We start from the raw sequence: 58183 nt of genomic DNA, 5'->3' as shown, positions 1-58183 counted from the left end.
AATCTTGGCAGAATTAAAAACTTGCAGCAAAAAAAACCCTGGCTACTCATTTTAAATTAATATGTTAAATCTAGCTACAACTGCCCATACTTACTGCTATCCCATGGCATTGCTGGAGTAACAGCAACAATTGCAATGGCTAGAATACACCTATCTACCCTCCAGTATTAACATTGTACCTTAATTTACCACACTGCAGTAATTTGTTTCCCATCTCTATGGTACTTTCCTCATTCCCTAATCGTTTTAAGCAATCTACTGTAATTATTTTACCAAAGCTCTATAATTTGCCCTCCCCAGTGCTCTGTTTTTTTTCAGTTCATGTCTAAACTTGCAGCCACTTTGACCGACATTCTGGACTCGTTCCTTCGCCTCTTTCCCTCCAAAGGCCACGCGTGCACTCCCTCGATACGCCCCAAATTCAACCTAAGAACTCCCTTTTCCTCACGGAAGGCGGGCTGGACGCGAAACCCTCGCAGTAGCCCAGCCAATCCGGGTCAACGACGTCATCGGGATAAACAATCCCAGGTCGGCTGCTGCAGTCCAGCCTTGGCGGAGTTAGCTAGGCTAATTCATGTGAGCGGGGGCGGGGGCGGGGTGGGGAGAAAGGCTGACGCGCTTCTTTCAAAACTGGTGGGTTCCGTCATCTAACCCAATGTACGGTGGTTAGCGTTCTCTATTTCCTTTTCGTAGCTGCTTAGAATTTTATATTTACGCCTCAGTGAGAGCGAGCGACCTAACTTCACCTCCCTCGTGTGGACAAGAAAGGAAGAGGCCCGTCCGGCACGGGCCTGAATCACGCCGGTATCAAGGTGTTAAAAACTGCACATGAGGTGAGGGGAATAAGCGCGCTGAGAAGACTAAAAGAAATTGGGACTCCGTGACGGGAGGCTCGAGCTCCGCCCTTCGCCGGAGAGCCCCAGGCGCGCATGCACCCAAGCCCCTGCAGTAACGGTTTAACTGTCGCCCAGCGCGCCCTTTATTTCCCCTCTTTGAACAGCTGTCATTGCCCCCGCCACTTCTCTGCGCGCGCGCGCCAATCTTTCTAAATCTTGCCCCAGTAACAGCTGAGCGATGGAAGCCCCGCCCTTGACTACCTCGGCCTACCAATCAAATCTCAAGTCCTCACATATTGCCCCAATCAAACCACACTTGAGGACATGTGGGCGCCCCAGGCTAACTTCTTTCATTGAAGGGCCGTTATTTTTTTTTTCCTCAGCCAACCAAGATGTCGATCTTGTTTGCATTTGACCCTTCCTGATGTTTCTCGTCCAATCCCATTCTTAGGGCAAATTTCAAGATCCCTCCCCTCACTTTACATATTGTCAGTGTAAACGTGTCCCGCCCATTAACGCTAAGACAATCCAATGACGCCGGGCCTTTTTCCTTCACTCTTTTACTGCGCGTGCGTTGCGTTCCATTCAGTAATGCCTTCCTACAATTGCTCACGGCACGCTCCTCGCCTCTCAGTTCGCGCTACTCACCTTTTTCTCAAGAATGACTCGAGCAGGACGCATGCGCACAGTGCCCCACCAAAACGTTTTACGCACCAGGCTGGTTAGGTTCGGGATGATGGTCATCGCCTATTCCCGACTGTGGCGCATGCGAGTTTTCACGGGCTCCCGCCCCTGACCCATCGCGCGTGTGCGCTCTTCTTCGGCGCCCCCTTCCCTCCACGCATGCGCTTGACGTTTTCTCTGCCTTGGTTCCGGTCTTGCTCCTGCCTTGGGCGCCATCTTGGATTTGGGGACAACTGGAGTGAGTGAGAGGGAGGGAGCAGACGGAGGAACCCGAAGAGGCAAGAGAGAGGGGAGGGGGGGCCGGATAGAGTCAGGCCCCCCACCCCCACAGCACCCTTCCCTGTAGAGACTCCCTCCCTTTTCCTATTCTTCCACCCCCATTCCCTGGATCAGAAAGGATTCCTTTGCCTTTTATAGGGACCACTCCACCCCCGCCCACCTGACCTCTCATTCCTTTTTGTTCCCCCTCCCCTGCGCCGGTTTCCGTTAAAGACGGGAATCTCATTTGCAGGGTCTTGCGATTCTCCTCACCCGTTATCTATAGGTCCCTTATACCTCATCTGTAAACATCTGTAAGCAGTCGCTAACAGCTGGAAGGGACTGCAGCATCCTATGAAGTCCATGCCTTCTTTCCCTCAGAGCCCATCCCTTGGTCTCTTGCAAAGCAAGCTACTTGGATGATATAATTGTCTCCCCCCCCCTTCTTATTTGGGATTTTCTCTCCCTCTCCCTACCCCTGAATAGAGCCATTGCAGACGGGCCCTAGATTCTCGTTATATATCCTTTTACAGGGCTACCTCCATCGCGTTCCCGTTACCAAGCCACTTGCATGTCTTCACTCCTGCAGGACAATTTTTTCCTACCCAAACAAGAGGGAGGGAGGGAGAGGCTTGGAATCGGGCTGTAGATGCCCTATGCTTCCCACCCAGAGGCCTTCCTTTTTCAGGGGAACCACTGACAGTTCCCTCTAAACCCTCTTTCTTGATTGGAGGAGTAGGGAAAGAGGAGGTAGTTGGGGATACTCTCCCCACCCCCAATATCTTGGAGCTGGAGCCGCAAGGGGAAGAATATCTAGGCAGCTGCGGAGACTTACAGGTGAGACCCAAGCACGCAGATAAGGGGAAGGGGGAAGGGTATTTTTGTGGGATGGGAAGGCCGGGCAATGGGGAGAGAAGGAAATGTTTAGAGAACAAAAGAGGTTGTATTGCACCAATTAAGAAAAACAATCTGATTTTCTGTCTGTCTGCTCTACCTTCTTTCTCCTATAATTGTCCTTCCAAATAAGTCAGAAATTGTATTGTCTTGATTGGGAAACATTCTGTTTCCTCTTCATGTTTTCCCCTGTTTGAGGGCTTTGCTAGGCAAGAGACTGAATTATATTTTCCAGAGCGTGAGGTCTGGGCCTAACATCTTCCTGCAAAGGGAAAAAGGATCAAGTTTTTCATCCGAGGTCCTCCATGTACACTACATTTCTTCACCCTCTCAGTTTTTCTTTCTTTGGAACCTCAGCATCAGGGAGCCTAGGAAATGGTTCTTCTAGTCTGTTAGACTTTTTCCTTCTTAGGCTAGTCAGAGGCCTTAACTCCTGTTCTGGTTTTAATATATCGGAGCTATTATATGCCCTTAAATATTAAATATGACAGGATTTGGGAAATTAGTATCAGTGAGATATGTAAGAATGGGGGAGAATCCTATTGGGTTTCTTAAATCATTAAATTTTGTTTTTTATGAATGATGATGATCATATTCTGTTGATTAAAGAAGCTAACTTAATTATGAAGAATGGTTGGACTTAATATATACATTTATCATTCCCAGTCCCAAATTATTTAGCAGTGCTAGAATAACACATGTATTAATAGTAATAGTATAATAATTATAAAAGAAAGCCAGTTCCATGGTCAAAGAAATTCAGCTTCACATTCATTCATATAGTCATTATTCAGATACTTGGCTTTCATTAGTTTTCATTGTAATGTTTAAAAACTGTTTAATGTTTAATTTTAACTTATATGGAAGCATTAGAGCAATAAATGTTGTTTAGAGATAGTATTTGTGTGTAACAGGATATGAAAAAGCAGTTACCTTTTCCAAAATGGAAATGGTCTCTTCTCCACTATCCTAATAAGATGAATGCTTGTATCTTATACTAACAGAAATAGGGCTTCTTTAGTTATCTAGGCTTTGTGTATAATTGTGCACATATGAATAGCCACTATTTATCAGGAACTGTTGGTGAAAAACATTAGATTTTAAGGCTTCCATCTTTATGGATTATATTCCTTGGCCCTGGAGAGATCTAGAGAGTTTTCTGCTCAAGAGAATTACATGGTATTGGGACGTGGTGCTCACAAAGAGACTGGAAAGAAAGCCAAGTATAAATCAGTTTTGTCTCCTGAAATACACCCAGTAAAGTTTCATTTTAAATGTATTATTTTAGGGATGATTTTGTGTATCATGTTCTTGTCAAAATGAGTAACTTTTTGCAAGCTTTGTAAGGCTTGTGTCAGTGTTGCTTACATCTGTTCTAATAACAGGTTTGTTTTATTGTCTAGAAACATATAATTTATAAGTCTGTTGGCTGCTGGAGTTTGTTCAGATTTGTCCACTAGCCTCTAACCAATGGTTAGCTATTTTTGTGTGTGTTGTGAATTTTATCTATCTTTGAAAATAAATTCCTTGAAGTTATTGACTTACCTTTGTTCTTTAATGTAGTAATTTTTGTTTTATCAGCAGCCCTCAACCATTGTTCCCCTGGAGATATTTCTTATCATATATTGCTTGGACTGAGTTCCCTTAAGAATTTTGACATATTGGGATCCAATAACCATGTTGGTACAGAGTGCCCAAGTGCTAATAGTTAGTTCAACATGGTAATAGGAATTGCTGAATAACAGGAAATTGTCATATTTTAATGAGCGTTTTGTCTCAGTCAGAATTTCTAGGTTATTGGTCTCTTAAGCTAAAGATTTGTTGTCTTAAGATTTTTGCTTGTTGAAAAAAATTTGGATCCAAGGAAAGAGTAGACTAATCACTAATATGGTCTCCTGGTTTGTTTGTCTCCACCCCATGGTAGGTGGATCCAGACAAAAAGCTGAACAATTTATACTGTCAGAATTCTGATAAACTAGCTTATAATTCTGATTTCTGTATGAATGGGATACTATCTTTAGGTTCTAAAATCTTAATTATTATTATTATTTTTTGTAAAGAAGAGACATTATGGCAGAGAATTTCCTCTGGATTTCCACATTAAGAAAAACAAATGTATAAAATTCTTATTTTTGAGCCAAATGATAGATAGCCTTGTGCCTGGGCAGAAAGCTCATATACCCTTCTAGGTAGAAGAAGTTGACATTTCTAAAAAAAGAATCGCTCGGTGTATTGTGACTGGGATCACCTCAGTTTTGCACAGCTTCTTCCATGGCTCACTGTAAACTGACTAATACGAAACATCTTTAATAAGCTGGACTTCTTTATTTAGACATTGCAAATTTTAGAATCACATTTGACCCCTGGATAAACAAATTATATGCTTTGTAATGTCTGAAAAGACAGCTATGGAAACTTCACCCATTTACATAACTTTTAGATCTTTCTTCCTTTATTATAAGTTCTCTTTCAGATGTAAGAAACGTGGAAGTGTTTTCCAGAACATCCAACGCTTCTCTTTATTTTTGCCCTTTAATTCCTGTTTTGGTGAAGTTATATCCTCATGACTGCATAATGTTTTCCCTTTCCAGTTTCTCACAGTGATACATTTAAGAAATGGAGCAGTTTATGCAAAAAGCTAGTTTCTTTGCTGGTGAAATAAAACATTAGGGCATTTATTAGAATTGGAAGGATCTCACCTATCTTTTCTTAATATAGTTTTCTTACAGCTGCAGCAAAATCTCTGAAAATGACTGCAGTCTGTTCCCAAAGCATTATTTTTATCACATGCTGTTGTAGTAGAATACAACCCCTAGGGGTTGCTCCTGAGTTACCCACAGGTGCCTCAATAAGCACTTTCTTCTTCCAATTCAGAAGGTCTTTATAATATAAGGGAAGGGGGGGGGGGAATCATCTTTGCCATAAAAGCTCTTTGAACCTTTGACAGGGAAAAAAAATCAGTGCAGAGGAAGAGACATCTAGGGTACAATCTTGTGTCTGCTATTGAACCTCTTGGGAATCGCATTTGAATAATTATATAGAGAATAACATTGTAGGGAGAGCAGAAGACAGAAACAGTAGTAACATCTAACACCTGCCTCATTGGATTTTTCTGTCCCAAGGCACAATCTCAAGCATTTGATGCAGCAGCCATCCTGGTTTTAAAACAGGTCTGACTCTCAGACTTCCCTGGTTGGCCCATTGCCTAAGAATGCCACATCTTCTACCTTGAGTTCCATGATAGCAGAAAGGTAGTGTTTATATCTGAGAGCTAGAAATAAAAATGCCTTTTTAAAAAATGAGTTTGAAAGCAAGAGTTTTCTGGCTTTTGTAATTCCAGTGGAAAGCTTGCAAGAAAGCACCAAAACATGGGAAGGGTACCAAAACGTGAAAGCAATGAATGGGCAGATCTATTGAAGTTCAACTGCTATCCTGCATTATCAAGTGTATTTAGAAATCTCACACATAAATTTTAAAATATTTAAATTTGAAAGGATATGAAGGGGTATGTGTAAATATGCCAGTATTTCTCTTAATTGATTCAACAGCCTAAGCTAGGATATCACATCATAATCAATGATAGGTGAAATAAGAAAGATCTAACTAATACCATTACATTGGATCAGTCTAAGATCATTACAACCCAGGTTTTGTAATCAGCTTTTTAAAACAATTATTTTATTGGTTGCCAGTATACAAAGAACAATACAGGTGGTCCTCGACGTGGGACCATTCATTTAGCAGCTATTTGAAGTTTAAGCAGGCTCTGAAAAAAATGACTTTTGGTTCACACTTAGGACCATGGTAGCATCCCTGCAGTCATGTAACAACAATCTGGGCACTTGGCAGCCAGCTCACATTTACGTCCATTGCAGTGTCCTGTGGACGCTGGATCACCATTTGCCACTTTCCTAGCTGGTTTCTGACAAAGCCAATGGGAGATGCCAGATTTGCTTAATAACTGCAGCAAAAAAATATCATAAAATCAGGTGTGGTAACAATACCGCTTAGTAACAGAAATTCCAATCCCAGTTGTCATAAATTGAAGATTACCTGTAGATAATTTTTGAAGACAGCAAGAAAAAAATAGCTGCTGCTGATTTTTTAGAACTCTTACTAGTGTTCCTGATTTTGTCTTTAAAGAAGAATACAAATGTACTGCTGTTACAGTATAGTTCCATTACCAAAACCGGAGTCAAGCAACAGATGTTGGTGAGTCTGCCTCTTCCATCTTTGGTTGAGATGGCTCTTCTTTCATTTCTCCATCTCTGACATTCAGCTGTAGCTTTTGCACAAAAGAATATTGTCACTTATTTTCCACTCAATTTCTCCCAAGATTTCTGTCAAGTCTCCCATTTTATCCTGCTTTAGTGGCCAAAGACTAACATTTTCAAAGTGAGCAACATAAACCTAGAACAATTAAGAGGTCTTTATGCATACTATAGACCACTGAGAGACCACCGGTATTTTCCATCTTTCACAAATTGTATTACCTAGAAACAAAGAAACTCTTCTTCTTCTGGAGTGGGGAAAGATATGGAGCCATTACAAATGTAGATTAGTATACAGTACACTTTTGTTTCTTTGTCTTGCACAAATGGACTTCTTTATCCTACTCATCATGCATGTCACAATTTCCAGCCACAGATGTTGAGATCCTCTTTACCAGTGTTTCTCAACCGTATCAACTTTACAGTATGTAGACTTTAGTTCTCAGAATTCCCTAGCCAGATTGAGACTTCAGGTCCTAGAATTCCCTAGCCAGCTTGAGAACTACTGCTCTTTACTGCCCAGGTACTTAAAGAATTTCAGTTCCTATAGTCCGCCATTCTTTAAATCTCCAAGGTTGGAAAGTTTTGAAGGTCCATTTTCTTGCCTAAAAACTATTTTCATACTGTCTATCTACTATGTGAGAATCTTAACCCAACATTTATTTATTCATCCAATTTCTATTGTGCTGCCATCATAAAAAGACTTTTATCAGTAGCTTACAAAAACAAACACGACAATCTAAATAAAACTGTGTAAATCTTCAAACAATACAATATCTGGCCTCAAAAGCCCACTAGAGCTTTTCAACCTTTTCACCCATTGTACCACTTTTAGGATATGGCAATATTCGAGTACCACCAATCGCCTAGCAAGGTAGCAAAAACTTGATGACCCGCCCCAAAAGAAAAAAAGTGATGAAGTAAAGGTAGTCCTCAACTTACAACAGTTCACTTAATGACTGTTCAAAGTTACAATGGCACTGAAAAAAGACCCCCCCCCAAGCCACAGACGAGCAAGACACTTGCCTGCCCACCCAGTGGCGCTCTTCCTCCTGTCTGAAGTTTTCATTGTTGTGAGCATTTCTGTTGAGGATTGGCAGTGGGAGTGGGGTGGGGGGGTGTATGGTTTTTATTCCCCCTGCCTGCTGGGTGCTTGCAGCAGGTTTTGGTCACTTCACATGACCCTGGGACACTGTGACCGTCATAAATATGAATCAGTTGCCAAGCATCTGAATGTAAAGTACATGACCCTGTAGATGCTGCAACATTCCAGCTGATTGGTGCTTCTGGGTTCAGCAGAAGTGCCAGGATCAGTGCTGCTTTCCAGCTGGAGCCTGACGCTGATCCTGGCGCTTCCGCTGAGCCCTGACAGCCCTGCAGCTCCAGCCATCTCTCGCTCAGGCTTGTGCAGTGCTGCCACTGGTTCAGCTCATTCCCCTCCCCCGCTACCACTTTTCTAGGATGGTCGCGTACCACTTGCCAGGTGCCAGTGTAGCACAGGTGGTACCCGTACCACTGGTTGAAAAGCCTTGCTCTAGAAAAGCTCTTGTTTTCAACTTTTTCCAGAGGGCAGCTTATGTTGGAGATAACTAACATCTCCAACCAAATCCCATTCCAGAAGGCCAGGCTCATCATAGAAAAATTGTGTTTTGGATTTTATTTTATTTTTTAAGTGTGTTTCTGGCACAAAGTGATCAGAGGTAATCCTGGTGGGGAAAGATGGTCCTCTCGGTAACCTGGCAGAAAGCCATGGATGGATTTATAGATTAAAACCAGCACTTTAAGTTGTACCTGAAATGTGGTGTACGCTGCAGTAATCTAACCAGGCGATGGTGACAGTATGAGCCACTCTAGTCAGGTCCTCCCGTCCCAAGTAAGGTTGCAATTAGCATGGAAGCCAAAGCTGGGGAAAAGCCCTCTCACCACAATATCTGACTGTTGATCCAGCAAGAGTCACAAATCCAGGAAGACCACCAAGTCACAAACCTGCTCCTTCAGAGGCAGCTCAACTCATCCAGAGACAAACCAAGGGACATAGAGGATATGGATAGTGGGGTGGGCAGCATATACATTCATTCATTCATTCATTCATTCATTCATTCATTCATTCAATAAATCCCAACATACAAACAGCAGCTGTGTCTTGCTAGAGTTCAATTTAAGCTTGTTCTGTCCCATCTAGATCCTCAAAATCTCCAAGACACTGGGACAAGACTTAGATAATATTTCCAACCTGGGGTTACAATGTACAGTTGAGTATCATCAAAAATATTGTTGATATGAGAGCCTGAATCACTAGATGAGCTCCTGTAGCAACTTCATGCAGATGCTGAAGAATCCATATCTTTCTGATGATGGGTGCCTAGTTCACTGGAGGCTTTGCCTCTAGTATTGGTCACTATAAATAAATGAAACATACGGACCAAAATAATACGCTTTAAAAGCAGCATGCGTGGCTTTGTCAGTAACTTCATCTAAGGAGAAGGTCCTCCCTCCTGTTGATGTGGCTTTTAGTCCCACTCTGCAGTATATGTGAAATAAAAATAAATTGGACTCTCCTGAGGGAGGATTTTTTTTTTCCATTTAGGTTTTTTTTTAGTTTAGTTATAGTGCACATTATGCTTTCAAATGTTGTAAATTGTTTTCAAGTTAAGTATACTCAGTTATTCCGTCACTGTGAATTCTTGAAAATGTAGCATTTCAACACAGCTGATAAAATGATTCTATTCAGTTCAGAGTGGTGGGATGCTTTATTATTTAAAAAAATTTTTTTTAGGATTCATGACTTACTACATACAAACTACTTCATGAGATTCCATTTAAAACCAATGGATGAAATTTCTTCCACTTTTTTTGCTTGCCAGGAAGCAAGTTCATGTTTAAGAGATTAATCAGTTCTTGCAAAAAGCTCCTTTGATAGGACACATGCTGTTTCTCAGTTGCTATTCTAAAGGTGAACTCCAGATGATTCCCTGTGACTGGTCTCCCTACCCTTCTACCTCTAATTTGAAACTGAATTCCAGGGCCTGCCTTAAATTTCGGCCACTTTGGTGCAGCCAGGCAGCAACCATCACAACAGGAATCCTTCTAGATGCTTTCTTGCCAGTAGTATCACTGCCAAAGCTAGCTTTATGCTTTGCCTTTTTTTCTTTAGATTGTTCCCAGGGAAGCAACTGAACAATGCAAGGATTTCCTCTGACCAGCATAACCCGCCTGCAAACTGTTGATTTCCTTATTTTTCATTTCAGCCCCCTGGATTCAGTCCAGCAACCACTGCCCATCCCAGAGAGTGAACAGGAGGAACTCTGTGGTTGCTTCAAATTGTGGGGTTGCAGCAAGGCTGTGGATCTTATTTTTTAGCTCACCTCAGTTGCTACCCAATCAAAGGGGAAGGCTTGGTGTGAGAAACCTCCTATCTAGGTGGCTGTGCATTTCTGGGATAAATCTGTTTCTACGGTTTCAATCTGTCGAGCATTTGATCTGCATTGATACCCTTATGCTTCATGCATTAGATAGTCATAGTAGCAGTGTGGGGATAGGCAGCTTGGAGACGTTTTATTCTAGAAAAGAGACTGTTTTATTGCAAAATGTGTTGAGTATTCCTGTTCTGATATTGCACTGTACAGTGAAGAGTGCAACAAGCTGGCTTCTGGGAAACTTTTGATGCTGCTCACTTGTGCTACAAATTAAATTCTATGGATTTTCTGAGAAGCAAATAAGCAAAATGCTAAATTTCTGAAGTGTAACTAACTAGAAAGGAGGAGGCATTTTCCAGAATTTACTCATGGATTAAAATTAAGATATTGGATCCTGAATTGTGATTGGACCATCCTTAATGGGAATACTTACGAAAATATTTTGAATGAACCAGACGTGAGAGATACCAATTCTGTGACATTCAAGGCTGCAACTACAATCCTTGTTATTAATATCAACTGCTGGCAAGCAAGTTTTCTTGCTCATGAATCCCTGCCAGGCTTCTTCTGTTGGACATTTTGGGAATCTTAAGTTCTTCACCATTGGACTGAGAACAAAAGGAACAGTCTATTTGGTAGGACACACATTTACTTACTTCTTGCTTTTTGGAGTGAGGCTTACTTTCTACCCACATGGTTATTTTGTGATTGAACTAAATATTCTTGTATATTTTAACATTGATTCCTTCTTGTTTCACAAACTTAAAAGTATCCGTTTTTAAATGTATATCTTTAACCTTTAAAAAGCTCACTTTGGAAATGTTGTGTAAATAGCTTTTAGCCAGAATGTGCCTACCAAAGGGATTAATCTATACATTTCTAGATTTCTCAACAAGTTATTGACGATGTTGGATGGAAACTGTAGTCCAGTGCACTTGGAGGGAATCATATTGGAGAAATTTGCTGTAGATAAAGCAGACTGGAAGATGGGGAAAGAATACAAAAAAATTACCCCACTCAAAAGGACTCATTTACAGAGAAGGAGCTATGTTTTTGTATGGAGGGCTGAAATCTGATACAGCTGTTCCCACATGTTCCAGAAACAGTTACGTGCTTGCAGGATCCAACCTGGGTCAGTCACCGGGACTAGAGGTTTAGTTTTCCAAGCTTTTGGACTCGTCCTGGAGCCCATCCCTGGGGAACTTGTCTTTAACAGAATGTCTAACATAAATAAGTTCCCCAAGGATGGGCTCCAGGACAAGTCCGGAAGCTCAGGAAACTAAACCTTGGTCCCAGTGACCTACCCAGATTGGATCTTATAACATTATCCTGGGACACATATATTTGCCTTCATTCGTGAGTTGTACACTTTTTTCTCTAAGACGTTACGTTCTTGGTATCTGCTTAATAGGATGTAATATTTCATGTGCATGCATGTGATGAAGTTAAGACTTGGGTGACATTGTGCAGTAATGAAGAGATTGAGGTACCTGTATGAGGATTACACATAAATAACCAACTTCCATACTTGCTGCATTCTTTGTAAAAGACTAAATTGTCTGCTTCCCAGCTAACAAATACCACAAGTCCAGTAAAATTTTGTTCAAGGCTCTAGAAATCCCTTGGTCTATGTTCCTATAATTCCTTTTAATCCCTTATAGCCAACTTCTTCATTTTACATAAGAAGCAGTTGCTTAAGCGCAGCAGAGTAGTTATAGTGGACAAAAAGACATGATAGTATTGAACTGGACTCAGTTAACATAACATTCAGTTAAAAATAAAACTGAAAATATTTATCAAACCCTCCAAAGGCTTGTATTTTTTTTAAATAGAGAATCCTATTTTCTTCATCTCCTTTCATTTCAATGAAGATAGCACAGAAATTAATACAAAAAACAATTCTGGTAAACTGAGTAGATGGGAATTTTATTAGTTGAATGGAAGTGTGTGCCCATTGCAATATAAATGTGGGGTGTACGAGTACAAGACTGAAACATGAGTTGCTGTATAAGAGAGAAAATGTACTCTCATTAAAGTAGCAATTAATGGAGAATATTTTAGTAGTCAAAAATTAGGAGCAAATCTGCTATGACTTTTGTGTCTATGGAAAGTAGGTCTAGCTTTATCAAAACTCCTGGATTTTCATAGAAAGAATAAAGAACAAACATACTTTGAGCTAGAGCTAGAAAAGTGGGGAATGTAGAGATAAGTAAAGCTGTTATTAGTACTTCAGTGTCCTAACAATTACTAGTTGAATGCTGTCACATAAATAGCAAAAGCCCAATTTGAACAAGAGAAGTCTATTTTACCTTCTGTATCACTGCAAGATCTGTCACCATTTGGCATTGATGGCCTTCCCGCTAGACGTCTCTCATTGATTATCTTGTTTCAGATCTCTTATTTCTGTGAATAGGAGCCAGTGCTTACAGATTCCTTTTGAAAAGGCTTTGTCAAGGTTGCATGTGGCCTTGAACCCACTTCTTCACATGAGAGTATAATTTTCGTATATTTATACCCTTCTAGCAAGGATCTCAGGATTTGCTTTACCACAGCAAGATGGTGGCATCAGATATCACTGAATTACAATCTTATAAATAAGAATAAATTACCTTATTTATACCCAGCTGGTTCAGTTAATATTTGTTTCCCGCTTTAGGAGAACAGAACAGTGACGTCCAGCCTCATCCACGGCCGCCATGCCGTCTAATGCCCGGGCTGGCAGTTTGAAGGACCCTGAAGTGGCTGAGCTGTTCTTCAAGGATGACCCTGAAAAGCTCTTTGTTGACCTGCGGGAGATTGGTCATGGCAGTTTTGGAGCTGTCTACTTTGTAAGTGCCAAAGGAGTGATAATGCTCATGCTCAAATCTTGCTAAGATCATTTAACACAACTGTTTCCCGTTGGTCTTGCTTATAGCTGAATCAGTTCTGCTTCTGGGTCCCATCCCATCAGGAGACCCCCTGCTACTGAATGTTAAATGTTGAAGAGCAATAGTGACAGGGACTTTCTCCACATCTTGCTAATGGTTTTCTCAGTGGGAATCTGATTGGTCATGATCAGAAGTGGGAAGATGAACTGGTCTGATTTAGTAGAGATGTTATAACTTTAAGTGGATATCGGGTACTCGCCAATCCCATGTATCTCTGGCCTCATAGGCAGCTCTGCTATAAGAATGCCTGATTCACCGTGAGATGTAAAATTTACTCCTTTTGATTGGTATTTTTTTCCCAGGCATAGGAACAAAGTTTCTCTCTGAACTTGACTGTCTGTGGGTGCTGATAGTTATTTTCACCATCTTCTTTGGTTTATTCTCTTTATCTTCCCCAGGCCAGAGACATACGCAACAATGAGGTGGTGGCTATTAAGAAGATGTCCTACAGTGGAAAGCAGTCTAATGAGGTTGGTCCTTTTTAGACTCTTAACACAGTTGTGTTGACCATTAACTTCTAGCCTCTCCCTGGCCTAGGTAATCCAGTTCTCCTGATTTTCAAATTTTCTAGGCTTCTTGTAATATTCCCTCCTTTACTCGAAATATAGAAGTATATTGGAGCTCAGGCTCACTTTTGTATTTTCCAGAAATGGCAGGACATTATCAAGGAGGTGAAATTTTTGCAAAAGCTACGACACCCAAACACAATTGAATACAAGGGCTGCTACTTACGGGAACATACAGCATGGGTAAGATGAGAGTGAAACAGGTCATTCTGAGCCATTGTGGTGATACATTACAGAAAGCCTTTTAAAGAATTTAAGAAATGCAGTGAAAATGCAGATGAACTGGGCTTTGGGTGAGGGGGGAGTCTTGAAAAGAGCCTGAATGATGACTGGGTTTCTTGCTTCTCTGCCTGAAACAGTGCAGTTTAAGGGAAGGAATTGCAATGCAATAGAGTGGTGGCTCCTTTCTTGAAAACTGGACAGTTTTTTTTTAGTGGTATTCTGTTTATCTTCATGGGGTTTTTGGAAGTGCCTGGATGACAATTGATGCAAAAATGGTGGACTTTTGGTCTGATTTAGGGGGGGCTGTTCTTATATTCTTAAGTGAATTGGAAATGCCAGGTACAAAATGGAATTGGCGTACTAGGTTCCCGGAGCCCTGATTGGGACAGGATGTTTGAAGTTCAAAGGATTTATTTGCCCTATGCTAACATTTCCTCTTAATTCATTAGCTGGTGATGGAATACTGCCTAGGCTCAGCCTCAGATTTGCTGGAAGGTGAGTCCCAATACCAATTGAAGAGTCTTCCCACAAAGCTTTTCTGAGACCTTTAAATAATGTTCTTTCCTCCATCCCTTCTTTCCTAGTGCACAAGAAGCCACTGCAGGAAGTAGAGATTGCAGCCATAACACATGGTGCTCTGCAGGGACTTGCCTACCTGCATTCACACAATATGATCCACAGGTGAGCTCTACATTATATGACTGCACTCTCTTAGAGACGTTGCTGCTTGTAACACCCATTTAGTGTAGGATAATATGATCTAGTTCAGGGGTAGGCAACCTCGGCTCTTTTATACTCAGGAATTCTGGGAGTTAAAGTCCATGAGTCTTAAAAGAACCGAGGTTGCCTACCCCTGATCTAGTTGTTGCTGCATTGTGAAATCTGTACCGGAATCTGTTACTCTGTTTTTCAGTCAACTCCATGCATCGTTCCAACCCAACCCTGTTTCTTGCTACATTTTACCGTTTATTCTATAGATTATTTGCAGGCAGAATGGCAAAATTACCAATTCATGCTTCAGTCAAATTTTGCACTTTATGCAGTTTAGCTCAATTATCAGAACTGGACAGTTTTCAAATTTCTCAAATCAGCTTTATATTTTAATAAATCCTCGATATCCCAAACAACTTAAAGGAAAGACATATAGATAAAACATGTTGCTTTCTATCAGACTTTGCATATAGGTAGTCCACGTTTAGCGACTGCCTCTTTTAACAACTGTTGGAAGTTACCACATTGGGGAAAAAATAACTGCCAATCCTCACATTTAACAACCTTCACAGGTCGGTAAAGCAAACAAAACCTGAAGTCTGATAATGAATGCAGTCACAGTTTCACTTAGTAACCCCTTTGATTAATGACCACTAAAAAAAAAGACTACCTGTATATTTTTCAACTCAAGAACTGTGCTATACACATTCTTTTTCTTCTAAAAAAAAAAAAATCTTAATTACCTCAGGAGTCAGTCATTTTGGTAGCCTAATTTAAATAGAGCAGAAATCTTTCACTTGTTGCTATTAAATTATTGACAGAAGCCATTACCAATATAGAAGTTTGCTAATGTAGCCCTCTCTCTTTCTCCTGGTCCTCCTTGTCCATATAAATGTTGCTCTAACCTTCGTCTTCCTGCTTTCTCCTGCCGCTCACACTGTTTTTCATCTTGCTGCCCATTTTCCTCCACTGTGTTCTCTGCATCTCTATTCAGTTTTTAATTACTGTGCTTGTCTTTTCAGGGATGTGAAAGCTGGGAATATCCTTCTGACTGAACCAGGACAAGTGAAGCTGGGGGACTTTGGCTCAGCTTCTATAATTGCTCCTGCTAACTCCTTTGTTGGCACCCCATATTGGTAAGCTGGCAGAATGAGATTTTTGTTTAAAATGAAACAGAGCAGGAATGCCTTTATTGGCCATATCCCCATATCCTAGCCACTGGGAGGAGTGAAGATGTGGCTGAAGAGACAGTGAGGGAGTAGATATGCATTGGAGACTCCCTGGTTCTTTGAACAAGAAGAAATTACAGAAATTGATAATTAGAAATGTGGGTTCCCTGGGGTTTTGCAAAGAATCCCAGTGTAGTTTAACAACAGTTGATTGTAAAAAAAGTTATGAAGTCTCCTTTTGTAGGTCAAAGATTGGAGGGTGTAATTCAGGAGTGTTCCAGTTTTGGGAGGCGCCATATGTGAACTTTAAATGGCATGCTTTGGAGCCTCATTTCAAGAAGTAATGGGGTCTAAGAAAATGAAATAAATTATATATTTGTATTAATAATACACATTAATGTGTTTAATAATTTCCCTTCTTTGATTAATAGCAACATTGACAACTTGGCAGTACTTTGTGGTCTGTGTCCAGGGACGTGCATCTTTGGTGCAATAATCTTTCAGGCTCTTAAGTAACCACGTGTGCCGTTGCTAAGTCACAATGTACGATTGTTTTATCTTGTGATTTCTTTCTAGGATGGCTCCCGAGGTGATTCTAGCCATGGATGAGGGGCAGTATGATGGCAAGGTGGATGTCTGGTCACTTGGCATCACTTGCATTGAACTTGGTATGAAATGAGCCTACTTGCCTTATCGGGTTGGAGTTATGGGGGGGGGAGTGATGTAGAAGAGGACTTTCTGCAAGAACACAAGTGCTGGTGCTAACATTAGCTGTCCTTGTGTCTTCAGCGGAGCGCAAACCACCCCTCTTTAACATGAATGCTATGAGTGCCTTATACCACATCGCCCAGAATGATTCACCACTGCTGCAATCTAGTCACTGGTAAGAAAAACTCCACAAATGGCTTTAAGCTTGCAAAAAAAGAGAGGTTTATAGATTGAAATGAATCCCTGACTTTCTTCCCTGTTTTTTTTTTCAGGTCTGAATATTTCCGAAATTTTGTGGATTCATGCCTACAGAAGATCCCCCAGGACCGTCCAACCTCTGATGTGCTGCTTAAGGTATCTGTTTTCAACTCCTGAAAGATTCCTTTTTTCCCCATCCCCAGCGTACAATGCCTATAGCTGTGGAAGTTGTATTCATTTTATCCTATCTGGTACAATAACAAGAAGTTAAAGATAAGAACACTAGATATTTAAATTAGAAAAGTGTGTTCAAGGAAAGCTAGCATTGGGAAATGGTAATCCATGAAAAATGTTGGTACAGATGTTTCTGGGGAAACACCCTAATAAATAACACACTTCACCATTTATTCCCCACAGACCCTTGATAAATACTGAGTCTTTACATTGGATTCATAGAATTGTACAATTGTGTGTTGGAAGTGTACACCTAGCATTGATTTTGGTTGATTTTTTTCCTTATTAAGTTGTTGATAAGCAATGAATTATTCTGTCTTCCAAAGTATTTGAGTTTCTCTCATTCTTTGTTCCTAAGTGGACTTGAGTAACCATTACATGCTAAATCTAGGTTTACTCAAGTTAAATAGAGAGTAATTATACATTGTTGTTAAAAGAATATAGTTATTAGGTCCTAAAAAATCTCAGTAGTTGTTATCCCAACCCTGTGAATGTACTTAATAGTGAGAAAGGATTGGTCAGATCACAAATTCTAAGAGATCGTTGGATAGCTTCGGGGACCTTTTGCAGACCTACTTCCGTGGTTTCATGCTATTACTTCCTGTGACTCCACAGCATCGCTTTCTCTTGAGGGAGCGACCCCAGACGGTTATCATGGACCTGATTCAGAGGACCAAGGACGCAGTGAGGGAGCTTGACAATCTGCAGTACCGCAAGATGAAGAAAATCCTCTTCCAGGAGGCTCAGAATGGTCCAAACGCAGAGGCACCAGAAGAGGAAGAGGTTAGGATTTCACTTTTGGTTTCTGTTGTTGTCGCCCCACATTTCCTAATGCAGTTCTCCCTGGCTTTCTTGAACTTCAGCTCATATAATTCTCTCACCATCATGAGAGTAACAGTGCAGGAGGCTTCCTTATTCCAAGACCATTCCCTACACCAGGGGTGTTCAGACATGGCCCTTTTATGACTTATGGACTTCAACTCTCAGAATTCCTCAGTCAGGCACACTGGGAGTTGAAGTCCACAAGTCATAAAAGAAGACCCCTGCCCTACACACACACATATACTTTGTCTGTCTGTCTGTCTCCCTCCTTCCCTCCCTCCCTCCCTCTCAGAAGCAGTTGTTTGCAGTATCACTTGTCTCGTTCTCATTTAATCCTTCTTTTATGTTTCAGGAAGTAGAGCAGTTTCTTCACCGGACAGGAACCATCAATAGCATGGAGAGCAGCCACTCGGTACCCAGTATGTCCATTAGTGCCAGCAGTCAGAGCAGCAGCGTTAACAGCCTGGCTGACGCCTCAGATGATGATGACGGGGCTGAGATTGCCATGATGCAGGAAGGCGAGCACACCGTCACCTCCAATAGCTCCGTCATTCACCGTCTGCCGGTATAGAACTCAGTGTGCTTCTGCAAGAGCAGTCAAATGTCAATTTCAGAATAAAGCGAAGGTTGGGAAACATTGTGGAATATTTTCTAGCATGTGATAGAAAATGTAAGCCTCCCTGCAAATCGGCCATAAAGATATGGGTATCCTGAGATAATAAAGGGAAAAGCTCAGTTTTGAATTTGGAGTATCCTTCACCTCGTTGTGATGAAACAAAAAACAACACCAGAATTGATAGAGAAAATAGAAGTCCAGAGGGGGATGGGAGGAAGAGAGAGAAGCATGCTGATGATCACAGGACTGGAATCCAGTCGATCATTACATCCTACTTGCTTCCTTATGTTGAGTGACTTAGACTTGGGTGGGAACACTTTCCCTTTGTTTTTTGGGGGGGAAATCAGTTTTTTTTTCTAGACTAGTGTTCCCTAGCTGTCCACATTTCTTGGGATTGCAGCTAAATTTCTACATACTTTGGAAACAGCAGTTGGAGGAAACCCGAATGCCTAGTCTGTTCATCTTTAATCTGGGCTGCCCACGTGATCTTGCTTTATGCTTAAAACTAGAAACATGACTGAATTTGAAGCCTCAACCTAGGTTTCCTCAACATGGCACAGATGTTCATCTGATACAACCTCCAGTTGCTTAGTATTCTAGGAATTACTGCCACAATAAATTGGATGGCATTAAGTTTGGAAGATTGCCTTAGACACTATATTACTTTAAACTTCCAAAATCTTGGAACTCCTTCTGTAGTACTCTCTATAACAGTTTGTGATCCTGCTCCATTCTATCTTCACACTTCCATTTCCTAAAACTGGCTAATCCTAAATTATTCATAGAAGTTCTGTTTGATCTCCCGGCTCTATATTCTGTATGTGCCTTTTAAAGGAAAATTTGCAGAGGCAATGTTAGAAGCTAAGACCTATAGCTTCTTACGTGCTTTTTGATGCTTTTCAGGGCCATGACAATCTGTACGATGATCCCTACCAGCCGGAAATGGAGCCCCAGAGCTCATCGTCAGCCGCCCGACGTCGTGCCTACTGCCGTAACCGAGATCACTTTGCCACCATTCGTACAGCTTCTCTGGTGAGGGGAGAAACTTGCTTATATTTTATTATAGTATTAGATTCATATCCTGCCTTCAAATTTTGTACAACTCAAAGCAGTGTGTAGAAGGGTCACGCCTTCTATTTTTCCCTCAACAACTACCCTGTGAGATGGGTTGTCTGATTAAGAGTGTGGCCAAAGTCATTGGCTGCTTTTCATGCCTAAAGGAGGATTAGAACTCACAGTTTTCTTGTTTCTGGTCCAGCACCTTCACCCCTACACAAAACTTGATCTCAGTTGGATGCGGTCCTTTCATTTTTGTTTTCCCAGCTTTCTTCCTTTCTGGTGACTTCATAAATTATTGGTGGTGCTGCCTACAAAACCTTCTTCTTTCTTTCTCTTAATGTATTAGTCAGTAAAGTTTCAATGTCTGGCATCTGGAGCCCTCTGTTGCAGTGCAGTTGTTAAGGAAGAAGCAGAGAAAATTAGGACAGAAAAAAATCTACCTGAAATGCCGTAGTTCTGCCTGTTTAAAAAAAAAGTATATTCATGGTGAGCAAGATGGCTTTGGAAACTCTGATTATTTTTAACATTATTTAGGAGCCAATCAAGCAAAATAGTTTAAAGTTTCGGTAAGACCGGAACAGTGGATAAGTGCCAGAAATCTACACTTTTGTATTGAGAACATTTTTTTCAACAATTTTCTAAAAGAGGTCAGCAATATTTATTTAAAATGTGAATGTTTCTGTTTCTTAAGACAGCTGCTTCATTAAATCTCATGCAATTAAAGAAATTCTGAATCGTTAATAATTTGATTATTTCATTATTTAATTTAGAACACAACTTTTGTGGGGGTGGCAGACTTTCAGAAGGTAGATGTGATATTTAATATTTGGATGATGATAGTAGTAAGGATTGCAGAAGGAAAGGCAAGGATGCAAAGTGAGTAGAACCATACTAGATGGACAGAGCTGGGGCTTTAGTGAGGGCATGTTTGGGAGATTCAATATTTTTCTTGGTTTTTCTGTGCTGAATCCTTTCAGAACTGAATTCAGTTTTCATATGGTTTCTATGTCAAAAGAGCAAAACCAGCATTCCCAATTTCCATAATTATTATGCCAAAATAAGAATCATGTTAATGCAGTAGAAGAGTGTTCCTCTTCTATATATGCGTCCTGTTTTACTCCTTTATTTGTTGATCTAAGCCAGCGGTTCTCAACCTGTGGGTCGGGACCCCATTTGGGGTCGAGCGACCATTTCACGGGGGTCGCCAAACAACGCAGTCCGCCATTTTTTTCCCCTTTTCCTTAGCTATGCTACTCCCTTTTATTCTACTGGCTTTTGAAAGCCAATAGAATAGACTCTCTTGAATAGAGTCTAATTCTATTGGCTTTCAAAAGCCAATAGGAATTGTCCAGGCTGTCTCTGCCCTGCTGAGCCCACCAAAAGTCCCATTCTGCAAACGGCGCTGCACCAGTTGAGTAGTTCTCGACTTACGACCGGTTGAGTAGTCCTCGACTTACGACCGGTTGAGTAGTCCTCGACTTACGACCGGTTGGGGGGTCGCGGCATTAAAAAGGTTGAGAACCACTGATCTAAGCTGAGTCATCTTGAATGAAAAACTGTTAGGTTTTTACCATCAAGGGCAAGGGTGTCAAACTCAATTTCATTGAGGGCCGCATCAGCATTGCAGTCGCCCTCAGGGCGCCGGGTGGGTGCGGCCAGGGTGAGTGCGGCCTACTGGGTGGGTGTGGATGGAGTGGGTGTGGCCTACTGGGTGGGTGTGGCCAGCTCTACATCATTCGTGTCAAGGGTGCCTGTGGGGGCCTGGGCAGGAGTGGGACAGATCTGAGGGTCTCTCGCAGAAGAGGGTGGGACCGGGGCAAGTACCAAGGCATGGTCCACTGGAGGAGCCTCAATGTTACTCTCAGGCCATGCGGGGGGAGGGGGACTTATGGAGCTAAGACTGAATACGTTTCAGCATAGATGGCCACCACAAAATTGTACATTGGCTCCCAGCTAGCCTGGGCAGCGGGGGCCGTTCCTCACTGTTTCCAGGATGGCTTCGCGGGCCACATGCAACCATTTCGCGGCCCGGGCCTTGTGTTTGACATGTCTGATCAAGGGGAAGTTCTGTGCACTAGTGGCGTACTATAGTTGGATCTGAAGTGCACAAGGATACATAAGATCCAGTGTGAACACTCTTTTTCTACTTTTTGGAGGCTCCTTCAACAAGCCATGCCTTTTTTTGGTCTTGCACTGTGCCATTGGTAGTGAGAAACTGCCTTCTGTTGCCCTGTCTCCCATCACCCTAACCTCTCCTTCACTAGAATTTTTCCTGAGCACCTTCAGGCACCATTCAAATCCAGGAAAAGGTAAGATTCAGTGAGGGATCAGCCAATGGGAAGTGAGAAGACGTATGTACCAGATCAGAAGATCCTTGCCTGCTTTGGATCTAAATGTGCACAACACTTCAGTGTATTGTTCCTCTTACCCCACGGCAGGATTTGTCCAGTAATAAACCCATAAATGGTGTTGTTTATATTTCACAATTTTGGATTAAATTAGACTTTCTTGTTTCTCTCTTCCTCCTTTCTTCTGTTCCTTCCTTTCAGGTGACTCGCCAAATCCAGGAGCATGAGCAAGACTCAGCACTGCGGGATCAGATGAGTGGCTACAAACGGATGCGGCGTCAACATCAGAAACAGTTGCTGGCTTTGGAGAACAAACTGCGGGCTGAACTGGATGAGCACCAGCTGCGTCTCGACAAAGAGCTTGAGGCCCACCGCAACAACTTTTCAGCTGAAGCTGAAAAACTGGCCAAGAAGCATCAGGCTATTTTTGAGAAAGAGGTGAGGATGGGAGACTTGGATAGGGAGATGGAAGATCACTTGGCCAAAGGAATAGAAACTACAAAAAATTCCTAGGAGAGTGGGAAGGTGGGAAACTTTGGCCTCCAGAACAGGTTGCAGTGGGAACCTCATGTCAGGTTAATGCAAAAATTAAGCCTCTTTTAGTATGGTAGGCACTAAAACAGCTTTCGAAGGAAGGAAGGAAGGATACTAATTTTGTGACATTTCAGCATTCTTGCCTGAAATACTGCGGTCTCTTGAGAGAAGATTGAAATTTTGCAAATGAATAGTAATCTCATAAAACCTCAGTATTTTTACCATCCATTAAGCTGATCACCACCTTCAGGGGTGTCACCAAAGTACTGGCAACTGTTGTAGGTGGCACATTTTTAATCCTTGGTGAAAGACTATCTCCAAATTGAAATAATTATTTCCCCTATTTCCTTTTGATTACTCCTTCTCATACAAAATTATACACAACTCTTGTGAGATTAAATAAAGTGTTGCAGGTTTGCTTGGGAAGAGCTTTCTTGATTAACTCATACTGTTCTGATTGTTCCCATTCCTTCTGGCCACATCAGCAGTAATCTAGTCATTTTGGTAGACCAGTATTAACTTGCCATCGAAACCAAGGAGATCAATTATTCCAAACAGAAATAGGTTCTATCATATCAAACCCATATGCTCTTGGATCTGACCTATTCTTTAAAACTAAAACATCTCCCCCCCCCAAGGAACTGAATAATTTAGACAAGGGTGTTTACAAACCAATTCTGCTGGTTGTCAAGAAATAAGTTGTTATGCCTTGTACCAATTGTACAATTATTTTATAATAATTTTATTAGCAGTTACAATTAGAGATTAAAAACTAATATAACTAAAAAAAATAAAAGAATACAAAGAAAATATAGAAAGTGCAGAAAAGGGGAAAAAATAAAAAAATCAGAATATAATAAAAAAACTACAAAAAATTACTTCTGCTTCATCACAGGTGTAAACAATTTTAGTAACTCATTACCTTCTCTTAAAATACAGCACATGTTCTCTTCTTCCCGTTTCCCATCTCTTGTCGTTTCAGTTCTAGTCAGCAAACATTCACCATGGGATTTCCAGAAACAACAACTTATCTATTTTAATCTTGAACAAATAAACCAACTTGATATCCCTTCTGTCAAGCCCCACGGGGTTTGCCAATCACGGCTGGGGGTGTGTGTGTGTGAAACGCAGCTGCCAGCTACCTCTCCATTGCCGGGTGCAATATCTACATCTTCCCTTTCCTTTTAATAATCTTGATCCATTCAAATAATGTCCTAGAACTTAACTTTTTTTCATATTTTCTTTTTCCCACTCTACAAAATTCTTCAAAGCTTTCTTTGATAAATTGAGTATAAGAAAATTACTCTCTTAGTATATTATCCCTTTTAATTATTAAGACATTAGCCTGTTTCTTTGTATATCCAGAATATCCTTTTCCATATCATTTTTGTAGCTGTCATTTTTAAATCCACTTTCAGCTCAGTCTCACTCTTGTCAAGTAAAACCTGTCCCTCTTTCCTAACATCCTTGAAATAGTCTAACTCAGGGGTCTTCAAACTTGGCCCTTTTATGACTTGTGGACTTCAATTCCCAGAATTCCTCAGCCAGGCATGACTTGAAGTCCACAATTCATAAAAGGTCCAAGTATGAAGACCCCTGGTCTAACTAGAGGCAGACACTTGTAAAGTTGACATTGTTCAAGACAATCTTTCAGTGTATCTATCCCATATTAAAAATTTTGCCTCATTCTATATTAGTAACTCAAATTTAAGTTCCTTTTTAATTATAATCATTAGCTCCTCTTGGTTCCCTTTAATGTTAAACTTTCAGTCTTACTCCATCATGATTTTTTAGGTGAATTCAAAACAAAATAATCTTCCCACAGGAAGGATTCTTGCAATTAATTCCCAAATTTTATTTCAAATCTATTTTGGCCCTTCATTGACTTGCAACTTTCCAAAATCAACATTTTAATCATATTTTGCTGTTTATTCCAAAAGAATTATTTTAAGTCCTTAAATTTGTATTTAATTTTTTCCCCACTAAGGATTGAAGGAAACTCATCCAGTGCTATAAAACTAGCCGATCCAAAGATTCCTAATAGCTGAATGGCAGTCAACAAGCAGTTTCCAAAAATGATTAGATAAATATGCAAACCCACCATCCTTAATAGCTCCTAGCTCATCTCACAGAGCTCTAAATCTACCAGAGATTGCAGTCTTGCAGTCTCCTCCTGAGAAGCAAACTGTTGGGGGCACCTGTGGGCAATTTCAAGTTCTCTCCTTGTCCAGAGAGGAATTACAAAGAGACAATCTACTCACTGGCTCTTCATTCCACTGCCTTTTGCCATTTCTTCCCAGAGGTCGAATTGTACACTTTCCCAAACTAGGAATCCCAATTCTCTCTAAAGCAGGGGTCCCCAACCTTTTTGGTTCCACTAACTGTTGCTAGTGGCTTTGGCGGTTTCAGGAGGGGGGAATGATTTTGCACATGCAACCTAAATCCTGCATGTGTGCAAATGAAGCTTTGTGCACTCACCCTCCACTTTAGAAGCCTGTTTCCCAACGGGCCATAGCCCGGGGTTTGGGGACCTCTGCTCTAAAGGATGGTTTAAGGTTATTAGTCACGTGTGCAGTAATGTCTAGTTTTTGTCCCCTTTTGGATGAGCTGTGGTGGTGCAGTGGCTAGAATGCAGTACTGCAGGCTAATTCTGCTGGCTGCCAGCAGTTCAGCAGTTCGATTCTCACCGGCTCAAGGTTGACTCAGCCTTCCATCCTTCCGAGGTTGGTAAAATGAGGACCCAGATTGTTGGGGGGCAATAGGCTGACTCTAAACTACTTAGAGAGGGCTGTAAAGATTGTGAAGTAGTGCTTAAGTTTAAATGCTATTGCTGTCTTCTGACTATGTACAGAATTGCCAGTATGCATGCAAGCCTAGGCATGGCTAAGCTGTCTTTCTGTTCCACTCCCATCACTGGTGACCCTGACCACTCCTCCTACTTCTGCAGGCAAAAGCTGCCCTGGCTGAAGAGAAAAAATTTCAGCAACATATCTTGGGTCAACAGAAGAAGGAGTTGGGCAACTTACTTGAATCACAGAAGCGCCAATATAAATTACGGAAGGAGCAGCTGAAAGAGGTACCCTGATTTGAAGGGTGGCGAAACTTAGCAGCAGGAAGCCAAAAGTTCATTATCCCATAATAGTTGGCAGCTGACTTTCCAAAGTTCCATTTGCCACCTTACCTCTGCCTGTGACTATGAAGCCTTTCTTATTTTGATTTGTTTTATTTCATATATAATGCTGCAAATTCCTTCTGTAGGGGAAGATAAAATATTCAACTGGTCTTTAGGAATATGTGGAAAATAACATGTCCTAAAAGGCCAGAAATAACCAAGTGAGATTTATGCTGTCTGTATCTTTGAAGAAAAAGATAGAAATATCATAGAGTTGTTTCCCTGAGAGTCACACAATAAGAATTTTTATAGGCAGAGCAAACATATAATGTGGCGAACATGGAGAGACATTTCCAAAAGTAGGGGTTTTATGTCCTCCATGTTTGTTGTTGCTCTGGGACAAAAACAAAATGGCATATTAAAAAGGAAACGAACACTTGCCCACAGGTATATTTTACAAGCATTCTTTTGGAATTCTGCACCTGTTACCTCCAGCCAGAAACTGTTTGTCAAGATAGCTTTCCCCAATATACATCTTGGTATGTGAACTAGAGATAATGAGACCTGTATTCCAAAATCCCTGGGCTGACCAAATTGAGAGGAATCTACCTTCAGTTTTTTCCAGTTTTGTACACAAATGTAGGAGGGGAGATTATTGTACTTCCTCACATGTAAATTTGCACATCACGTTAACCATAATGCAATGGTGTACTGCATTGTGTGTTAGCATGTCGGATGAACTCGGTTAGCGCAGTTTGTGAACATGCTGCCCTTCAACAACCAAAGCTTAGGTCAATGTGCCAACAAAGGAGTGTTTACTTTTTCCCACAATTCCTTTTGCAGGAGCTGCAGGAGAATCAGAGCACACCCAAGCGGGAAAAGCAGGAATGGTTGCTGAGACAAAAAGAGAATATGCAACACTATCAGGCTGAAGAAGAGGCCAACCTTTTGCGGCGCCAGCGGCAATACTTTGAGCTACAATGCCGCCAGTACAAACGCAAGATGCTACTGGCACGCCATAACTTGGACCAAGATTTGCTGCGGGAGGTGGGGACCAGTAATTGGTGCCTGGTGGGAGCAGGAAGGGGATGTTGGTCTATGTTTGAAAAGCAAAACTGCGGGAGATGTACTCTGGGGGGTGGATGTGTTGGGCAGGCTAAATTGTGTGCCCATTTTTCCACCCGTATCTCTTTGGAAAGAGTTGGCATAATGAACGGTTACTTGAATGTCTGCCTTTGCAAGCTCTTTATTTATTAATTAAATGTCCACTAATTAAATGAAGTTAGGCCACCCAATTCCATAGCAACTCTTCACAGGGTATAATATTAAACCATTTAAAATATTACAATACAAAACCATATAGAAACCGTTCAGAGAAAAATAGCACAGCCTAATTAAGAGGAGTCTGCCATCAACTTTAGTCCAAGGCCTGGAGAACAGCCAGGTTTTGTTTAAATTGTGCCAGATTGGAGGCTATATGAATCTTGGGAGATTATTTTAGAAAACAAAGCCCCGATTCTTTTGGTCCCATTGAATAACATTGTCTGAATAAATGGGAACCAGAACATGTTAACTGTGGCTAGTCATGGGATGAGCAGATAATCTGCTATGTCACGAAGGACATTTGTAGGTAACTAGACAACTGGTGACCCATCAGGTCATCCTTTCAGAGATGTTTCCTTACCAGATTCCTGAATAGCAGAAGGTCTAATATAGTGTCTTCACTGGAAAAATTGCCCATGCTGAACTATATAGCACAATCAGACATCAGCACAGGAAATATTTTATGACATTATGTATTATGTCATAAACTGTTTTATGATAATTTTGATGTCATAAATTTTTTTTTAAAATTTGCCAAATTTCAATTCCATGGGAGTTACGGGTCTCAAATTTTGGACACTTTATGCAAAATAATCCATATGGGGAGCCTTGGTTCAAAAATAGTTGCCTAAAGCATCATTTCACCCAGTTAAAGGTTATGGAAATGAGAGTTTTAGAAAGAGAGAGGAAGATAAGCAGCACCTTAAATTGCACCTGGAAGTCTATTGGTAAATGCCACCAGTTTTTTGAGCAGTTGTGAGTCCACGAAGATCTTCAAATAGTGCTAGAGACCCGAAGGGGGAAGTATTAGCCCTTTCAAGATGGAATATCTCTAGACCTGGGTAGTCCACATACTCAAAACCACTTGGTCTTCTCAGGGTTGGGTGTTTCTACCCATCTACATCTACACAGCCTCAAGGACTGGAACAAGACTTTGAGATAATCACCTGGTCAGCTCAGAGTCAAGATGTAACAATTGGAGACCATAATTAGTCATGATACCTGACCCCAAATCAGTGCAGTCCTGTGTAGCTACTACATTGGAGTAAGTGTGAGGCATATTGTGTAAGATGCATTGAGATCTAATCCACCCTGTGTGTCGAAAGTCTTGGGCTTGAGCTCCTTGCCATCACCAACTAAACCCAGCTACAGAGAAAGGAGGAGAACCATTCCCAATCCCTAGATGGTCCAGAAGGATATCATGGCTGATAGGATCGAAAGCTGCTGGGAAACCAAAAAGAATGATTGGTCTCCCCAATTCTCTTTCCTCTAGCGGTCAACAGGTGTAGCCAAAGCTCTCTCGGGTCTAAAAGTATGTCCTACTCTGAAGCCTGTTTGGAAGGTAGCTAGATAACTTTTTCCCCAAAGCCCTATGAAAATGTAGCTCAACCACCTTCTCGAAAAGAGGAGGTTGGGGGGGGGAACACTTTCTACCCCACACTTTTTCCTCTTCCCCTCCCCTAGTTTCCCACTGTTTTCATTTTCTTCTCTATTTTATATTTTATATTCTGAGAAACTAATAAATTTTGACACAGAAAAAGAAGAGGTTAGAGATGGGGGACACACAGCTATGTATCCCCAATCATCCACATCCATCCATTAACATTACTGCTTTTATGTAAGGGTGAACCCAGTGAGTGGCTAGGAATGAAGCAATTCTATTTGAGAGAATTACTAAGAAATGAATTAATTCCACTTCAACCGCATGTCCAGCTCTCAAAATACTTAAAATCCAGTTCTCATGCTTGCATCCTTCCAAGTTCAGGTGATGACTATTTTCTGACATCTTTCACAAACCATAAGGATTAGAAACTACCGCAAGGCTGAGTTTTACAGGGTACAGCTTCTAGTTTTAATCTCTCACTGTTCACTAATACAAGTAGGATACTGTCCAAAGGCAATGAAAAAAGTTGCTGTCGTCGGGCCATTAGAGAAGAGGGAAATTATTGGAAGTCTTTGGACAAAAGAGAAAAATGCTGAGTATTTCATAGATATTGGAACTGTAGATATTCTTTATGGAACATGACATTCTGACTGCTCTCTTTCCCCATCCCCCACCTCCAGGAACTGAACAAGAAACAAACACAGAAGGACCTGGAGTGTGCCATGTTGCTGCGCCAGCATGAGTCCACCCAGGAGTTGGAATTTCGTCACCTTCATACTGTCCAGCGTACCCGCACAGAGCTTACCCGTCTGCAACACCAAACTGAGCTGTCAAACCAGCTGGAATACAATAAACGTCGTGAACAGGAACTGCGCCAGAAGCATGCCATGGAGGTCCGGCAACAGCCTAAAAGCCTCAAAGTAGGTGCTACCTACACTCCGCCTTGCTGCCAGTTGTGCCCAGAAGGGCAGGTTGTGGGAATTCTGGAGTCAGGGCAGGGGCACTTGGGGGTGACAGAAATGGACAGATATGAGGCTGAAAGTCTAGACTTTGGACAGGACCTTTTGGGTGGGTGTGATCCTTGTGACAGTGTGGCGGGGGATCATGAGCATCTGGCAGATTTGAAATACATGCCCATTGAGTATCTAGATCCCAAAGGATGTCAGTTGGACGTCCTGGAATCAGATTGTGTTTGTGATGATCCAGGTGATGGCACACATGTTGGAGAGGTTTTGGACTCAACTCAGGGCGAAGCTGAGGGAGTAAATGTGGGAAGAAAATATCCAGACCTTTTAGGGAAGTATACACATGCAAAGAACATTTTTAAGCCTGAGCTAGACAGTCACGAACAGGTGGTCCAGGAAAGCAATCAAGAGGAGGAAACTTCAGAGCTGGAAGCAGTGCATGTTGGGTCTCATGTCCAAGAGTGGTCACAGAAGGGTGTTCTAGGCTTGAGGGATCAAGGCGTAGAGCCTTTGATGTCAGAAATGAGAGATTGCGGAGAGGCGAAGCCAGATTGGCCCTACATGGCAGATATAATTCCAGATGAGCAGGAAGCAGCAATTTTGGAGGAAAGACAGGAGTGTCTGGGGCTTGATGGGGAGGATCACGATGTCTTAGGTTCAAGCAGCAAAGAGTGGAATTTAGACTATTCTATGGCAAGCCTAAAACAGCAAGAAGTATATAGCAAGGGAGTTACCGATGTAGGTCTCCACCAGACATTTCTTGGAGAGCTAGATGGCTGCAGAGACGCTTCTGAGGCTCTGCTGCCAATCTGGGGGCGACCAGGTGCTCCCAAGCCTGATGGCCAAGAAGCCGATGATGAGCTAGAACCATTTCTGTGCACAGAGGATTTGTACACTCCGTCTCTCCCCACTATCCTTGAGGAGGGGTCCTTGAGAGGATCAGGTGATGGCTGCCCAGCCAGTGACGATCCTTACAGTCAACAGGGGGCTGGCAAGTCCCATCCAGGGGCCTCTCCTGTGGCAACCTTTCTGCCCCATGTTCTCTGTGTGGCTTTGGCCTTGTTGGTCTCTGCATATCCTTGTGCCCCCACTCTCTTGCTTTTGCTCGCTGCTCTCTGGGCCCAGGGGGGGAGTTTTCAAGATATCCTCCTGGCCCTTGAAGGATTCTTAGTGGGCCTGGGGGTTACATACACCCTGTTGCATTCTGTTTTTCTTCTCTCAGGGTCCTCCTTTCTTCTTCTTATCAAGTTGGGGGGTACGGTGGGCGTGGTAGGGTTGAGTGCCAACAGGGGGCGCCTATATGTTCCGGTCATTCTTTTGGCCTCCTACCTCTTAGCTTCTCCCTGGGTTTTCCTGCCCCTTTATCTCCTTGGGGCCCTGGCCAGGCGCACCCTAAAGGGATTCCCCCGCCACGCCCGTCGGTTTTTGCTCTTGGCTCTCCTGCATTTCCCACGCCCAGTTTTCCGCATCCTGCAGCGCCTAGGGCTGGTTAGCGAACAGGGGCTCTTCCGCCTCTTTCCCAAAACAAACAAAGGCAACTTCCGGAGTCGTATCCCAGTGCTATCCCGCCAGCGGCAGCCATCCCTCCCTTGGCACCACTGGATTCTCTCTCTCCTTGCCAAACCAATCCGTACCCTCAACAGGATTCTCACCAAGGTAATCTGCGCTCAGCTGCCCCCTTCCATGCTTCACTGCCTCAAGGGCTTATATGTCTTGAGGGAGGAAAGGCCCAGCCGTATCCCCTGCTTGGTGGCCCGTGCGGCCAGGCCCGGAGTCCATTCCAGCGGGCCAGTGAGACGGTTGACTAGAAGTAGTGGTCGTGTGCGCGAGTCCCACCCTGTCAGGAAGCCCTGGAGATAACCGCCCTCAGTATCTTGGGTTTCTATACCTTGCCTAACATTGTGAAACAAGCCATTCCAGTTGAATTGCTGCATCCTGTCTCTTCCATGCAATATTCGTGCCGTGGGCCAGCTTCTGGAACTCTGGGCAATCAGACAGAAGCACTTTTTCAGTATTTACTCTCAAAGCCATTTTTTTTTCCTCCCTCCAAGGTTTGTTGATGTTTCGCTGTCTTGTTACCAAGAGGCTCTGGGCAGGATGTGTTTGGTAAAAGAAACTTTAATATGGGCAGAGAGGAAAACCAAACCTTGTGCAAGCTCTGATTGTTTACATATAGGGGATGGATGGGGGGGGGGTTGTCTTGTGTTCATTGTGTCAACGAGGAAAGAATCACCTGATCCCTTTTGAGTCAGCTATTTGGGAGGGCCAAATATTTCCTATTTCCATCATCTGGCATAAGACGTTGAGCTCCAGGTTTGCCAATCCTTACAAATTCTTTCTCGTAACCCCTATTTAAAAGATCCAGTAATAGCTGTTTTTTCCATCTTCAGCATCTCTTGCACAATGCGGAAATACATACGTGCCTTCATTTCAAGCCATTTTTACCTTCTGAAAAGCTTTGAATTCCAATTCCTGCTAAAATACATTAATTCTTCATCTCCCACAGAGAAAAAGAAACCCCCTTTACAATGAAATGAAAAGTTGAGAAATTAAACATGTTTTGAAAACCCAAATTTTTCAGCTCTTGAGTGTTTGCCTAGTTTTAAGTGATTCTTTCGCCGTTCATATATATTTCCACCATTGGTATGTGTCTGTGTGCATGTTTATACACACACACACACACACACACACACACACACACACATATATATATTTATCATTTTTCACCATATATGTAACAATCCCCCTTTTTAAAAGTTTGAACTTGAATGTACATATTTGTATTTGTGGGTAGGTTGGTAAGTTTTATATATATTTTTATGGAGGGAGGAAAGGGGCGCTAATACAATTTTTAAACAATACAATTTGACTGAAAATGGGAGAAATTCATAAAATGACAGCTTATTGCTATAGATTTTTTCACTTGAAACAATAATGGGCCATCCAGTAGCTTTTTTTCCCCTTTTTTCTTTTTTTAAATGAGAAACCACATGCTGGCATTTGAAGTGAATGGCTTGGCATTGAGGTGGTTTGCTTTAGCGTAGGCAGTTGCATTTTGGTCAAAGAGAAGAAAAATTACTAAATATGAAATTTTAAGTTTCTGTACGAATGTCTTCTGCAGCCAGGACATAGGCAACCTCTTTAAATTACATAAAAAACAAAGTTGTTTTGTCTTTTAATGCTTCCCCCAGCGTGGTTTGAGGCCTTATAAATAAGAGAGCAGCCTTTTCATTTTTTTTTTATTTATTTTTTTACAAAACTGGAAACCTAGACCATCTCTAAAGTGCAGGGACAGATCTCAGAACTGTGATGCTCCATTTTTCTTATCTTTGCCAGGGGCCAGATATGCCTTATCTTCCAAGGAATGGTGTGCCCCATTTGGAGGAACTGCCTCATAACATCACAAACCCCTTTCCTTTACTTTTTATACTTCTTTTAAACTTCGCTACCATATCATTTTCAAGAAACATTTCCTTAAGCTTTAAGGTGAAAGTGTTAACACACACATACCTCATTGGCTAGTATGACATGCTTGTCCCCCCCAATCACCTGCGGCTTGCTCCTTAGTGACCATGTCACAGTGGGAGGAGAGGCTTATTTTTTACATCCAATTAACAGCCAGACTAGAGAATTCTGGAAAAACCAAATACTTGTGCTGCTTTCCTGTATGGATCCACCTTTTTCCCTTTTTAAAAACTTTGAGCAGGTAAGCACTATCACAACCTGTCCCTCTCTTCTGATAAATACCCTCTAGATATTTATCTTATAAATGCAGTATCTTGATCCATTTTAATTGTGAAATCCCCTGCATTGGGATGACTTGTCAAAGAAACGGGAAGCTGCTGTATAAAATTCCAGTTTAGTTTGCATTTGTTGTTTTGTTGGTTAACTAGCTTTCAGAAGTTTTATTTATTTGGTAGGGAATAAAACAAAAGCTCAGTTAATTCTATATAAACATATAATCACAGAATCAATATTTTTTTAACTCACTCAGGATGTTTATGCGACTGACCACAAAGAGATTTTGGGAATAAATCCCATTTGTTTCAATAGCAGTTAATTAAGAAAATTGGCTTTGCCGTGGCTAAGATTTTTGTCTTTTTGAGTTCTTCATCAACTGCAGGTAACACCAAGTTTTCTAGAGTTAAATCAGTTTGAAACAGTCTTCATTTCTATTTATTTTGGTAGCGTAATTTTAGAACGGTTACTTCTAAGCATTTCTATGTATTTTTTCAGTTTCTTATATCCATTCAGGTTCTAGCTAGTCCAGTTCCCTTCTCCCAATTTGCAATCTCGCCCATTTCAGATTATCCTAAGTTAGATATAATTCCATGTTCACTGATTCTGGCTTTTGGTCCCATGTTTGCATAAAGCACATACCTTGCATTTCTCCCTTTTTTGGTTCATCTGTGATTTTTTTAATTTATTCCAATTTTGCATCATCCATGGATTTGTGTATTTTTTTAGCATTCCTCTTAACCTTTATTTTTTTTGGCCAAACTTGTTTTCATTAATCTAGATTCTATTTTGTCCATTTTAATAATGTATTTTGTATTCCCATTTTTTCTGTGTTTGAACTATGTTTTTTTTTCTCTATCTTCACCATTTTAAAAAACTATGTTAAATATTTTTAATTTATTTCTCCCATTTTGTGTGGGGGGACATTCTTCTGTGGTTTATTTATTTCTCCCTTCCCTGTTGTGGATGCATGTGAAATTTTGAAGGAAAAAGAAATAAAAATTCTGCACCACAAGTCACCACCTCTGTATTGTGAGTTTTGAGTTTGATGTGATTTGATTTTTAAGAAAATAGGGCACTTAAAAACTGGGCTATATGTCTATTTTCATGTACTCTGTGCCACAAAACATCCTCAAGTGATGTACTTTTAGATTTCCAAAAGTAAAACTATTTGGAGGGTGTAAGTGGAGGTCTGTTCTTCCACATTCCGCTGTTGCCTTAATTCAGGGGTCTTCAAACTTGGCCCTTTTATGACTTATGGACTTCCAACTCCCAGAATTTCTCAGCCAGGCATGCTAGCTAAGGAATTCTGGGAGTTGAAGTCCACAAGCCATAAAAGGGCCAAGTTTGAAGACCCCTGCCTTAATTCCTAATACCTCATTCTCTCTCTATGACCTCTCAAGCATATGAGGTGTTCATGAAATGAATTAAAATAACATACATAGGTGAAAAATGTGTAATCTAGACAATTTTTCCCCCACATCATTTGTGGTTTGGGGTCATTTTAGATGTTGTCCAAAGAGTGATGAAAGATTGTAGCCATGAAAGGATTGCTCTTGAGGCAAGAAGCCTCAAGCAGTTAGGCGTAGCATAAATTACAGGTGATTGAGTGGGTTTTGATATGAGGGATGTCATCAGAAATGCAAGGAAATAAACATTTTGTTCATCAATATGAGCTTTGGGGTGTATTAGACTCTGTTTAAATAAAAAGAGAATAGCATTTCCTTGGCAACTCAGAAGTTCACTTCTGCGTATCCAAAATTCACACCACAATTGGAAACATAGCTTGTATTAAAAAAAAATGTACTTTGGACTAGCCTCATCTCCTGCATCACATTTTGTGATAGTCAAGTGGACTCCTCCCTGATACATCAACTTTTGCGCAAAGCCTTCCCTACTTCTGTGCTTTCCATATGGTCAATTTAGCATGGATAATGGGGGCTGTAGTCCACACATAACTGGAATGCATCAAATTGGAAAAACTGGTGTAAGCAATCTTCGTGAATTATTTTAAACTCTAGTAGGTGGTTCAAATTCTGTATTGAATTGTTTGGTGTGATTGTTTTTTTAGCCTGGCTGACAAACCAATAAATCGCTAAAAGGCCTAGCCAAAGAAGCAAACTTTTCCAAAATTCAAAAATCATTAATGACATTTGTAACTGCAGGTCCATTTTTGTTGAATGTATGAAGTTTGGGTCCATCATAACATTTTGTATGAGAGACTCTTGTCTCTCAAAATCAGCCTATAGCTGAGTTTGTTCTGTCGATGACTAAAAAATAATCTTTTTTACTTTGCTATGTGATGTCAATTTCCATTTGAAATCTTAATGCTGAAACTGCTCTCTCATCCTTCCTCCTACTTCTGCAACATGTATTTTGAAAGGGACCTTAGATTAGAAGACCTAAAAGGACCCAACGGAGCTAAGTCTTCAAAAAGTATCCTGTAGAAAGTTCCCAACCCTCAACATGAGAATGGAGAATATTTTCTGTTGCATAGCAGGATAGAGGATGAAGAGCCATCAGCTCTTTGGGGAATGGGTGTTGAGAATATCACCTACAATCTATATTTAGACCATGGTGTAGAGCTGCAATGATGTCATTTTTTATACAATTATGGTAATTTGCACTGAAATTTTTTTCCCCTGAAACTTTTCCACTTTAGCATTTTTAGAAAAACCAACATGCAGTTGTTTCAAAGATGTTTTTTCTTGAGGAAGAAGGACAAAATGTTTCGTTTCTCACTCAAGAAACTTCATTAATTGTGATGGGGGGAGAATGGAAGGATAGATATTCACAGTTGACACTGAATATTGGGGATAGGTTCTGACTGGATGGGTGGGAGGGAGGGGGAATGGAAGGATTGTATTTCTGTGCAGTCATCTGGTTGTTAGCACACTCTCTGAGAGCTGTTGAGGCTGCTTGAGAGTTTATCTTTGCCCTCAGGCTTACTGGAATCAGAGTGCAATTGGTTGTGGAGTCTTCTTGGAACTGCTGCAAGGGCTGCGTTTTAGACTAGAGGTAGGTGATCCACAACCAATTGCACTCTGTTTCAAGTGACTCTGAGGGCAAAGATAAGCCCCCAAATGGCCTGAAGAGCTCTCATGCAGAGTGTTAATGACCAGATGACTTCAAAGAAATGCAATCCTTCTACCCCCACCATCTGATCAGGACCTATCCTTCCATACTTCTCCCGCCATCAGAAATGATGAAGTTTCAAATGTTTTGTACTTCTTCCTCAAGGAAAAAACAGTCCAGTGGCCTTTTGAAAAAGCACCTTTGAGCCAACTGACTGTTGGTTGACTGAGAATCTCCACAGACATGCAACACGCAGTTGTTTTGCACACACCAAGATGTGCGTATATAGTTCAGAATTTGGCATATCATTCATTTGTGCTTTTTTATATTCAGGAATGATCATTGATAACTCGGAAAGAAACAAACAAGCAAATATTTACTGAATGTTTGTCCAAAGTTTAAACTTCTTGAGCAAGCAGGCCCCTGGTAAATTTCTCTCCTGGAGCTTTTTTGGCTGTGAGCCAAACACAGATAAATAGGAAATAGAATCAAGGGCACTGGGGAGAACTAGCTAGAACTATCCTTTAGCTGCTTCTCAGTTCATAATACAGGTAGTCCTTGACTTACGACCACATTTGGGACCAGAATTTTCATTGCTAAGCAAGGCAGTTGTTAACTATGCTGTATCCAATTTTACAACCTTTTTTGCCACGGATGTAAAGCGAATCACTGCAGTTGTTTAAGTGAATTGTGCAGCCATTAAGTGAATCCGGCTTCCCCTATTGACTTTGCCTGTCGGAAGCCAGCAAGGAAAGTCACGATAGCAATCACATCACCTCAGGACGTTGTCACCATTGTAATAAATGTTGGTTGCGAAGCGCTTGAATTTTGATCATGGGAATACAGTGACAGTCGTAAATGTGAGGATTGGTTGTAAATCACTTTTTTCAGAGCCGTTGTAACTTCAGATGGTCGCTAAATAGATGGTTGTAAATCGAGGACTACCTGCACCTTCTGTAGAGAATTTCTAGCGGGTCTCCCCTCCTGTTCCCATTGTCCTAGTGCAGGGATAGGCAACCTTGGCTCTTGTATGACTTGTGGACTTCAACTCCCAGAATTCCTGAGCCAGCATGGCTCAGCTTGGAAACCTCTCCCTTTCTCTTCAGCATGGCTGGCTCAGGAATTCTGGGAGATGAAGTCCACGAGTCATAAAAGAGCCAAGGTTGCCATCCTTGCATAATGGCACATATAAAGCTTCTTCATCAACTCGTTCCATTGTTTTTTTCCATGCAGCCTTATGCCATTTAACCCTTATGGGGTCTTAGGCAGAAAGAAAGCCCTCCTGGTCCTGTTACTTGAAGCTACCTCATGGGCAATGTCAGCCAATGCATACTGCATTGTTCTTTCATGAGGCAAATCCCATTTGGGGTATTTCTAGTTTGAATTGGGTATGTCTAGTCTAGTGAAAAGAAGGACTGGAGGGTGACATGATAGTAGGGGCTGCCATAAAGGAGAGGGGGTCAACCTATTCTCCAAAGCACCTGAAGGCAGGATGAGAAGCAATGGATGGAAACTAATCAAGGAGAGAACTAAGAACCTAGAACTAAGGAGAAAATTCCTGACAATAAGAACAATCAGTGGATTGCCTCCAGGAGTTGTAAATGCTCCCACACTGGGAATTTTTAAGAAGAGATTGGACAATCATTTGTTTGAAATGGTATACTATAGGTTTCCTACGGGGGGGGGGTGTTGGACTAGAAGACCTCCACGGTCCCTTCTAACTCTGTTATTTTTCATCAAGCTACAATACAGGAGGCATCTTTTCACTCCATTAAAGCTATTTGGTTGGGCTGAAACTATCTCATTGATGTTACTTTGATTGACGTGGGAACATGAAAATGGTAAAACTACTAGGTAAAACTAGATTTCGTTTATTCCCACCAAAACCCCACTGGTGGGAGTTGTTTGTCTAATACATGCTCCTGTCTCTCTCTCTCTCTTTCTCTCTCTCTTTCCTTTCTTCCTTTTGCATTTGTTCTTTATTTGCAATTCTCATTCTCTCTCCTCTGGTCACTGGCATTGTTGTTTTTGTTTTCTTGTTTCCCCCCTTTTTCTCCTCTTCCTCCTTTTGCTACCCTAGTCCAAAGAACTGCAAATTAAAAAGCAGTTTCAGGACACCTGTAAAATCCAGACGCGGCAATACAAGGCCCTTCGCAACCATCTCTTGGAGACCACCCCAAAGAGCGAGCACAAGGGGATCCTCAAGCGTCTGAAGGATGAGCAGACCCGCAAGCTGGCCATCTTAGCCGAGCAGTACGACCACAGCATCAATGAAATGCTCTCCACCCAGGCCGTAGGTACCCTGCGCTGCCCTCCCCCTGGGTGGGAGAGAGGGAGGAATCGGCCCTTCCTCTGTCCACGGAGAAGAGCATTTTCCAACCATGCTTTGAATCCTAGACCCCAACCAATTCCTTTTTCAGTTTTTCTTTCCATCCTCATCCCCCTTCCCCCAGCTTTGGCCAGCAAAAGTTTGAGATAAAATGACCAATCCCATTGGATATGGGTTGACCACTTGAGGTAGGATTTATCTACCTTGAATAAAGCCCAAGACATTGATTTATCCTTAAAACATTGTTTTGATTTTATTCCAGTTTAATTGTCTTGTTTTTTCCCAAAAGAAACAATGGAAGAGAAGATGCTGAGAATAACCCACATTTTAGAGAGCCGTAATTGCTTGCTCTCAAAACTGTAGTCCCCCAAGGCTTCCTTGCAAAGAGGCTGGCTGCCAAACCACAATGTCCATTGTGCAATGGGGCCCTTGTTCACAGGGCTCCGAAGCATGCCTTTCTCTGTAGCATCTTCACTCCCAAAGAAACCCCTTCTGAGGTGTGTGCCTGGTTTTAAAGTTCTGGGGCTAATAGAGTTCCCTTTGCCATAAATGCGTAACGAATACCAGCTTTGATCTCCTGACTCCATAAGCAACGTGAACATGACAGCAGTTGCTTGGTATTAAAATGGACTCTTTATTGGGGCAGGTAGAAGGTGCTTCCCGAACAGAATAGGCAAATCCCAGAGGTACCCATTATCCTTTGTTGAGATAGGAGATACTCAGCTATTAGAACTTTTAGCCGTTGTCAACTAGGGAACCATACTACAAACAGGAGTTTCGATATATAATCATCTTGAGGTAGCGAGCCCGCCCCCAGCAACAGTTTTGCAAAGCAGGCAGGCCAAACGGAGTAATAGTTTGAGGCCAGGGCCCATTCCAGAAGTATAGGAAGCATGGATTATGAAGACTCGGAGGCCAAGCTAGTTTTGTCCTTTTAAGAGTCATTCTATCCTAAGGATGGGTTTTGTGGTGCAGGGCCTTATGTCGCCTTCTTCCTTTCTTCCTAGCTGCGTTTGGATGAAACTCAAGAGGCAGAATACCAAGTCCTAAGGATGCAGCTGCAGCAGGAGCTTGAGCTGCTGAACGCTTATCAGAGCAAAATCAAGATCCACACCGAGGCCCAGCATGAACGTGAGATCAAGGAGCTGGAGCAGCGGGTGTCTATCCGCAGGGCCCTCCTAGAGCAAAGAGTAAGTATTTCCTGCTCTCCCTGCCTCTCCAGGAAAGCCTGTGGAGCTTGGGGTCCAGAGATTTTGCAGCACCAACCCAGATCCATGGCCCCATTTTCAATCCCACTCAAGAGGTCCCAGATGCGAATTGTTCTCCACCCTGCAAATCTAAGGTATTTATTCCCTTAGTACTAAACTAAACTAGTACTAAACTAAAGATGAGCTAGCTTTTTCTGTTGAGTGCTACAGTCCCTCGAAGAATCTGTTGGAGACAATATATAAAAAAGTGGGTGGGGCTTCAGGGGGTTTGGGACAGAGCCTGAGCCAAAGAGAGCTTTCTGATATCCCTTTTGACCCCTCATACTGACATTCCTGGTTTCTTTCTTTTTTCTTTTTGCCTTTGGATGTCACTATCCCCACCTGGCAGCCTAGAACAGAATCCTTGTCCTTGAGACCTGACATCAGACTGTGTCTCCAGGCAAGAAGTTATCCATTGCTAATCCATAATCACTTCAGAGGCCCTATGAGAATCAGCACTCTTAATTACTGTAGTGTAAATAATTTCATTTTCTAGGCTGTGGTCTGAGATGAGCTGTTCTGGGCTTTGTGGATGATATTCCCCCGTGAACTACATTCTGGAACAGAAAAATCACAGTGGTTGAATGGTGTTCATATTGATCGTAGTGTACAGATAATTCCTTTTGAAAAAGCTTGGTCAGCTTTCCCTAAAGCGGGGGTAGGCAACCTTGGCTCTTTTATGACTCATGGACTTCAACTCCCAGAATTCCTGAGCCAGCATGGCTGAGCTTGGAAACCTCTCCCCTTCCCCTCAGCATGGCTGGCTCAGGAATTCTGGGAGTTGAAGTTCAGAGTCATAAAAGCCAAGGTTGCCTACCCTGCCCTAAAGTATGTGCGAAAATCAATCAAGAATGAAAACCACTTTTATTCTGGAATCTCTCTTTATAGTTCTTTGCTTTTTAAAGGATCAGCTATTCAGAGTCATTTGAAATTGGGCAGCCTCCAAATTTAATAAAAGAAGTAGAAATCATTCTGTTTATTCAGGAGAAAGACAACAATGTCACGGCATTTCTGCACAGGATGGTAGCTCCAGGTTTCTAGCAATGGCCAACTGTCGGGCTGTTGAAGACTTAACAAAAAAAAAGTGTTTTATGAGGCTTGCTCCTGTTGGTTGTGGCGACAGTTTCTTCAGTGGGAATTCATGAAAAAGAAAACAGCATTCTGAAGGCATCATGTCAGTAATGCTTTGTTCATTGGCTACCTGGAAAGATCTGATTGGTCATTTTAGAAAGGCTACTGGGTTCTCCTGGACCAGCCTGGCTGAGGAATTCTGGGAGTTGAAGTCCACAAGTCATAAAAGGGCCAAGTTTCAAGACCCCTGTGCTGGACCTTTCATCTGACTCAGGGATCTTCTCCTGTGCTTTGAGTCATAAAGTGCCTCTTCTTGCCTGTGAAGTCACTCAATAATGCTAGTCCTTCCTGCTTTTCGTTTTCCATGGAAAGTAGAGCAGGAATAACAATAGTATATAGGTAATCCTCAACTTACAACCACAACTGAGCCCAACATTTCTGTTGGTAAGTGAAATGTTTGTTTAAGTGAGTTTTGTCCAGTTTAACAACTTTTTTGCCACAGTTGCTAGGTGACTCACTTAACATAGTAACTTAAGATAGTGACATGGTTGTTAAGTGAATCAGTATTGTTGTAACTTCAAATAGTCTCTAAACGAATGGTTCTCAACCTTTTTAATGCCGCGACTCCCAACTGGTCGTAAGTCGAGGACTACTCAACCGGTTGTAAGTCGAGGACTACTCAACTGGTGCAGCACCGTTTGCAGAATGGGACTTTTGGCGGACTCAGCAGGGCAGAGACAGCCTGGACAATTCCTATTGGCTTTTGAAAGCCAATAAAATTAGACTCTATTCAAGAGAGTCTATTCTATTGGCTTTCAAAAGCCAACAGAATAAAAGGGAGTAGCACAGCTAAGGAAAAGGTGGGAAAAATGGCGGACTGCATTGTTTGGCAACTCCCGTGAAATGGTCGTTCGACCCCAAATGGGGTCCCGGCCCACAGATTGAGAATCACTGCTCTAAACAAATGGTTGCAGGTCGAGCACTATCTGTACGGTTGCTTTGAGTAAGAAAAACTCAGTGGAATTTTAGGATTATCCTCTTCTATTTTCTGTTCTTCAGATCAGTGGTAGTTTTGTACTTCTGCGGCTATTGAAATTAAGTTACTTCTCTCCTTCTGCTCCCAACCATTTTCAAATGCCATTTTTCTATTCTGGATTTAGAACTCCTCTTCCTCCTACATGAATTGGAGGCATTCATAGGTCAGGTTTTGTTTGGTGTCCACAATTCTGAATAACAAAAGAGATATATAACTCCTGTTCCCTACTAGCCAAGATGATTTCAGCTGTGGCAGCAAAACAATGCTGAACTGTGTTTTCATAAAGCACTAAATGCCTTTTTTTTAACATAGAAAAATAGCTGGGAATAAGCATTATTGGGGCACTTCAATTACACGCTTCTCCTGTCTTTGCAAAAGTTCTCTCATGGGATCAGACCGTGATGCTCCTGAGACTCTAGCATGACAAAAGCAATTATTTCACTTTTAATTCCTCAATTCCTGAGGAATTTGCATTTCTAGGAATGCAAATCTCTTGCAAATGGGGTTGCCTTGTTCTGGTTTTTTTTTTTTTTAAATTAATCTAAGCTAAAAGTCCTATCTCCGTTATCTTTTTTGCTTCTTTAGTTTCAACTATGAAGTTGCATGATTGAAACTGAGGATTTGAGTACATATGCCACATCCCATATTCCCTTTTGGGGACAAGTGCCAGGAATCTCTGTTACTTCTAATTTAGGACAGATAAGTGTTAAGTGCTAGGTCTCAGTTCCTCATTAAGCAATTTATCCAACTTCCAGTTTTCAATAATCTTGGTACAGGTATTTCTCGACTTACAACTGAGCCTCAAATTTCTGTTGCTAAGCAAAGCAGGTTACCTTGGCCCCATTTTATGACCTTTTTGCCATAGTTGTTAAATGAATCATGCAGTCATTTAGTGAATCTGGCTTCTCCCGTTGACTTTGTCGGAAGCTGGCTGGGAAGGTTACAAATGGTATTCATATGAGCCCAGGATAGTGCAGCAGTCATAAGTACATGCCAGTTGCCAAGTGCCCAAATTTTGATTACATGACCATGGCGATGCTGCAACAGTCGTAAGTGCAAAAACCAATCTTAAGTCACTTTTTTCAGATCCGTTGTTAACTTCGAATGGCCACTAAACAAATGGTTGTAAACAGAAGATTATCTGCAGCGTATCCTTGCTGGCTACTGAGTGAGACAAAGGGCTGCTTCTCACCACTGCGCTGGTGTCCAAGCAAGTGTGTTTGTGGATTCTTGCCCTTGAAGTCATGGGTACATTTTTTGGTTTTGTTTCCTTCTCCAGATCGAGGAGGAGATGTTGGCCTTGCAGAATGAACGCTCCGATCGCATCCGCAGCCTCTTGGAGCGCCAGGCCCGGGAGATAGAGGCCTTCGACTCTGAAAGTATGCGTCTGGGATTCAGCAATATGGCACTCACAGGCATTCCAGCTGAAGCCTTCAACCAAGGCTACACGGCCCCTCCTCAGCCCTGGCCCTCCCGCCCTGTTCCCCGCAGCGGCTCCCATTGGAGCCATGGAGTTCAGAATACAGCTGGTGCGCCTCACGCATGGAGGCAACCTCCCATGCTTGCCCCGCCCCCTTCCGCCTGGCTTCATCCCCCTTCCTCATCTCCCTCCTCCTCTTCCTCTTCCTCCTCGGCTCCTAGTGGCCGCTCCAATGTGGTCATGCTGAGAAACAGCCCCCAACCCCTGCGGCGCACAGCTTCTGGCGGCCAGTCGGACCAGGGCATTAGCCGCTCAGCCAGCGTCACTTCTCACATCCTCAACGGGTCACATTTTTCCTACTCGTGAAGTGATTGGTAGAGAACAGGGAGACTTGGCTGGAGGCAAATGGGGGAATGGCTGGTGAAAAAGGGAGGGAGGCGGGGCATGTTATCCGGGGTCGATAAGTTAAAAAAACAAAAATGGGAGATGCTGTGAAACTGGACCACAGTGGAAGGCTCTCGGTCATCATCAGTAGCCTTTTGAGTTGTCAATCACCAGGAGAAGGTTGGACTGTGAGATGGAAGGTTGAATTCTCGTCCTCTGGAGCATAGCTGGGGCCTCCTCAGATCGTGGTTTTCTATCCCCCCCCCCAAAATGGATAGAGACAATGAAGCTGCGAACATGATGTTGGCAGTTTATTCTTGTGTCCCTAATGGCTATCGGCTGCTCCCCCAGCGTCGCCACAATCTGTAGATGAAGACAGACCAAGAATAGTGTTCCAGCAATGGAGATACAGTTATCTCTTCAGGGTGTGGCTGAATAATCTCTTCTTTTTAGAAGACGAAAAGAAAAACACTCCCACAATACAACAAATCCAGAATTTTTAATTGTGCACTGTGGCTTGTTTGTGGGTGTAATTGGAGCTGCTGCAGCCAGAAACCCTGCTTCTTCCTCTCCCAAGACCAGGGGTTCCTTTAAGTCAGCATGGCTAGCGAGAGGAACAAACAGGCCTAGAAATTGGAGAGAATCCTGGATTTGCAGTGATGGTGGGGCTAATCTTGCATGCTTAGAAATTTTCAGAGTGATAGTGAAGAACTTTGCATCTTGGGCATAGACACTGGCTTTTGTTCCTGCCCAAATTCACAGACAGGAGGAGATGACAGAATTTAATCTGCTTCTGTGTACCTTCCTTAACTTACTCTAACCCACAGATGGGAGAGGGAAATGTATAGGACAGGCTACTCTGGGCTCTTAATCTGCATTGCCTTCTTTTTCTCAATCAGGGGCCTACTCCAGCTCTGGAGACTGTCTTGGCATCATGCTGGTCCCGCGTGATTGGGAGAACAAATGAGTTTTCAACTCTTTTTATCCCAATCATGATCCGAATGTAGATATTAATCAGTGCCCTCCCTCCACAACCTCACTGTCTGTTTTGAGATGTGTCCCTAAGACCACCCTAGTCTGGGCATCATCTGTTAACGGTCAACCCTTCATCTTATAACATTGTCTTTCCTCCCTCACTCTCCTCTCTTATGGAAGAAGCATCCAACAATTACCAGTTCTTGTAACAAGGGGCTTTGGACTGGACCTCTCCCCAAACACGCACATATAGCACATTTAGTTCCCTGATCACAATCTAGATCTCTGGAAGAGATTTAGCTTAGTGCTTATGCAACTAACCTTTATATGAAATTACCTCCTCCAAGTTGTTTTAGATGTAGTTTGCCCACCTTACTATTTTCAAGCCTTTTTGTTTTCTCTATATTTGTCACTGATCACCCCCTTGGTACCTTCCCTGCTCATGTTAGTCTCTTCCAATCTGCAGCTCTGCAGACCTGGGTTCATATTTGCACATAAGAGATTCGGTTGCAGAGTTCAGGGACCCAGCTGAGTCGAGTATTTTACTTGGTTGGTTCAGATTGTACACAGTGCCATTGTCATCTCATTTCTTCCTGTGTTCCTACACATTCTCCTTCTCAAGCCATACATCCATTCTGTAAATTACAGAATAACCCAGTATGATCAAACCTAAATGCTGTCTATCCAGGATTTGAGACCGAGGACCACTTGACCTAATAAATGATGTTGAATGCCAGCTATCTCTACTCCTGGCTGAAAAACAGACCCTCCTTTTCCGCTGAAAGGCAGGCAGATTAATTAACCTAAGAAAAATCAGGATGAGACCAAAGTGGTCCCATCAGCCGATTGAAAGGTTTACTAAATTGTGTAACTTTCTTATTTAGTAGATTTGCCTGACCTTCCTTAGTCCTCTGTCAAAGGCTGAAATCAATATAGTGAAAGGGTGTGCATTTTATAGGAACTAGAGAACTAAAACTCAGTTTCTTTCATGAGGGTAAGTTAATCTGGTAATGAGGGTCACTTGGGATTCATTCTCTTCCTGTTCCCTTCCCCACTAAAATCTAGAAACCACAACAGTCTGCACCAGCCTGATGTTCCCCAGATACATTCGACTGCAACTTCCATCAACCCCAGCCAGGACGGCTAAAGAGAACTACAGTTCAACCTCTCTGGAGGGCATCAGGATCAGCAAGACTGTTGTAGGAAGAAGATTTTTGCAGTTCTTGCAAATTCTGAAGCATGGGCTTATGTTCATTCACAACACTAAAGTGTTTGAATTTTAAATAATAATGTATGATGGCCAATACTGAGGACTGCCACAGGAGAAAGTTCTTTTCTTCTAGCAGTTAATCCAGCAGAGAGTTCCATCCGAGAAGAATGTCAAGGTCCTATCCGGTGGCAGCAGATACGATGGGAAAGCTGGTGGTGAACTTTCCTATTTTAAATTGCAAGTGGGAGAATTTTGAGTAAATTAAAATGCCCATTGGAAAACTAGATGTCAGGTGGCCTCTGAGGTAGACTTCTGAGACACTAGTTTGTATGCGTTACAATTATTTTCACTGTTGGGGGGGGGCATCTAACTAGGCTGACTGACCAGTTATTAAAGTGAGCAAAAGTGAGGACTTCACCAGGTCCCATCTGCTGTTTATGTAAATAAAGCTCAGATTAGCTAGGTACAGGAGGAAAAATGCTACCCATTTCACAAAGAACCACATTTATTTTTTTTTTGCAAAGAAAAGTTTCAAGTTTCTCAACCCTTCGAAATGGGAGTGGAAGAGAAGTCATTCTGGAGCCCTAGAAAGAGGCATCTGTCCTAAGAAGCAGAGAGGATGTTTGTCTCATTCAAACATGGGCTTCTAGAAAATCATTCAGAGCAGTTGGAGGGTATTGCAAGGTATCCCATGCGCAAAATGAGAAGAGCCCAAATTTGTGATGGCAGAATCGAAGTTTCTTGGAAGGGCCAAACCAGTTCATCTCTTCCTCCTCTTAAAAACAGTCAAGCGTGTGAGGTTTTGCTGTTCTTGAACAAGAGCCTGAAATTCAGTGCAAGACAGCTGAAGCACATCTCCCTCTTCCCTAACCAAACATAACAACTTAATTCACAAATCCCCCCCCCCCTTTTTTTTTTTCAAATCTCCACAGTGCTCCTTCCCCCAACACAATCCTTGGGCCCAAAGTTTGCCTCCACTGTCAACTTGTCTGGTGGGTTTTTCCCAGAACCCTGTCCCAGATTTGGCAAGTCCATTTTCTACTTGAATCAGGCCCCCTTTGTTTAAGGGGAGGGTGGGAGGGAGGAGGAGGGGAATCTTTGATGACTTCAAGATGTTTAGTGATTTCTTTCTCCTGCCTGCCTAGGACTGAGAAATGGGGTTACAGGGAGGGATACGGCTGGAGGGGCTTGATGTATTATAATAATCCTTATGTTTCTAAAAAAATAATAATAATCTTTTTTTCTGTTTTTGGTGCCATAACTTTCCCCCCATGTACAGTTTTCCTCTTCCTGTTTTTTTTCTTTTGTTTTTGTTTGTTTGTTTGTGCTGCCCCACCCACCCCCTTTTCTTTTCCTGTCTCCCTCTGTGTGGGTGATTAAAAACTAATGTGAGTGTGTGTGTGTATGTATGTCTTTTTTTATATATGAAGAAAAATGTTGCGGGGAAACTTAGACATATGTGTCCTATGGAATGTATTAGAAAATAAAACACTTTTTAAAAAAAAGAAAGAAAGGGGAGGGGTGGGGAAGCTTGAATCTTACACAGGAGAGTAAACATGGAAGGAGAACACAAAGGTGGAGTTGGTTGCTCTCTAGAAGGCTACCAATGGGAGAGGCTTTGGGCGGGGTGAGAAATCTTTTAATAAAAATGTTGAATATTTAAAAAAGAGTTTCTCGTCTTTTGATGTGTGTGTGGGGGGGGAGAACTCCAGGTTTCAAGCAGGTTCCTTTGGGACAAGATGCTAAAACTCAGAAATCTGTGGGTTGCTTGGTGCTCTCTGAGCTTGGGATTTTCTCTCAAACCCTTCTAGCACTGATGATGTTACCTAGTTGGGTGATGAAACGTCTGCAAGAAAAGACCCAAACCCAGAGAGCACTGAGGATTGCTTCTCCCTGAATTACAAATATTCTTTTCTATTGCTGCTTGGCATATTTCAACAGCCCTTTTCTTGTAAAGCTCTCAGCCCTGAAAGGTTTCTGTCCTCACTTGAAATCTTGAGCTTGTTCATATCCTTTCTAAAGTACATTTTCTGACTCATGACCAGCATCCTGGAACTGCTGTGTCTCTGCAGATCTGTCCTGTGTGGCAGTTTGCAAAAGTTTGGTCCTTCTGCATTATAAGGAATTACTTCACCTAGCAACTGGATTCTGAAAGCATTCCCATGGTAACAGCATCCTGGCAGTTTGGTGAGCAACAGGAGACACAGCTTGGTTTCATTCCACCTCCCACACTGGGGCATCTGATGAGGAAAAGGGTGATGGTTTGTGTGTGAGTGGGCAAGAGGGCATCTACATCGAAGATAGGTGACTTTATACATTTCCCAAATGCAGATTCTCACTCCTCTCTTTACAGCCAAGCATCTTGGTGTGGCCAGAGTCCCGACTTTCTAGTTCCGCTGGGCCTTGAGAAAAATACCAGATGTTTGATCTGCTGGATCTTACATCATAATATTTCGGAACAACAGGTCCGATTGATGCCAGGAATCCGTCTTGGGAATCTGAATTTCAGGCACGGCATGCTGATCTTGTGTGTGCCTGGTTGTGTTCTGCGTGTTACTTTAGGATAAAGGTGGAGGATTTGTGCTCTTAGCAGCTACCTTCCCCTCCTGGACAGCAGAAAATCACACCAATTAATCCTACAATCGGGATCCAAGCTGCAAAATTTTCCAAAGGTAAACAAAGCATGGAGTAAATGTAGCTTTTGCTCTCCTATGGCAATGGTTCAAAGATCTTGGTGTAGCAGCCAGTAGAGTCAGTAGCTATGGTCAAAATATGCATTAAAAAATATATGGGAGTTTTGGCCACACCATCATGCTGGCATGTACTTTTTTTTTTTTTTTTTGGTTATATTTTACAGAAACCCCTAGGAGGGCCTTTCATCCTCACCAGTTACTCTCATTCACCCATGTTCCTTTATCTAAAAGCACCAGAGAAGCAAGCAGCCAATTTACAATATAATATTACTTAAACAATCTGCAAATAATTATTTTCTTCTCCCATGGAACAAATAGTTGTCCAAAGGTGGGCACAAGTGATAGATTTTAATTAACCCCAGTTTCTAAGTTTTCTATAGGCGTGCTTTTCCATTTGTTTCAAGAATTTGTATGGCCACCCATCTCAAAAAAATGACCAGGTGGCTAGCAATATAGAACTCATAAAATGAAACAAAATAGATTTGAAAGCAGTAAAATAGAATACAGTGTGATCAAGAGTCCAAGACAAAATTCTCACAGTAATAACAAAGCATATATATCAGGTTTTGCTAATTTCCTGACTCCATTGTCTGGGCATCTCAAAGTTCTCTGGTGTCATGAGGACATGGAACTTCTTTTAGAAGTAGACCTGGAAGATTAAGCAAAGTTGTTTTACTTCAATTCTTTCTGGGCAAGGACAGTGCTGAGGACAATCTATTTTTCTTCTCACTTGAAAAACAGCTGGCAATACTTTAAAATACTGGGGGTGAGGCAGGGGGACAAAAAGCAAAACAATAAAATTATCAATCAGCAAGAAATGGAAACATTTGCCAAAGATGAGATAAAGCTGTGCAATATCTAGTTGTTTTCTTTAAATCATTTTTATCTGGTCCCTCGAAGGTGACAAAAACAGAATTGGGTTAGCATCAGCGCACAGCTCTTAGCAGAATTCAACCTTATCCCTTCCATAGGATAAACTGGCCAGGATCTCCTAGATCCCTTTACTACTAAAAGTTGAGGTAAAAATCTTTTGGAAGCATCTCACAAATAGAGACTTATGCTTATGCTCAGAGACTCCATCGGCTCCATTCAGTTCAAAGGAGCAGAGTCAAATGATTCTTGCTAATATTTTGTTGGATGACCTAATTTCTATGGCCAAACAGCTGCTCCTGAAATGCAGAATATAAGTTTGATGCAGCAGAGCACACAAATCCCAATGGGGATTCTTTGCAGCAGTGCTATTGGGGAGGACTGTAACTATAGTTAAACCCAGTTTCGGTGTCTTTAGACTGCAGACTAAATGATGTTAAGGAGGAAGAGAGGCTTTTCCAAAGGGAATGCCTCAAAAGTAGATCATTATAAGAGCCGTGGTGGCGCAGTGGTTAGAATGCAGTATTGCAGGCTAATTCTGCCCACTGCTAGCAGTTCGATCCTGACCAGCTCAAGATTAGCCTTCCATCCTTCCAAGATGGGTAAAACGAGGAGCCAGATGGTTGGGGCCGATATGCTGACTCTATAAAACCACTTAAAGACGGCTGTAAAGCACCGTGTAGCGGCATATAAGTCTTAAGTGCTACTGCTGTTATGAGAATGTCCTGGTCATTCCTTCTGCTGAGAGGAGGCCTTGTCTTCTTCTCAAAAGTTCTCCTTTGACAGTCCCAGTGAAGAAATGTTTTCCCTTTCAGCCTCCATTAAGCTTTCATCCAGACTCTTCAAGATCCAACCCCCCCCCCATCCCACCCCAAACCTTTTTTCTTAAGATCCAAAATGGAAAAGAGCTCCGGTTTGGAGATGAACAGTCCTCCTCAGCCTGATCAGAGCCTCCCAGGAAGTTTCGCCCCCAGAATCTCCGAAACCATGGCCGAGCTGCTTGTCAACACCGTGGCTGGTACTGCCCAAATGGTCCAGGTCTCTGTGGAAGCCCAGAAATCTGCCCAGGTACTAAAGAGTGCCTAAATCTTTCCAGCCCAGCCCTAAAGAGTGCAAGTGAGAATTCCTTCTCTTGTTGCAGTGTTTCTCAACCTTGGCAACTTGAAGAGGTATGGACTTCAACTCCTAGAATTCCCCAGCCAGCACAGCTGGCTGGGGAATTCTGGGAATTGAAGTCCATACCTCTTCAAGTTGCCAAGGTTGAGAAACACTGTGTTAAAGAGAAACAATTCAAAGATTATTATTTTTTTTTTAGTCGTGGCCCATCATAAAACAACTTTAAAAGCATAATGGTTTACAGGTAGTCCTCGACCCACGACTGCAATTGAGCCCAACGTTGCTGGTTGTTGAGACATTTGTTAAGTGTGTTTTGTCCCATTTCTTGCCACCGTTGTTAAGTGAATCACTGCAGTTGATCAGTTAGTAACCTGGTTGTTAAGTGAATTTGGCATCCCCATTGACTTTGCTTGTCAGAAGTTCACATAATGTGATCACGTGACCCTGGGATACGGCAATGGTCGTAGGTGTGAATCAGTTGCCAAGCATGATCATGGGGATGCTGCAAAGATTGTAACTGTGAAAAACAGTCATAAATTACATTTTTCGCTGCCATTGTAAATTTGAACTGTCACTAAACGAACTCTTGTGTGTGGAGGACTACCTGAACCATCTTTCCAACTGTAGCAGTCCAGCCTAGGAGCTGTGCAAAAGGAATAAAAGTCATTTATTCATAAGCCAAAGCTATCCAGTCCTTCTATCCCTGAAACCTATTCATAAAAACAGTAATACTGAAATGAGAAAAGAATTCTGTGCAGCATAATATACAAGGATATGACTGCTTGCTTAGCAACCATTTATGAGCCTACCTCGGGGCTATGTGCGACACGAATCTGAAGTTCTGACAATCACCCTGCCCCCTGCAGTCACATGACCAAACTTTGGTCACTTGGCAACACAGCCACATTTACAGCTGAGGCCCAGGGTCATATGACTGGTTTTGCAATGGTTTTGCCAAAAATCAGCACGTCCAATTTTTGGCAAAACCGCACCCATAGCAAACCACTGGTTCGCTTAACAACCACCGTGTTTTGCTTAAAAACTGCAGAAAAGGGTCAGTATAATTGGGTCAGTCACATGACCAACTCGTTTTATGACCACCATAATTTACAAACTTGATGGGCAGGCTCCATTACAGTTGTAAGTCGAGAACTACCTGCTTAAATGTCCATATGTGAAAAGTAGTATCAGTGAAAGTGAAAAGGTGAAAGGATCAACAATAATCCAATTACAGGTAGTCCTCGACATACGACCACAATTGAGCTCAAAACTTCTGTTGGTAAGAGAGACAGTTGTTAAGTGAGTTTCACCCCATTTTATGACCTTTCTTGCCACAGTCGTTAAGTGAATCACTGCATTTACAGTAGCGGCCAAAATTGTGGAAACCTTTTTGGAAAAGTGTATAGTAGAAATGCTACCTTTGGTTAAGTTTCCACCATTTTTTCTTCTAATTTCTTTATAACTGTAGCCTTGTTCACTTAATAATAATATTTTACATTGCTTTCTGAGCAACCAGTCAACTCTTTGCACCATTACTTTAATTTTATTACAAGTACTTTTACAAGCTCACTAAATGAAAGAACTTGATAGCGATCACATAACACACTGACAAATGTCCTCCTCTCAGCTCCAATACATGACATCAATAACTGAATCCTACTGTGATCTGATTGGCTCATTGCCAAAACAACATGACACCTGATTGGCTCTCTAAACACTCATGCTCATTGGCTACAATCAGATGAAGGAAAGCTACCTGGTATCAACCTAAGCAAGTTGTGCTTCCTTTTTCTGGTTATTTGGCTATAACTTTTCATACAATACGGTACAGATAATTGAACAAACTATGTTGCATTACATTCTTTTTTATTATTATTATTAAAAGTTTTAAAAAATTTATAACATAAACCCCTCCCACCCCTTCCCTCCCTCCCCCACTTCCCAGAGCTGATTACAGGGTAACAAATAAACAAACATAATCTATCTAACATAAACCAACTATACTATCAAACAAAACCATAACACACTTTAACTCCTTTTCAAAACAAATATTAACAAATTAAAACAAAAATAATATAATTAAAACTATTAATAATTATCTAACATCTACACATATGCAAGATAATACTTATCAGTTTCATATTTCTTTTGAATATAATTAATCCATCTTCTCCAAATCATAATATATTTTTCTTGTGATTGATCCTTCAAATAGGCGGAGATTTTTGCCATTTCTGCTAAATTAGACACCTTAAGTATCCATTCTTCCAAGGTAGGCAGACATTACATTCTTGATTAAATTGTCTTTCCATTGATATATAATTTTATGGTACTACTCCAAAAAAAGGTGGTGTTATTAGCTATCAAACCTCAAAAGTACACTTTTCCCAAATTTTGGGCACTACTGTAAGTCAGTGTTTCCCAAACTTGACAATTTTAAGGCATGTGGACTTCAACTCCCAGAATTCCACAGCCAGCATTGCTGGCTGTGGAATTCTGGGAGTTGAAGTCCTCATGCCTTAAAATTGTCAAGTTTGGGAAACACTGCTGTAAGTAAATAACATGGTTGTTAAATGAAGCTGGCTTCCCTATTGACTTTGCCTGTCAGAAGAGGATCAGAGGACCCCAGGACACTGCAACCAGTTGCCAGGCATCCAAATTTTGATCATGTAACCATGGGGATGCTGCGATGGTTATAAGTGTGAAAAATAAGTCACTTTTTTTAGCGCTGTTGTAACTTGAGCCACAAAACGAATGTTGTAAGCCAAGGGCTACTTGCCTACAGGAATAGTCTTCCATAGGAAAGCACAGGGCTCCAAGCTGATCTGTCTCCCCACTTTTTTTCAGCTAGCTTGTTTCCATGCAGAGCACGCACTGACCCAAGCCCGTCTGAGCTACATGGCAGCAAGGGGACTGGCTGAGCGACTTTTAGGATTCTTGAGCCCGCCTGACTTCCAGGGACTCTTCCAGATACTCTCTCAGCCCCCCATGCCATATTCTGAGTTTTGCACTATCATCCGACGGACAGAAAATGGTAAGCAACTGCCCATCCTTGCTACTTCCTCTTACTCTGTAGTAGTACCACTGTACCCTCTACCTACTACTTAACAGCCCCCGCCCATTGTCAAGAAATTCAAGTCCTTCTAAAACAAGGTTTCTCAACTTTGGCAACTTTAAGATGAACAGACTCCTACTCTCAGAATTCCCCAAGTAGCATTGGTGACAGGGGAATTCTGGGATTTGAAGTCTGTTCACCTTAAAGTTGCTAAGATTGAGAATTTCTGTTCTAAATGTATCTCCCTTCTTGCCATCCCTAGCCCTCCTACACCCCGTTCTCAAATGCAAGCCGGGATTCCAAGTGCGACGGGAACCCAGCCCAGGTTCTGAATGCAACTGGCCGTAAGTGACTTTGTGGAAGAAGCTGGGGTTGAGGGTTGCTTATGGAGACAAATCTCTGGCTTATCATTTCCATCCTGGTTCAATCTTCTTTTCCCAGACCGGACATTGCAGATGATGGTCTTCAGAGAGCATTTCCTGGTCTCCAGTTCTTTAAACCCTGTTGTGTCAGCAAAATGGTAAGTAAAACACATCTATGCAGACTTGAAAACTTCTGCAGTCAAAGTTCCATTTTGTAGTATCTGAAGAGTAGGGTTTGCTTGCAAGTGGAGCCAGTTGGGTTGCTGTAGGAAGGACTAATCCAATCCCAGGTGTCCAACTTTAGCAACTTTAAGACTTGTGGACTTCAACTCCCAGAATTCTCCAGCCACCATGGTTACCTGAGGAATTCTGGAGGCTGAAGATCATGTCTTAAAAAGTTGCCAAGGTTGGATACCCATCAATTAACGGACAGCGATGTTCCATCACCTTTGTAAAACATCAACATCTGACAATATTAAATACATGTGCAAGAAAGACATGCGTACTATAACATGTGCAGTTTAAACCAACTGGAGAGGCAGTCAAAACTTGAATTGTACATGAAGTGGAGATGAGGTTTGTGGAGAAAATTAAGCAGTCCTTGACTTACAAGCAGAATTGGGACCAGAGGCAAGGCAGTTTGTTAAGTGAGTCCTATCTGATTTGGCCCTTCTTTTGTCTTAGTTATTAAGCACATCCAGCTACGCCACTGATGCTGTTTGTTGGAAGTTGGGTGGGAAGGTCGCAAATGATGATTGTTGGCTGCTGCCACCATGGGAAAGGTACACCAGCTGCCAAGCACCCAAATTCTGATCACATTTTCATGTAGATGCTGCAAAGGTCATAAATGAGAGAAAAGGTCACTTTTTTCACTGCTGTTTAACTTTGAATGGCCATTTTTAAAAAAATGGTTGTAAGACTACCTGTACTATGGCTTTCTCATCAAGAGAAGTTAGTAGAAAGGAGAGGTGATCTGCCCTATCAAGTGTTCTCCAGAGTGAGCTTGGAGCATGAGATCAAAGGCCAGCAGGTTTGAGAAGTCCATACGCAAACCAGAAGAAGGCTTGATGGATGTGAATCACCTTTTAAATACTCATTGTGCCTTGCTAACATAAAATAACCCTCAAAGCTGCATGGGAAATTTTTAAAAGAATTTCTCTAAACAACAGGGGAAATATTAAGTACTGTTTAGACGTGAAAAACATGTCTTAGCGCAGTGTGCCCTTTGCCAATCCAAGATGGAAAAGTAGATTTAATATCTATTTATGCATAAGTAAAAGCAAGGTCTCCCATGGATACAAGGTGAGGGACCCCTTAAAGAGGAAAAAAATCCCTTTAGATACACAAACATATTGGATTTGGAATGTGTTCCTCAACTGGCCAGCATCATCACCAGAGTCATCAAGCATCTGGAGAACATGCTCAGTAACTTTATATGTTCCATGTAACAATTCATATCATCCCATAATATTCTTAGCATGATCTTGTTAATACCTAATTACAGGAGATGTGTTTGCCATAGTATAATGAGTTTTCAGGTTACTAAAATTCAACTTTCTGGGCAATTTCTATCTCTGGCCAGTCTAATCCGCATTCTTACTTCCTTACTTCAAAGAACTAGAAACATTCATCAAAGGCGCTCCTTGTTACTCAAAACAATTACTCCAAAAAGCCTCCATCTCCTGTTCCCTTCAGTAGGGATCCACAATGAGAGCTGATATAGGTTAATTGTAAGAAAGGACTCTGGACACAGGCAAAACTAGAAATAGGAACTAAATGGAAACACAGTTGAACCAGAATTCCTTTAATCATGGTTACCTGAGTTCATACAGCAAGCCATAAACCACAAGCAGACTGGGGTTTACTTTTTGTTTTACATCACATATAAAGAATATTCTATTATGGGGAATAAAATGAAACATTGAGACTGGATGAGAACTGATTTGTGTTCCTTAGTATTTACTCTGTAATAAGATCAATGAAAAAATAATTGTGTAGATAAGGTCTCTTGAATGGACTTTCTATTCTAATAGGAAACTGTCCCTCTGAATAAAATGAAGGCTTCTGTGGTTGGGATCTTTTAGAAATTGATCAGCCGAACCCTAATAAAAGTGGATTCAGGAGTGGCTCAGATCCAAGGCCACAGAATAGGACCAAGAGGGATCATGTTCTGTAGGTGATCCTCATCCCAATATTTCCTTTTTACTCTTATTACAGAATGACGACAATGGGACAGATGAAGAAGAGAATCAATCAGTGGAGATTCGAGACCAAAATCCCTCACACCACAAAAAAGTAGGACTCCGTTTTCATTTAATTTCCTAAATTACAAAATGCAAAAACGTTAGCCTGAAAATTTCTTTTCCTAACCTCTGTCTAAATGGCATTTGGGAGGCTGCCTGTGGAATAAGGCTAGCACGCTAAAGCCTAAAGGTTTCTTACAACACGAATTTGAGAAAAGTAGAATGTTCTTTCCCAAATATATTAAACGTATCTCTAGTAGCAGGATCACACTTCTTGTATTTCATCGATTTTTGATCCCCTTATTTAAGCTTGTTTACCATTTCTCTATAACCTGAGTATATCCACTGATCTCCCTTGTAATTAATTTTTGCATTACCTGTAAAAACACTAAACCTATTAAAAATCAGATATTGTGTGCAGTCTTTCCAAACTCTTATTTGTTTTTTAATACATCAATACATCTTAACACATTAATGCCTCTATGTCAATGATCCTCAACCACTGGTCTGTGGACCAGTACTGGGTCACAGCATGCCAGCAACTGGTCCGCACAAACAAGCAAAGCCCCATTCATGGGATGCAGGCAGCACACAAAACCACACCCCCTCCGGTCCGCGGAAAAACCTCTCTCCACAGAACCGGTCCCTGGTGCCCAAAAGGTTGGGGACCTCTGCTCTAGGTGAGATGGGTGGTGTAAGGACCCACCCCACTTTGCATCTTAAGAAGACAGAACTCTTGGAATAATTCTTCCAACAGGAATCCTTTATTAAGAGAAGTGGTTGCAGGCATGCTAGACAGGACTTGGGGTTCAAGCTCTCCCATTCAAGGTTTTAAGGGGTTCCCCAGTAGTCCCACCCAATCAAACCCCCTTCCAGTGATAGTTTCAAGTATCACAATTCCACCCCTTTTCTTCTTTCTTCCGTCTGGATGGAGACTTCAGATAACTACATGAAAGGCAATTACCCTTCTTTGATATGCTAACGCTTAGAGGTCACAATAAACACACATTCATCATTCAGCCCTTTGAAGTGTACTGAAGGAAGTGAGGGCCATAAAGCCCCTTTGCTCTCCCCCTTCTCTCCCTCTTATGGCAGAATCCAGAGAAGGCAGAATTGGGAGTTTCTATATTTGATAATTAAAGATGAAATATAATTGGATTCTGACATGTGGGATATACATTTAATAAATATATAAACCATCTTCATTTTAAAATTGATTACAGGAAGTCCTCGGGACATTAAGGTCGTAAAATGGTGCAAGATTCACTTAACAATGATCTCACTTAGCAACTTCAAATGTTTGTCGTTAAGTTGAAGACTACCTATATTCCCCACTGCTTGTGTTCAGGATAGTGAGACTGTCTGCCAAGAAGAAAATAATTTGCAAGGGGTGAGGGGGAAGATGGCAGTTGGGACTCTATATTGCTCCTCACTTCCTCCCTCACTTCCTAAACTGCAAATCCTGATCTAGTGTCTCTCCCACCAGATTGAGTCTGGCAAGTTTCTGACCAAAGTGACTCTTTGCAATGCTGCCCTGCAGCAGGAGAATTTCGACAGTGACACCATCAACAACCAGCCAGAGACCACAGCTAAGGATATTGGATAAGCTGACTGTGCCCAGCTGCATGTTCTGGATACAATCTGAAATTATCAGCTTGAAGTCCACTTCCTTCCTCCCTACAAAACCTGAAAGCAAAGAAAGGGACACCACTTTCGGTTATTAGTGGTCCAGCATTATTGCAACAGAGGTTGAGCTGGACAAAAATGTTATAAGTCATTTGCATTTCTTCTCAAGAGCCATTCTAGGTCAATGTTGACCCAATCTAAGAAGAGATATGAAGAATCTCCCAAGGTTGTCACCTCTTCCCCTACCAAATAAATATAAATAAAATATTAATGAGACAAACCAAATTCTAGCCATTGGTCTTTTATATGGAGCCAAAATATTTATTTGCAGCTATTTCGGCAATGAGGAGGCATCTGGGAGCTTATTTTAGTATGAAAAACAATGAAAATAAAAATCAGAAAAGGGGGGGAAAGGGGTAGACGCAGGATAAAAGGAAGAAGAAAACAAAAACATTGATTTTTGACTCTTTCCATTA

At 41.8% G+C, this 58183-nt stretch overlaps 2 protein-coding genes and 1 long non-coding RNA gene across 8 annotated transcripts; 2 read left to right on the top strand and 1 right to left on the bottom strand.

Moving 5' to 3' along the window:
• The first annotated feature begins 1808 nt into the window (after positions 1–1808).
• Positions 1809–47255, top strand: TAOK2 (TAO kinase 2). Of its 4 annotated transcripts, XM_039330431.1 has the most exons (21): positions 1821–2615; positions 13016–13187; positions 13685–13756; positions 13934–14035; positions 14524–14569; positions 14659–14755; positions 15808–15921; positions 16531–16622; positions 16744–16837; positions 16935–17016; positions 17710–17877; positions 18269–18481; positions 19436–19564; positions 22141–22377; positions 25421–25549; positions 26429–26632; positions 28973–29212; positions 38151–38363; positions 39407–39589; positions 43033–43132; positions 45598–47255. In XM_039330431.1, the coding sequence occupies exons 2-21, from the start codon at positions 13056–13058 to the stop codon at positions 45813–45815; spliced, it is 2865 nt and encodes a 954-aa protein (XP_039186365.1). In that variant the 5' UTR covers positions 1821–2615; positions 13016–13055; the 3' UTR covers positions 45816–47255. The 4 variants fall into 4 exon arrangements, with proteins under 4 accessions (XP_039186361.1, XP_039186365.1, XP_039186364.1 ...); XM_039330430.1 differs by having other exon boundaries at positions 43033–45736; XM_039330427.1 differs by lacking the exons at positions 38151–38363; positions 39407–39589; positions 43033–43132; positions 45598–47255 and having other exon boundaries at positions 1809–2615; positions 28973–34014.
• LOC120302282 lies at positions 46251–47862 on the bottom strand. Its single transcript, XR_005555104.1, has 2 exons — positions 47730–47862; positions 46251–46565 (listed from the first exon to the last, which is right to left on the bottom strand). It is a non-coding gene; the product is annotated as an uncharacterized LOC120302282 (long non-coding RNA).
• Positions 47863–47973: 111 nt separating this feature from the next.
• Positions 47974–57944, top strand: LOC120302281. 3 transcript variants are annotated; one of them, XM_039330439.1, is made up of 8 exons: positions 47974–48414; positions 50196–50373; positions 52637–52693; positions 53269–53455; positions 53739–53820; positions 53918–53996; positions 56056–56133; positions 57568–57944. In XM_039330439.1, the coding sequence occupies exons 2-8, from the start codon at positions 50203–50205 to the stop codon at positions 57685–57687; spliced, it is 774 nt and encodes a 257-aa protein (XP_039186373.1). In that variant the 5' UTR covers positions 47974–48414; positions 50196–50202; the 3' UTR covers positions 57688–57944. The 3 variants fall into 3 exon arrangements, with proteins under 3 accessions (XP_039186373.1, XP_039186372.1, XP_039186375.1); XM_039330438.1 differs by having other exon boundaries at positions 50121–50373; XM_039330441.1 differs by lacking the exon at positions 52637–52693 and having other exon boundaries at positions 47983–48414; positions 50121–50373.
• The last annotated feature ends 239 nt before the right edge of the window (positions 57945–58183 follow it).

The sequence above is a fragment of the Crotalus tigris genome, unplaced genomic scaffold (genome assembly GCF_016545835.1).
Source record: "Crotalus tigris isolate CLP2741 ecotype Arizona unplaced genomic scaffold, ASM1654583v1 scf7180000024427.8105951120:4207309, whole genome shotgun sequence".
Lineage (NCBI taxonomy): Eukaryota > Metazoa > Chordata > Lepidosauria > Squamata > Viperidae > Crotalus > Crotalus tigris.
Note: the sequence above shows the minus strand (reverse complement) of the source record. Positions and strands in the feature narration are given on the sequence as shown.

What these genes read in the sequence shown, in the direction of transcription:
- LOC120302281 (XM_039330439.1), top strand. Translation starts at nt 50,203, where the DNA reads ATGGAAAAGAGCTCCGGTTTGGAGATGAACAGTCCTCCTCAGCCTGAT. An exon ending in TAAGTATCCATTCTTCCAAG is followed by an intron (nt 52,694 to 53,268) that starts GTAGGCAGACAT and finishes ACTTTTTTTCAG; the next exon opens with CTAGCTTGTTTCCATGCAGA. An exon ending in CCTGTTGTGTCAGCAAAATG is followed by an intron (nt 53,997 to 56,055) that starts GTAAGTAAAACA and finishes CTCTTATTACAG; the next exon opens with AATGACGACAATGGGACAGA.
- TAOK2 (XM_039330427.1), top strand. Translation starts at nt 13,056, where the DNA reads ATGCCGTCTAATGCCCGGGCTGGCAGTTTGAAGGACCCTGAAGTGGCT. An exon ending in AGCCTCAGATTTGCTGGAAG is followed by an intron (nt 14,570 to 14,658) that starts GTGAGTCCCAAT and finishes CTTCTTTCCTAG; the next exon opens with TGCACAAGAAGCCACTGCAG. An exon ending in GGAAGGAGCAGCTGAAAGAG is followed by an intron (nt 25,550 to 26,428) that starts GTACCCTGATTT and finishes TTCCTTTTGCAG; the next exon opens with GAGCTGCAGGAGAATCAGAG.